This window comes from Arvicola amphibius, chromosome 1, assembly GCF_903992535.2.
Source record: "Arvicola amphibius chromosome 1, mArvAmp1.2, whole genome shotgun sequence".
Classification (NCBI taxonomy): Eukaryota; Metazoa; Chordata; class Mammalia; order Rodentia; family Cricetidae; genus Arvicola; species Arvicola amphibius.
The window spans coordinates 130208171-130271821 of record NC_052047.1 but is presented as its reverse complement, the minus strand read 5'-3'; the positions used below and the strand labels follow the sequence as shown (position 1 = coordinate 130271821).

General features: G+C 46.8%; 2 protein-coding genes across 5 annotated transcripts in view; both read right to left on the bottom strand.

Moving 5' to 3' along the window:
- Nucleotides 1-4511: 4511 nt before the first annotated feature.
- On the bottom strand, nucleotides 4512-27783 carry Itgax (integrin subunit alpha X). Of its 4 annotated transcripts, XM_038329183.1 has the most exons (31): nucleotides 27645-27743; nucleotides 27233-27384; nucleotides 27023-27128; nucleotides 26476-26579; nucleotides 26139-26209; nucleotides 25869-25986; nucleotides 24383-24513; nucleotides 24091-24236; nucleotides 23708-23861; nucleotides 22333-22483; nucleotides 22072-22145; nucleotides 21809-21938; nucleotides 21580-21722; nucleotides 21286-21426; nucleotides 20989-21198; nucleotides 16724-16854; nucleotides 16448-16605; nucleotides 16171-16325; nucleotides 15429-15560; nucleotides 14538-14611; nucleotides 14142-14307; nucleotides 11129-11245; nucleotides 10971-11050; nucleotides 10812-10895; nucleotides 7808-7886; nucleotides 7621-7725; nucleotides 7424-7507; nucleotides 7120-7233; nucleotides 6878-6979; nucleotides 6511-6621; nucleotides 4512-5523 (listed from the first exon to the last, which is right to left on the bottom strand). In XM_038329183.1, the coding sequence occupies exons 3-31, from the start codon at nucleotides 27070-27072 to the stop codon at nucleotides 5425-5427; spliced, it is 3414 nt and encodes a 1137-aa protein (XP_038185111.1). In that variant the 5' UTR covers nucleotides 27073-27128; nucleotides 27233-27384; nucleotides 27645-27743; the 3' UTR covers nucleotides 4512-5424. The 4 variants fall into 4 exon arrangements, 3 of the variants coding, with proteins under 3 accessions (XP_038185111.1, XP_038185108.1, XP_038185112.1); XM_038329180.1 differs by lacking the exon at nucleotides 27233-27384 and having other exon boundaries at nucleotides 27645-27783; XM_038329184.1 differs by lacking the exon at nucleotides 27233-27384 and having other exon boundaries at nucleotides 27622-27745.
- A 17886-nt stretch (nucleotides 27784-45669) lies between these two features.
- Itgam (integrin subunit alpha M) overlaps nucleotides 45670-63651 on the bottom strand; it is a 28062-nt gene continuing 10080 nt past the window's right edge. The window contains 20 exon segments of the mRNA XM_042054152.1: nucleotides 45670-46911; nucleotides 47347-47457; nucleotides 47693-47794; nucleotides 47917-48030; nucleotides 48127-48210; nucleotides 48335-48442; nucleotides 49817-49892; nucleotides 50156-50239; nucleotides 51326-51405; nucleotides 51899-52021; nucleotides 52113-52254; nucleotides 52464-52537; nucleotides 52869-53000; nucleotides 53093-53253; nucleotides 55726-55889; nucleotides 55978-56108; nucleotides 59677-59751; nucleotides 59753-59887; nucleotides 59973-60013; nucleotides 60016-60196. Of these exon segments, the coding sequence (XP_041910086.1) occupies nucleotides 46840-46911; nucleotides 47347-47457; nucleotides 47693-47794; nucleotides 47917-48030; nucleotides 48127-48210; nucleotides 48335-48442; nucleotides 49817-49892; nucleotides 50156-50239; nucleotides 51326-51405; nucleotides 51899-52021; nucleotides 52113-52254; nucleotides 52464-52537; nucleotides 52869-53000; nucleotides 53093-53253; nucleotides 55726-55889; nucleotides 55978-56108; nucleotides 59677-59751; nucleotides 59753-59887; nucleotides 59973-60013; nucleotides 60016-60196 (2190 nt within the window). The 3' untranslated portion in view covers nucleotides 45670-46839.

Genomic DNA, 63651 nt, shown 5'->3' with positions numbered 1-63651 from the left:
CCTGCTCTTTTTCTCTTGAAGCTTTTAAAACCTTCGTATAATATTTTAATTATTATGCATGATGGGGAATTTCTCTTTTGGTCCTATCATTTGGTATTCTCTATCCTTCTTGTACCTTGATAGGCATCTCCTTTAGGTTATGGAAATTTTCTTTTTATTTATTTATTATGTATACAATATTCTGTCTGCAGGCCGGAAGAGGGCACCAGACCTCATTACAGAGGGTTGTGAGCCACCATGTGGTTTCTGGGAATTGAACTCAGGACCTTTGGAAGAGCAGGGAATGCCCTTAACCTCTGAGCCATCTCTCCAGCCCCTGGAAATTTTCTTCTATGATTTTGTTAAAAATATTTTCTGTGCCTTTGACCTGGATTTCTTCTCTTTCCTCTCTTATTTGTAGACTGGATCTTTTCAGAGTGTCCCAGATTTCCTGGATATTATGTGCCTGATTTTTTTTCATTTTAATACTTTCTTTGGGCTGACCTATCCACTTTTTTACCCTGTCTTCAAGACCTGAGGTTCTTTCTTCCATGTCTTGTAATCCATTGGTGAGGTTTTTACCTTTGAAGTTTTCATTTTACATCCTAAGTTTTTAATTTCCAGTTTTATTTCAGTTGAGTTTTATTCAATTATTCTATTTCTTTGTTATTCTACACTCATGTCTTGAACTGTTTTCATTATTTCATTTAATTGTTTGTGTTCCCACAGACTTCATTATGAGATCTACTCATATCCTCTTTAGGTCCTTGAACATATTCATAGCTGCTATTTTGAAGTCATTTATCTTGTGCTTTGGCTATATTCTGTTTCTCAGGGTTACAGGGTTCTGGTGGAGGCATATTGTCTTAGCTGTTCGTGTGTGTGTGTGTACACATGCACTGTGGTCTAGTGTGAAAGTCTCTGCAAACACCAGGAGAGCTGGTAGAATAACCATCTGCATGAGGCAAGAAGTTCAACACAACTGAAAACTGTGTTGGTTCAGCCTTCTAGAGTCTGACACTGGGCAGTTTATTTTAGGCATATGTAAGTGCAGTACGATTTGGAAAAATGTTTCCTGGTATAACACAATCCCATTGTACAACGAGGCATAATTACACCAAAATGCTTCTTAAAGCATGTGTCATTTCTTCCAAGAAGGTGGGCCCCATACATAGGCTACATGTATTATCTTTAGGGTCTAGAGGAGGATCTGGTGTGGTCTCAGTCATATAGATAATGCAAAGGTTACCTAAGCTATTAACCACCTTCGGTTTGACTTGTGGGAATGTGGGGGAGCCAGGTGTGGTTTTGCCATACAGATAGCACAAAGGTCACTAGGCTATTGACCACCACCATTCCCAGTCTACTGGGAACAAAATATATTATATATCTCTTCATTTAAAGAGACAGGCCTGTACGATTGACATTCCTGGTTTCCCTAGTGCTGACCTTTGTGCTTCCAACAAGTCTGAACTCTTAGCTAGTGTTGTGGTTGTGGTGTCCCTGGTAGAGAGTGCCTCTGCAGGTTGGTGGCTAGATGTGGTAGGTTTGAAAGAAAACGGTCCCCATAGGGAGTGGCACTATTAGGAGGTGTGGCGTTGCTGGAGTAGGTATGGCCTTGTTAGAGGAAGTGTGTCACTATGTGGGTGGGCTTTGAGGTTCCCTATGCTCAAGCTATGCCCTTTGTCACAGTTCACTTCCTGTTGTCTGTGGATCAAGAACCTTTAGCTCTTTCTCCAGCACCATGTCTCCCTGCATGTTACCCTGTCCTGCCATGATGATAATGGACTAAACTTCTGAAACTGTAAGTCGCCCCAATTGAATGCTTTCCTTTATAAGAGTTTCTGGGGTCATGGTGTCTCTTCACTGATGTGGGAGAGTCTTCTGTTTGTGTTGATTTCAATAAAGAAACTGCCTTGGCCCATTTAATAGGCCGGCCCTTAGGTGGGTGGAGTAGACAGAACAGGAAGAAGGAAGTGAGGTAGATGCTTCAGGCAATTGCCCCACCTCTCCTCTCTGGGACAGACTGCCATGCCTCTCCTCAGGGAGACAGATGCGATGAAGCCAGCTGCCAGGTCAGACATGCTGAATCTACCCCGGTAAGACAACACTTTGTGGTGTTACACAGATTATTCGATATGGGTTAGTCAAGATGTGAGTTAAGAGGCTGAAAATAATGGGCCAGGCAGTATTTAAAAGAATACAATTTGTGTGTTGTTATTTCAGGCATAAGCTAACCACGTGGGATCCGGGCAGGACAAAAAGCAGGCCCGCAGCACATCACTACACTTCACAAGAGAAACCCTAAGACAGTGGACCAAGAGGAAGAGTCAAGAGGACTGGAGGAAGAGCTAGGGAGGTAGGTCCACACTAAGAGGCAGAGTTCTCCGGGAGTGGAGTGGTGGGAGGTGGGGCTCCTGCAAGCAGACTTCAGTAGTACAAGAGCAAGTCTGGAGAGGCCAGAATGAAAGGGTTTAGGTGGACTCCCCAGGGAATGGACTTGGGGTGGTTGGAGGGGCTCCTACAGGCAAATTATTACAGTGGCTAACGTAGAGCAGGAAAGATAGTGAGAATCTCCTACCCGAGGCCCAGCCTATGTATCCACTGCGATTCCCCAGCAGAACATGTTTCTGGGAATCAGCCACTGACCCAAAGGAACAGAGATGGGCTAGGGAAGGCTGATGGGAGCAGCGGGAAAGGACCATCCTGGGTCTGCACCAAGAGGTGGTAAGATGGGTGGCTGCTCTGGTCTTCATTATCCCTTGTCATCTACTACATTCAGATTTGGTTTATTATTGTTTTCCAGATGCTTTTATTCTCAGAATATGAGTGCTTTGCCTGCATGAATGAAGGCGTGTGCACCACATGCATGCCTAGTGCCGGCAGAGTCCAGAAGAGGACATTAGGTTCCCGGAAACGGAGTTATATGATTGTGAACTGTCATTCGGATACTGAAAACCAAACCCAGGTTCCTTGAAAGAGCAATAAGTACTCTTAGCCACTGAGCGATCACTCTAGCTACCCTCCTTTAATTTTACACATCTATGGGGTGCGTCAAGCTTGCTCTGATTTTTTTAATGTAGGAGTTTAACGTAAGTTTCCCTCTGAGAACTGCTCTCAATGTGCCTCAGAGATTTTGTTGTGCTATGTTTTCATTTTCATTTTGTTCCAGGATCTAAGAAAAACCTTTCCTCGCCTGGAGAGATGCCTCAGCAGTTAAAAGAATTTATTGATTCTTCCATAAGATCCAAGTTCAATTCCCAGCACCCATAACACATGGCCCGTAAGCATCTATAACCCAAGTTCCAGAGATCCAAAGACATCTTCTGGAACCAGCACATATGATACATATGCATATATTCATAAGTAAAAGTAAACTTAAAAATAGAAATCTTTCATAATGTTTTCTTTGACCCATTCACCATTAAGGAATGTGTTGTTTAACCTCTTTATGTCTGGGTAACTACTAGAAATGTGTTCATTCTTTTAACTTTTATTGCATTGTGGTCAGATAGAGTACACAAAGTCGTTTCAATGTACCTTCTTTAAGCCCCTTGAAATTATTTAATAATGTCCATCATTGTTCTTTTAAATTCTGTGTCCTAGAGTTCCCCTAAGTAATTTTCATTGGAGAGCTTTACTATAGGACTAATGGGTTTGAGTGGGGACATACTGTCTTGATCTTTCTGATAGCTTCTGCTGTTGCAATGATCCCTGGACTTCTTTCTTGGATTTCACGTCTGTCTCAGGTTGGGCTGGTACAGAAGCTGATAACTAGATCTAGGTCTACAGCAAGCACACGAGATGCTTGGCTGGAGTTAGGCTTGCAAGTGTAGCGATATCACAAGAGCAGATGGGGGTCTAGGGAATTCAGCCCCCAAAGTTGTGCAAGCGGCATGAGCTGGGCCTCAAAGTGTGGAGATGGGGGTGTGTGTAAGTGTGGGGCCATAGTGTACATTCTGACTCTATCCATCCCTTCACCCTCTCGTATTCTCTCCCAGCACAACCAGCCCACTCAGTCCACAAGTTCCATTCTACATTTGTGTGGTTTTGCTTTGCTTTTCAGTATTGTGTTGTGACCCTCTGATTTAACGGAGGCAAGTGCATGGGCGTGGGTATGGGGTTCACCACTGAAACATGAAGACATCACTGAAGACAATAACCTCTCCTCCAGCAAGCTTTGAATGCTTTTAGCTCCCCTGGACGGGGCAGGGCCCTTCTCTGCGACTGAGTATTATCGAGGTCAGTTTTGTTCAGGCCCTGTGCAGACAATTGCAGCAGCTCCTCAACCCCAGAAGACAGCCTCTCACAGCCCTCCTCCCTACTATTCAGCCCTTATACTCTTCCCGCTCTTTCTGAGATTCTCTCCACTCTGAGCTTGGAAAGGGTGAAGTAACTGTTCTGTTTAATTCTGAACACTCACCAGTCCCCTGGTCTTAGCACCGAAAGCAGTTATGAGTCTAGATTTGCCATCATTCACTGCAAAACCAGGTTAGGGAAATGCTTTATTATATAATGCTAATCCTCAATGCTTTAGACTCAGGGAAGAGTCTGAAGGAACGGTAAGACAGCGGGTAAGGAGTTTGAATGAAGGCACACTGCGTTTGTGGGGAAAGGCATTCCCAGGAGCCCCATGGTGGCCCTGCTGTTGACTGCATCTTAGAACTCAATGGAAAGTTCCTACTGCTGAAGATGCCGCATGTTCGCAAAGCAAGGTTGGGTGGAATAATGTCTTTGGTCTTTTGTCAGTGCTCTATCCTAGGTAGACAGATGTTTGCTTATGTCTTCCCAGAAGAAGTCACACAGCAAAGGGACATGGGCCTCTTTTGACCTGGCGCTGTACAGGAGCAAGGTCCCTCCCGAGAGAAAAGGACACTGTTCTTCCCAGCTAACAACGCTGGCACTAGAAGCCAGCTCCACTGATTACATTGTACAGATGTTTCCTGGCCAATTCAGAGAAAGCTCGATTAAGAGTCTCAGAGAAAAGCTACAAGCTGATGCCAACAATATTTTACTAGAAATGAGGATGGCTTGAAAGCAGAGTATCTCAGGCTTTCTGAAGTTCCCCTCCTAAAATCAGAACTCAATTCTACCATCCTGAACATAGATGGGAAGAACTGGAAACAGACAAGAGCGGGTGACTACTTCCACTCTTCAACCTATAAAGCTCATTAGTGATCAGTGAGCAAAGCGGGCACTGTATTTCTAGCATGAATTCCTAGTCGGGTTCTCTGGGCCATAGCAGAGACTGCGTCCTCAGAGTTTCCAGGTAAAGTTTTGACCAGACAAGTGTCCCTTCCCAAACAAGACACAAAGAGCAAAGTTGGCCTGGCCCCAGCACTCCTGCAGAATGTTTCTTTGTCCTTGAGGCTGACCTAGGGGAGAGTACAAGATCTGGGAAGCCTCTCAGGAGGGCAGGGTCAAAGAAGACAAGGAAGCAAGTTCTCACTGGGCATCCTGAGGGTCTGAGGTCTCGTTTCCTGAGACAGTCTGTCCATTCGCTTCCGCCATCATTTCCTTGTACTGACGTTTGAAGAAGCCAGCCTGTAGGAAGGAAGAGGAAAATGGAAGAAGGATGAGAGGCGCTAAGGGGCTCAGTGTGTAAAACACTTGCTGACAAATGTGAGAACTGGAGTTCGGATCCCCAGAGCCCACACTAACGACACATGGGCATGGTGCCCTGCCTGCAAGCCCAGAACTCTAGTAGATGGAGATGGGATCCCTGGAGCAAGATGGCTAGCTAGACTAGCTGAAGTGATCTCTGTGTTCCAGTGAGAAAGAAGCTCTGCTTCAATGTGTAAGGTAGAGAGTAACAGAGACAGGTACTCAGCATCTACTGGTAGCCTTCACACGCACATATGCACATATGCGTGTGTACCCACAAACTCATGTGCACCTACACACACATACACACACACACGCACGCAAGCATGAGTGCATGTATATATGCACACACATACACACACACATGCAAGCATGAGTGCATGTACATTTACACACACATACATACACACATATGCATGCATGAGTGCATGTACATATACACACATACATACACACACGCATGCATGAATGAGTGCATGCAAACAAATGTAAAAAAGAGAGGAAATAAATGGCTAAAGGACAGGAAGGGTAACCATCTCTGGAGCCCTACGACTTTCAAATAACCTGGAACATATTGCATCATTTAGACACAGACAGAATTATGTGGCTTCAATTGCCCTTACAATGAAAAAGACCAAGGCCCAGCCCAGCCCTGGTGCTAGTGTCAACATTCAAGTCCATGTCTGCGTTTCAGTTCTATTCTTCTGGAAAAGGAAACAGAGAGAGAAGCAGAGAAGAGTAGGAAAGGAAAGGAGAGAGATGAGAGTGGCTTTCGGACGGGGAGGCACAAACGAGGGATAACTGGGTGGGAAGGTTTGTCATGTGATGTGTACAGGTGATGATGTGCTCAGACTCCAGCATGAGCTCCTGCCTACCCTACAGGAGGAGCATGATCGAATCTTGCCGTAAGAAGGACAAGCCCCTCACCTTGTACAGCGCGCCTGTGATGAGAGCCAGCAGCAGCAGACCACCCACAGAGCTGCCCACGATGAGAGGGACGGGGTTGTGAACCTCATACATCTCCAGCACTGTCTTCGTCTGGTGGAGGTGGACCCAGTGGGAAACATCATGTCTCATGCTGCCTCACCTGCCCCCGGGATCCTAGCCTCTAACTCCCCCTCCTCCTGTCCCAGGCTCTGTTCCAAGGGGTGCAATACAGAAGCTCTTGTGCACTGAGTGCCTAAGGCCCCCACTCGTCCTCCCTCCAGGCTGGCAAGGCCCCCAGCCAGCACTGCAGACTGAGCATTAGGAGCCCTCTCGCCAGCCTGGCCACCGCCTGCCACACAGCCACTACCTGGGCTCTCAGAAACGCCTCCTGTCCTGGCAGCTGGGAATACACAGATGTGTCGAATGTGATCTCAGCCACACTCAGGACCACCACCTTTTTCTGCAATGTCTGCAAAGGAGAGGGTGGGGCAGAGCTGGGAGTTGGACCTGGGAGGAGCTCAGGGTTCAAGAACCACCCTGACCCAAGGGTGCTCCAGAGCCATCAGGCACGCATGGACTGGGGGAGGACCTCTGCTCCTGGCCACGCACCTGGCTGACCCAGCCGAAGCTGAGGTTGCCCTTCAGAATGAAGTCAAGCTCGTCCTGGATGCCCAAGGAGGGGATGTCACAGCGGAACTGCAGGCAGTCAGCAATGGAGCAGTCCTGGGGCCAGAGAAATAGTATCAGACTGGAGGAAACTAAGTCTGAGAGTAGGAGACAGCACTAAGCTGTGTGACTTGACAGAACAGCCCCTTCTAAATACAGCTGGCTGTTCAGCCGGTATCATTTGGCATTTGCAAAGTGAGCTCGAGTCCCCTGGTATGACATGTTGAAACCTCCCGGTCCTCCTCACCAGCACAGGGTTCCTCTGCATGTGGGCCAGGAAGTCAGATTGTGTTGGCACCATTCTGTTCTGATGGCACTGGGTGGGAAGGTTCTAGAAGGCAAACAGAGGATGGTGCTTTAGCTGCAGCATCAGGGACCCGTGAGTGACATTAGGGGATAGAAGTCCAGGGCCTTCGCTGAGCAGCCGGGGCTGGTTTTAAGTACCTGGAGCTGGGGGGCCATCACTGTCCACACAGCTTCTCCCTTCAGTGCTACAGGCACCCAAAAGTTGATGCTGACTGGCACATCCCTCTGCCCCAGATTATTCACCTGCACAGAAGGCACTGCGGGTAGAGTCTGTGCCCAGGTCCTCTGCTCCCCAGCTCCCCGGCTCCTAAGTCCCCACACTTGCCTGGTATCTGTGTTCGACTACGCCGCTCTTCTCCTTTTCTGAGGCCGAGAAGTTGAGATACTTGGTAGACTGGTCGTGACTGGGGAAAGAAGAGTCATGAAGTCCCGCCTGGCCTCCTGAGGAGGGCCTGGCACTGGCATGAGAATACAAGTAGCTGGGTGGGCCTTTGGATGGCGTAGAACGAGGTATGTGGCAGGGTTGGAATAAGAGAAGGTTTAGGGGGCAGGACGGGTTTCAGGGTGGGTATAAGGAAGCATGCAGGAGCTACCCAAAAGAGATGGCTGGAGAAAGAATAGGTTGAGGTGTAGTGAACAGACTTAAGATCCACAGCACTGACTCGTTGGGAGAGCAGGGGCCACTGCCTGCCCCATTTCTACGCCTCGGCCTTCATTTCATTCCTTTGTGGACATGTGGGATACAGCAAATTGTGTTGACCATGTGCCCCACCCATTCTTGACTCCTAGCCCCGCCCCCTTTTCTGTTTCTTTGAAGGGCCAATGCCAGGCTCTTCTGCAGGTCTCAATGTAACAAAACTTCATGAGACCTACTTGGGTTCAAGCCTGGGAGTGCAGGGACCACAAGGTCCCTCACATCCCTGCTGATTCTACCTCTGTCCCTTACCACTCTATTCCTCAGAGACCTGACCTTTGCCTCTAGACCCCAAATTCTAGCCCACCACTCCTCTTGAGGCAAGCTAACAAGGCACAGAGGAGAAGAGGAAAAGCCTGCATGGTTAGCTGCGTCTGATATAACGGCAGAGCCGCACTACAGCACAGAACCTGTGTCTGCTCAAACAGTAACAAGACCAGCCCAAGCCAACTAGAACCAACAGGGCTACTGAAGGGATCATAACCATTAGCCGGCAAGACTAGCATCATGCATCTGAGGACAGCCCCATGTAAGGACAAAAAAGATGGGTAAACCCTATCAGGAGGATTTTCTCTACTGCAGTCGGCCAATCAGACAAGCTCTCCGGAATCCTGAGCAACACCACTCTTTCATGAGAAGCTTGTGCTCCCTCTCAAATGTGTGCTTTTGCTCTGTAGTAACTCCTCCTCCCAACTCCTTACTGTCTCAGGTCTGAATTCTCTCTCCAGTGGTGACCTGGAAGCACCCGCTCTACCTTCGACAGCTCCCCTGCCCTCACCCAATGGCAGCCCTCCTAAGCTTCACTTTCCTGTACTCAGAGGACTCCTTCCAAATGTTCTAGATTGCCCTGGAGACTGGGACCTGTGATGGACCTATAGGACCACCTAAGTCTGCAGGTGCTGTGCCCTATCTGTAGGACCACCTAAGTCTGCAGGTGCTGTGCCCTATCTGTAGGACCACCTAAGTCTGCAGGTGCTGTGCCCTATCTGTAGGACCACCTAAGTCTGCAGGTGCTATGCCCTATCTGTAGGACCACCTAAGTCTGCAGGTGCTATGCCCCATCTGTAGGACCACCTAAGTCTGCAGGTGCTATGCCCTATCTGTAGGACCACCTAAGTCTGCAGGTGCTATGCCCCATCTGTAGGACCACCTAAGTCTGCAGGTGCTATGCCCTATCTGTAGGACCACCTAAGTCTGCAGGTGCTATGCCCTGTCTGTGGTTCCCTGCAAAGTGACATGAGAACCCCTGGGTATATATACTCTTAGAGCATGCATCTCTCTTCCTGGAGAACCCCTGACATTCAGGGCAATGAAAGTGTGCAGTGCTGCACGAGAAGAAACCCTCCGGTTAGGTGAGTCCATAAGAGCAGGATTAATCACACATAGGAGCTCAGCGATGTTTGTTTCTGTCAGCTGAATTCACTGAAAGGAGCCACGCTGTGCCTGGCGCAGAGCAAACACTAAGAAGGCATCTGCTGAACATTTTCTATCCCCAAGTCTCAATACCTCCTCCCATCCTTCTTAGTCCCAGCTAAGGCCCTACCTGTCTCCCTGACACCCATCCTCAGCAGGCGTATCTTTCGTTCCTATTTTCTACAAAAGTTGGGAAGGAGAAGGGTCAAAAAGCCTTGCAGCAATGGTTCTCAACCTGAATGCTATGAGCCTCTAGTTCCCCATGTTGTGGTGACCCCCAACCACAAAATTATTTTTTTGCTACTTCAGAACTGTAATTCTTCTACTGTTATGAATCATGATGTAAATATCTGATATGCGACTCCTGTGGAACATCTGCCCTATGGGCTATGTCTGTTTCTTATGAAAAATAACAGCCTTGCACAAATGCCAACAGCCCTTTGAGAATCACCCTGGTCAAGCCCAGTGCCGTAGACCCCCAGTGTTCAGATGAGCTCTCTTTCACTACCAGTTTAGTAACCCACAGCTACGGTTTCATATTGAAACCCGTTCTCTCCGTTCCCTAAATTTGGGCTTAGCGCCCTGAGCAGCACAGTCAGGAAGGAGGGACCTACTGGGAAGTTCCTAGGTCAGTGTGGGGTGCCCCAACAGAGGCTGTAACACCACAACTCCTTCCTCTGTCTTCTCTGCTGCCTCCCTGCCATGGCATGAGGACGTCCATCATGGTACGCTACGTCACCACAGACCCAAAACATCAGGCCAATGAGCCGTGGACTAAAACCTCCCAACCATGAGCCCAAATCAGCCTTTTCCATTTGCAGGTGGCTTCAGATTCTTGTGGCAATGAAAAGCGGATTGACATGCCATGTTACCCAGAACTGAAGAACAGCGCTCGGTGAGATTTTGACTTGGGTACAGCAACCTTGATCTCCACATAGGCTCTAAGAACCTCGGAGACAAGGGTGTATTTCATATACCCCAGAGGACCCAAGACAATCTTGTGAATTTTCAAAGCCTTTTGAAACCTGTAACTTGTAACCTGCATTAAATATAGGCTGTAATGATAGCGATTTCACAATTATGGTCATAACGAACACCCATTGAATATGTGCAGCTACCAAAATCATCTCAATAAAGCCTGAAACATCCCGGATGAGGGTGGTGACTTGCAAACCCTACTTCCAAGTAAAGAAGAACCATTCTGGGGTCCTAGAGAGTGTACCTGCTGATCACGGTGTACACAGCATACTTTACTGGGAGCTTCAGCTGGAAGGTGGTTTTATTGGTCTCAGGTGTATCGTTCTCACTGGGGACAGAGGAAGAGTATGCAGTGTAAGGATCAGAATTAGAAAGACACCCCCCCTGGGACTAGCCAGCTTACCTGCTCACTCTGGCTGTTAGAAACAGCTGGTCCCCCAGCACAGCTTTGGGAGAGACATCAAAAGTTACCAAGAAAGTCATCTGAGGAAGAAAAGGGAGGGGTCACAGAAGAGTGAGGAGGATGGAACAAAGGATGGGCTAGGCGGAAGCCAGGCTGACCTGTGCACCTCCTTGGAAAATGATGTGGCGGATGCTGCAACTGGTCCTCCAGAAGCCCTGGCTCCTGCTCGGGGTGCTGTCACAGGTGAGGTGTAGGGAACGCTGCCGCCTTTGGTTCTAGATAAAGACAAGGCCAAAAGCATACAGGAGATGGTGTTTGTTAGTGTTCCAGAGAGACGCTGGGATTCAAGCACACTGTTCCCTGGAAATCTTAGGGCTTGAGGCTGGACATCTGGTCAGACTTCCTAGAATGCAGAAATCTCCAGTCCCTAGCGCCCCAACCCTTCACCTCTTGTTGGGTTCTTTGTTCTTGCTGTTATTGTTCTGTGGCCCATATTGTTCTAGAACTCACTAGAAGGCCCAATCTAGCCTCAAACCCATGGTGATCCTCCTGCCTCAGACTCCAAGTGTTAGGATTACAGGTATGAACAGCACACCCAGTTTCTTGTTACTTCAAAAGGCCTTTTATTGTGGATAGTTTCAAACACACTCAAGATAGAAAGAGGGGATTATCAACCTCTACTTTCCCGTCACTCAGTACAAGTTACAACGTCTTCTTATGCTTCTCTCCCCTCCTCTGTAGATTATTCTCCACCTCTTCTTTTCTTAATAATTTAAAGTACTTCCTACACATCATATTATTTTATCCCAATATATTTTAATGTCTACTCAAAACCAAGAAGGTTGTTTTCTTGATAAAACCACAAGACCAAACAAACCATGCACAACAGAAGTAGCAAAGCCTTCCCATTGTAGCAGTCATACTCCATTTTCCCGGGTTGCCTCTTAGCCAGTTTGATTTTAAATTGTTTACTTGTTAAATAACTATCCATCAAAGATCCACACCCCACACTGGGCTGCTCTAGGGCCACTGTCACTGCTCACTCTCTGGGAATTGCTTTTCCTGGCTCACTTTTTTTTATAAGTAATTAAAATGTGCTCCCGCAGAGGGATGCTAGGTCAGGAGATAGAGCACACATACAAAGCAAATGTATGAGCCCAGTTTAAAGTCTCGTTCCAATAAACCAGGTGTAAACAAAATATCGGTGGGGGGGGGGGAATTAGAGGAATGCTCTAAAGACCAAGACTCGCTCATTTCCTTGGGTAACATGACAACTTTGGGGTCACATGAGACACCGCTGCTGCTCAGAACTTCAGAGCCAAATGAAGAGAAAGCCATGGCCCAATGTCCAACCTTGTGTGAAAATATTTCAGCAAATAAAGGCAAGGCCAGGTGTGGTGGTGTACACCTGTGCTCCCAGCCATGGAAGAGTTAAGGCAGGAGGATCAGGAGTTCAAGGCAAGCCTTGGCTGCTTGAATCTGAAGCTAGCTTGGGCTAAATGAGACGCTGGCACTGAGAGAGGGAGAAACAGATGGAGCAAACGGGTCAACATGTTGATCACTGTTGATGCTTGTCGACGGCGCTGTGAGGATGTTTTGTTTAACTCTGACTACTTTAGTAAAAGTTTAAAATTGCTTTAACAATAACTATTTTGAAAAATATGTTTCACTGGGAGCTGGTGGTGTCTGCCTTTAATCCCAGCATTCAAGAGACAGGCAGATCTCTGCAAGTTTGAGGCCAGCCTGGTCTTCTGGGACAGCCAGGGATATACAGATAAACCGTGTCTCAAAAACCAAAGCAAACAAACAAAAAAAGTGTTTCTTCACAACTCTTTATGGTTCTGATTCTGTCTTCTAGAACAGAGTGACCTGCCACCTATTTTTGTAAACAAAGTTGTGTTATGCACACTTCTGCAGATTTGTGTAAATGAAGTTGTATTGTGCACACTTCTGTAGATTCGTGTAAACGAAGTTGTATTGTGCACACTTCTGTAGATTCATGTCAGCATCTGCTACTGTTGGAAAAGGTAGAGCTGAGAGGCAGGACAGAAACAATATAGTCCACGTAGCTGAAGCATTTCCCGTCTAGCCTTCACAGGAAAACTTCTGGCAAGCCCTAAGCCAGAGTAGCCAATACATTAAGCTTTTTATTTTATAATATTTTTGAGTACTTTCTAAGTTTGGTGGTGTGTGCCTATATTCCTAGCACTTTGAAGGCTGAAACAGAAGGATTATGAACTCAAGACCAATCTGAGCTACATAGCGAGTTTCGGGCCAGCAAGACTCTGTCTCAGGAAAACAAACAAATAGTACATGCACACAGGCCAAAGATAAACAGAGGACAGATCGCCTGGGTTCTGAGCCCAGAAAGTAGTGTTAGGAAATCAGGGGCAGGAGTTCATGATATCTTTCAGGTATATAGTGATATTTTGTTTGTTTTTAACAAATAAAGCTTGCCTGAAGATCAGAGTGCAGCTAATCCCCTAGAAGCCAGGCAGTGGTGGTTCACACCTTTAATCCCAGGACTCGGGAGACAGAGGGGGACCAAGCTCTGTTAGTTCAAGGTCACCCTGGGCTACACAACTTAATTCAGTCTAAAACAGAGCTCACATAAAGGTGATCCCAGCACTAGGGAGGTGGAGACAGGAGTGATATGGCTGGGCGGAGAGAGGAATATAAGGCGGGAGGGGACAGGAGCTCAGATGCAGTCTGAGGTGAGGAACGGTCTGAGCCAGCAGTCTGAGGAACAGTGTAGTCTGAAGCAGTCTGAGGTGTGGTCTAAGGACAGGATGGCCCTTTGATCTGAGCATTGGTAGAGGTAAGAACTCTCCAGTGACTGGCCACCCTGCTTCTCTGATTTTCAGCATTCACCCCTAATGGCTGACTCAAACTTTTATTACTAATACCAGTCGGAATCTGTGTTACACAGGTGTCTCTTCCTCCATGTGGGCTCTGGGTCACTAGGCTTGCCGGCAAGTGTGTTCTTACCTGCTGAGCCATCCCACTGGCCCTTCAAAATATGGTGCCAGAAGTACAAAACCCACCTAGTACCACCCCACCGTCCAATCAGGACCAGCGAAGATCTCCTGGCTCACCAAAGACTGCTAAGCAAGAGCCACCAGTCTGAGCTTTGAACCTAATACAGGGGCCTGTACTACCGAACCCACTCACCTCTTCCTTCCCCCGAAGGAGTATTTGGCCTTCTGCAACTCGTCTAAAGGACAGACCCACCGGGTAGAGCAGAGCAACCGTGGTTCCGTAGGAATCTTCCCCATCGTTAGAGACCGTCACATTTGCATTCAGCTCCAGGTCACTTCCCACCACCAGGGTCTTCAAGCTGCGTGTTGGGAGGGAAGAGGAGAGGATTCTCTGACTGAGGCTAGAAATGGTTTGGGGATGAAACGTGGGGTAGCAGGTGAAAGATAGACAGGAGATGCCCCAGTTCTGTCCCCCCTCCCCCCCATGAGAGTGTGAGTGCCCGATCCTGGGAGGGAGGCGGGGCTCTGAGGGAGGCGGGGCTCTGAGGGAGGCGGGGCTCTGGGGAAGATGTAGCCGGTGAAAGCTCACTCTGGGAAGCCAACGATGATTCCAAGGTCGTCCTGGCAGATGTGGTCAGCTCCACAGTTCTTCTCAAAGGGAAGCTGAGGAAAGGGGGACATAGAAATTAGGTCTGGGGTGACAGGAAGCTCAAGCCATGCCCACATGCACCAGCCTCTGGCAAATAGCCAGAGCGAATGGGGATGGCAAGCTCCCCACCAAAAACCTCTCTGCAACTCTCTAGCTCCCTAACAGATCCCAGGCTCCAGGAAAATGGCAGGCACCATTCTAACTTCCCCCAAAGAAGCTTCCAGATTCAGGTTGCCAAACTCCAAGCCATCACTGCCAATACAGTGGCTACACCTCAGCTAGACTGCCCCTCCTCCCACTTCCCTCACAGCCTTGCAGCTGCTCATATCTTTGCCCATAATGCAGGTTCCCAGACGTCCTTCTCGCACTGCCTAGGAATCAGGCACAGCCTGGCCACAGGCCTGTGATGTGAACTACTCATCAACCACACAGCATGAAACCTTGCCATCCTCTGAAACCAATAAAATGGGGCCCCCATGGAGCTGAAGAGATGGTTCAGTGGTTAAGATCACTGATTGTTCTTCCAGAGGACCTGGGTTCAATTCCCAGCTCCCACATGGCAGCTCACAACCATCTGTTCCAGTTCAAGGGGATCCAAGACCCTCACACAGACATACATGAAGGCAAAACACTAATGCATATAAAATAAAAACAAATAATATTTTAATAAAAAAGCTCCCCACTCTGCCTTATGTTCATGAACTCTCCTCAGAGCCTCCACCACGTCCATACCTGTCCATGCTGTCAATAGCTCCTTCTAATAAATATCTTACCCAAAATGACAGCCTTGGTGTCCCCCTTGAGTCCCAACACCATAAATGACTGACTCACAGAGGCCGTGAAGTATGTTTGCTCATCCACAGCCAGCATGGGTAGAAGGTGTTGGTGAGAAGGGATGGGCAGGCCAACAAGAGAGAAGTTGAGGCGCAAGGTGATAGGGGTCACCGAGTCCTCCACACAGGCCTAGAGAAGAGGGTAGTTTGAAAGAAAGTCCCCTGCATAGTTACTGGCTGCACCCCATCTCTGCATGTGGAAGGGGGTTAGAGCAATCCCATCTATGGTCAATTAGCTCCACCCCCCATACAGATCTCCCACTGTATCCAATAGCTCCTCCTGAGACTGCTCTGTTCTCTTCTCTAGTTTTCTCTCTGTGTAGCATTTATCCCGACCTGACATTCACTATCTAGAAATGGTTTGTTTGAAGGTTCCCCATCATCACTAGGGAACTCCCTATGGGCAATGACTGCTTTGTCCCCTTCTGTGGGTGTGTCTCAGGGGTCAGCTCTCTGTATGTACTCAATAAAAGCCTGCTTGAGTCAATCTGGAGGCCACACAGCTCTCCTAGGCAACCCTGTTCTCTTCCCTAAATCCAGCTGGGTGGCCTCTGGCAGCTGCAACTGGCGATAGTCATTCAGCCGCTTCCTTAGCTAACAGGTATTAGCTATCACCTGCAGGCCAGATCCTGGGCGGAAATTCGGAACATGTGTGTTCTGTCTCTGCTGAACCTCCTTCCAGTCCCCAGCAGGCCTCCACCCACAGCAATTAGCACACAACCTGTCTACAGTCGGCTCACCGGCAGAAGCAACTTCACAGTCTCACAGTACTTGCTCAGACCAAGGATTCGAACTCGGGACAGAGCCTGAGTCTTTGTTTCCTCGAAGATGGCACGCGGACTCAGGCGGCCAGGGTCTAGGGCCAGGTCAAAGGTGACAGAGCTTTTGAGGTCACCTGCAAGGGAATGTGGAACACAAAAAAGATGGAGAAGGCCAGAAATTGCTCATGTAGGGGAGGGGCAAGTCATCAGATAGAAGGCTTCCAAAGGTCAGGGGGGTCAAAGGGAAGAAACTCACCTAGTTGGGTCTTGGAGCTATCATAAATATGAAGGCAGACTGTGGCATCAGCCAGGGTCTGAACAGAGGCCACCTGCTCCTGACACTCAAACACAGACCTGGCAATCTCCGAAGGTGAGAATCTCACAGTCGGTGACATTCGAAGAATCGGTCTGGTCCTGTGGGCAGAACACCGAGCTGAGAAGAGGCTCTTGGCCGCTGGGACCTCAACCTCTAGTCAGGAAGGAAGCTCCTAGTCTAGGATGGGAGGGAGTGCCTGAGGAAAGCTGTGCCCACCTGAGCAGTAGCACGTTCCCCTTGGATCCCACGGCCAGGTCCACCAGTCCATCCCGGGTGAGGTCCTGACCGCCACTCAGTGACTGCCCAAAATATTGGAGCCGGGGGAAGAGCCGGGATCCTGAAATCCTCTGTCCAGAAAAGAAGGTGAGTCAGACTCCATGAAGGGATACGATGGTTTAGCTGCAGCGTGTTTCCTAACTGTGTGACAGGCTTTGCCCAGCCTCTCCAAGGAGCCTAGTGGAACTGCGTTAAGGGTGGCCTTGCCCTCTGTGCTACCCAGTTTTTATGCCAAACTGACACAAGCTAAAGTCATGTAGGAAAAAGGAGATTTAGAGAAAATGCCCCCATGCGATTGGCCTGTAGGCCAGTCTATAGTGCTTGACTGGAGGGTCAGAACAATGTGTGCATTGCTATCCCTGGACTGGTGATCCTGAGCAGGCTGAGCAAGTCGTGGAGAGCAAGTCGGTGAGCAGCACTCCTCCGTGGCCCCTGCAGCAGCTCCTGCGTCCAGGCTCCTGCCCTGACTTCCCTCCATGATGAACTGCGAAATGAAGCTGAATGAACAAACGCTCTCTTCCCCTGGCTGCTTTTGGTCACGGTGTGTTATCACAGCAAGAGAAACCGTAACTAAGAAACAGTCCAAGAGAGAAAGTAGGGCTTATGCAAATCATCTAGTTCCTAGAGCTGTTGTAAAGGAACAAGACTTCTCCCTTGACTAAGCATGAGGACACACGGCCGCAGTCCCAGCACTTGGAAGGGACAGACAGAGGCATCTCTGGTTGAAGGCCAGTCTGGGCTACGCAGTGAGCTGCGTCAAAGCAAAGCTAGCCTTCTGCGCTCTCCCTGGCGTCCTGTCTTGCCGTGCATATCTCTCCTTCTTACATACGCTCCCCCCATCTGTTATGAAGGCAAAACACCCACATGCAGAAAAGTTAAGGCAACATGAGAAAGAGCGAGGTAAGAATGTGAAAGGAGGAAGGGCAAGCAGTGAAAAGAGATCATTTAAACGGAGTCTGAAAGGAAGAGGGGCAGCTGGGAAATGGCGGCCGGAGTCCTAAGGGTTCCGAGACTGGCAGGTTGTCCTGGTGACCTGAGTTACATTCATTTAACTAATCCCTGCTTCCCATCGACTCTCACACGAGCCAGGACTCAATCTTCCTGTGCCTTGGTTCCCTTATTTGTGTCTTTCACACACAGAGAGAATATGGTAGGATTTGTGCCTACGGATTATATTTATATTTTCGCAGGCACTATGGTTATTAGAACCATACATGGGGTGCAGTCAGCAGTCAACATTATTATAATGAATGACAAGGATAAATCGGGTCTCAGGAGCTGGGAGGTGACTCAGTGGGTAAGAGTGTTTGCTGTTCAAGCGTGAGGAGTTGAGCTCAAATTCTTAGCACTCAGGGAAAAGCCCATCGTAGTTACAACCCCAGTACTAAGGAGCAGAGACAGGGAGACTGTGGGAGTTAGTTGGCTAGCCAGACTAGCTGAAACTTCAAGCTTCGGGTTCAGCGAGAGACCCTGTCTCAAGTGAGAAGGTGAAGAATAATAAAGACATCAAAAGTCCTCCTCTGGCTTCCGCATTCACATGCATGGGCCCACACACACACCTACACACACACACACACACACATACCTACACACACACCTACACACACACACCTACACACACACCTACACACACACATACACACACACCTACACACACACCTACACACACACACACCTACACACACCTAAACACACACACACCTACACACACATACACACATACACCTACACACACACACCTACACACACACACACACGTGTGTGTGCGCCACCTCCATGCACTACAGAAATGAAATAGAAAGGATTTCAGGACCCATCTACGCCTCAGTCCCACTTCACAAACAAAACAAGAAGTTGACTCCATCCAGCCTGAGCCCATCACCGTTCTTGCTGTCTTTTCAAAGGACAAAGAGGCACAAAGCTGGGGTGGGGGAGTGGCTGCAGCTAACCCCACTCCCCCGATTCTCCCCTCAGGGGCACCACCTTCCCTAGGGCTTTGTTCTCTTTTATTTCCACTATTCTTCTTAAAATACCTAATCCATCAGGAAACCTGTGGTTTAGTCTCTGACACTGTGGAGACCAAAGATGTTGGTAATAAACATAAAATTGAAAAGCAAAAAATGCCAGTTACTAAGGGACCCCGGTAGGATGGGTGTGGTAAACGACTCCAGGGTCCTCCCATTCAGGAAGTCTCGGGTTTGCTGTCTGAGCCTGTGGAGGACAATGTAAACCCTTTCCAGTCCAGTGAATGAGAAAAGAATCACTGCAGTCAGTGAACCAGAAAGGCCATGGGTGAACCCCAGTGGCGCCTATAAGCCATGCCGGGGAAGAGAAGCTGCGCACTGGTGTGAACTGGGTGCACTTTCGGGGATTCTCCCCCAGTCACACGCCTTCCTCAGATCTCCTTCAGTTGTTAAACAACGCTAACAGTTAAAACGACAGCAGCTTACACTGACACGACACGCTAATGTACCAGGCAGTAGTCCGAGTGCTATGTGGGCACAGGTGTGCCAGTCCATCCTACCGTGGGCACCGTCCTACAGGTGGACACAGACAGGGCTTGGCCCCTTTTCCTGTCACGGTGACGAATCCCTGACTAAACCACTAAGAGGGGAAAGGGCTTATTTTGGCTCATTAAGGAGGGAAAGTGTGGAAGAGAAGAGAGGCTCACAAAATGGCAGCCAGGAAGGGGGAGGAAGGAGGGTAGGAGAGGGGAGGAGGAGGAACAGAAACACACAGAGGTTTTACTAATCTCTGAGTACTTCTGAATTCAGTCTCAAGTGTTACACAGATGCCAGCAGAACCACAGGGCTCTCCCTGCGCTTTCCTGGAGGACGGCACCAAGGCCTTTTAAAAATATTCGTGCACCATAGAGTTCGCCTCACAGCTCTGAGACTCCCGTACCTTCAGAGTTGTGAGGCCGCTTCCACGATTAATTTTTGAACGCTTATCACCCCAACAAGAGGTGGGACACCTGTTAACAGCCACCCCGTGCCTGCTCCACTTACACCCAATCCTAGGCAACGGGTAAATCTACTTGCTGTCTCTGCGGATTTGCCTGCTAGAGACACTGCGTGTGAATGCAACCATACAACATATCGTTTCTTTTAACTGGTTTCTTTCACTTATCACAGGATTCCAGAGTTCTTTCACGGAGCCTGTACCAGCTCATAGTGGCGTAATAAGCCATCGCACGGGTAAACGTTTGGTTTATCTGCTAAAGGTAGACGGTCATATGGATTGTTTCCACCTTTGGGCTATGAATCCTGAGTAATGCTTCAAGCAGCATTCTATGTAGCTTTGTGAGGGCGTGTGTTCCATCCTCTTGGGCTAGAATCGTCTGGTCACATGACAACTCTACAACTGATCTTCTGAGAAATTAACACATTGTTTCAAAATAGCCATAGCATCTTCAGACTCACTGAGCCATGCCTGTGGGCGCTGCACGCACCACACCCTGATGATTGGTGGCCCTGTGATTCCGTGCAGACGACCATGAGGTCATACTTCGAGGTGGTGAGGTCACTACCTCGTGAATGAGGATGCCGGGTTCTCAACTTGCCCTGTGTTTGCTGGCCTTGGTTAAACTTGGGAGAAAGGTCTGCCGAGATGTCTGCCTGTTTGTCGGCTTTGACATTTGCCCAGACAAGCAGCCGTCCCTTCCCAGGAAACCCTGCTCTACTGTGTGGAGGACTTCTTCCCGGCTGGGCGTCTGGAAGGATCACCGATTGCAGGAATGAAATAAAATTAAGCAGCGTTCAAAAGGACGGAGGGATGAGAAAACTAGCAGAGTAAGGAAGCTAGAGGACCTAAAGCTGGCGAGGAGGGGGGGCAGGGGCGGGGCAAGGGGGCAGGGTGGAAGCCACTGAGAGACTGAGTGCTGAGCCCAAAGGCCAGACTCCCCCTAACTTACACTGAACCTCACACTTACCAAGTCACCTCTATGAAAGAGGTTTTCCACCGTGCCGTGTACCTAGCATCGGTGACTACCAGGTATGGTTTGGAAACTACTCAAGTACTGAGTCTCAAGACAAGGCGGGGAAGGCAGTTGCTTGCCTTTTTATGTCTCCGCTGCTTGGTTTTGACCTGCTGCAAAATGCTCAGTGCTTAAGCCAAGAAATGAAGTTACAGAAGAGGATCTTTGTGACAGAGAAGAGACAAAGAGGAAGCTCTTGTAGTCTCGGGAGACAGTGATTGGGCCTCACCTGGCTGGGCGAGGGGTTGACGTCCAGTTTTGAGGCTCCATGAAATATGTACACGGCCCCCATGTTCTCTTCCTCTCCAGGTGCTCCAATAGCCACATCAGTCACACGGTCCCCGTTAACGTCCCCTAGCACTGTCAAAGCCGCTCCAAAGCGGCCCCAAGGATGGCCCTGCTCCCCATGGAGAGTGGCCTCACACTGCCACCTGCTCCTCTGCAGAGCAAAGCCAGCATCAGACCCGATCTGGGCAGCCCTCCACCCACACCCACAAACCACCAGCCAGGACCCTTCACCACTTACCCCGCCGGGCACGGGGCACACAGACACCTGTCCCCCTCGGGTCTGCTCATAGTAATGGGGGGCCCCAATCAGGACCAGGTCAGTGCTGCCATCTCCGTCCATGTCCACAGAGCAGAGGGAGGCCCCAAAGTAGGAGCCGATCTGGTAGGCCAAGCCTGAAGTCATCTTATAGATGCTCCATCTGGGCAAGGCCCTGCCCCTGTCCCAGTACCACAGCTTCCCCTGTGGGCTCCAAAGCCCCTTCATCTCCTCCTTCCCCACCCTGGCCACACTCTGACTTCTTCTTCTACCAACCTGTGTCCCGCTGACTTCAGACTTGGGCCTCCATTGCCTGGATTCCTGGGTAAAGATGACAACCTTCCCCGTGTGCTGGTGGCGAGGGGCCCCAAGGACCAGGCTGTAGACCCCCTTCCGAAAGGCCAGTGCGGTGGAGTAACCTGAGGGGCCCAGACCTCAGCACCAAGGCTTCTCCTGTCTTCAGGCAGCTCGTCCCGCCCCTCCTCCTCCCACAGCCTCTTCCTACCCAGGTAAGCGTCCCGCATGTCCACGTTCTCCTGAGGCATGCTGATGAAGGTGGGTCTCATATTTCGGGAGTATAGGAAGGCACCTCCAGACCAGCTGAAGCTTCCCACAGCTCCCAAAACTGGTCCATCCTGGGAGGAAAGTTCCCAGGGCTGAGGAGGCTGGAGCAGGATGTCCGTCTAATCCGAAGAAAGACTTCCCCTGGCTCCCCTTTGCCCTCCTTTCCAGCATCCTCCATCACCAGCCTGAAAAAGCTCAACTCACGGGTGTAATCACAGCACTGAAGCCCTCCTGGGACATCTCCAATTCAAAAGAACTGCTGCTTGCTGTCTCTGTACCTGGGGGAGGCATGATGCTTGGCTCAGGGAAAAAGACATTTCCCAGGCTCGGGGAGGCTTATTAGGAGAGTCTAAGATCCAAATCCTCAAGCAAGGATTAGTGCCTAGCTCACGAGGGTCTAGACTCAGCCAGGAAAATCTCTGTGTTTGAGGATTCCTGAAGCAAGCAGCTTTGTTGCTGACTCACCCTCAATGGCAAAGATCTTCTCCTTCAGCTGGTTCTGAATGTCCTTCAAAGCGTCAAAGTTTTCCACGTGGAAAATGTGTTCTTGGGAAGGCCTTGACGCAATGTTCTCTAATTCTTGCCTGGTATGTGCATAGGAAAAGGCCCTTCCTACCTGTCCCCAGAAAAGACCAACCCAGAGAGAATCAGAAGTCTGGAAACTCCTTTATGGGTTCGCATTTTGAACAGCTTGTGAGGTGGGACTTGGCTGGCAGAAGTAGGTCACTGGGGTGAGCTTCAGGGTGAGCTCTAGGGTGGTATCCTACAACCACCCCACCCTCTCTTGCCTCTTTTCTGGTCCTCCACACTGTGAAGAGCTGTGGCCTCAAACTCCCATCACCATGGAGTCTACCCCTCCTTCTCCTCCATCATGGATGGAGCCCTTATGAAACTGTGAATCAGGGTTGGGGGGTGCTGTGAAGTGCTGGCTTCAGGACACCACATGACTGCTGCATCCGTGATCTTAGACCCGCTCTGATTACTTTCACAAGACATGCATAAGATCAAGCCAGCCCAAAGTCCCACAGAGATGGGAAAGATAGCGTCCATGCCCCATCCCACAGAGCCTTTGGGACTTCATAGCTGGCAGGGAGGGGTCATCCTTCTTTGAGGGTGTGGTTACTAGTAGGCTTTCCAGATGACCCCACAGCCGTGCACATATGAGCAGCATTAAATTGGATGTAGTGGGTTATTTTTTAAAAACCCACAAAGTTAGGAAAGGGAGGGACTAGTGACCCAGGGGAGGAGAAAGAGGAATGAAGATGTGTGTGTGGTCACATGTGTGTGGTCACATGTGTGTGGTCACGTGTGTGGTCACATGTGTGTGGTCACGTGTGTGCGGTCACGTGTGTGTGACACAGGGGAGGAGAAAGAGAAATGAAGATGTGTGTAGTCACATGTGTGTGGTCACATGTGTGTAGTCACATGTGTGTGGTCACGTGTGTGTGACACCGGGGAGGAAAAAGAGGAATGAAGATGTGTGTGGTCACATGTGTGTGGTCACATGTCCTTGCATACATGTGTGAAACGTTCAAGGAACGAAAAATGAGATAAAACTTATTTCTCCCTTAAGTGTTTCTGCTGGATGCTTTCCCACAATGAGGCAAGTGGCTAAGGCACTGTTATGTGATGCCGTCCACCAGGAACACCTCAGTCAGCCTTGGAGAGTCTTCTGAAATGAGGCTCAAACAGCACTGGGGAGTGGAAGCAAAGTTTCGATGGGGTCATAGGTCCCCAGTCTGCATACATGAGAAAACCGGGTTCTTCCCTTTAGAGGAAGTTGCTTGAAGAGGAAGTGACAGGAGGAAGCAAGTAGTGGGTGACCATCTTTGTATCCTACCCCAATTGCATAACGGATGATGCCCTCAGCCTCTGCCTGGGGGATGACATCAACATATCTCAAGTGGTCACCTTCTTTCTTCCCATCAGTAATGACAATGAGGACCCTGGTGGCATCTTTCCGAGCCCCATTTTGGGCAGTGAACAGTTCTGTTCTGTGAAGAAAGAGAGTCCAGAGGTCTATGAACAAACTACGCTGGCTGCTGATGGCTTCTCAAAAATGAGGCTGTGGCCTTTCCTGTGAGAGTCCCCACTCCCTCTCAGAAACCCCCAAGTGACAAGAGGACCAACAGGATCTTCCTGTTTCTTTCTTAGATGGGCAGATGAGGCCCAAAGAGAGTTCTGGATGCTCTGGGGAAGGCTGCATGGGAAGGCTGGACTCACATGACCCTCTTGATAGCCGAGGCTGTGTATGTATACCCTTTCAGCTGCCTTACAGAGTTCAACAGGATTAGAGGGTTTGAGGTGGAGACGAAGTCCTTGAAAGTAAAATGTGTGAAGAATCTATCGGAGAACTGCATCAGGGAGAACTGAGGGGGGAAAAAACACACGCGCGTGCACACACGTGCAGGACTGAAGGTTAAGACAGCTTCCCAGGACTCCTCAAACCCGCCCAGCGAGCCTTCTCAGCAAGCCCCGCAGGCCCAAGCCCAGGCCTGTGCTCCCAGAGACACACCTGTGTGTGGGGTCGGTGGAATTGGCTCATCACAGTTTCCACGAATTGCAGCATTATTTTAAAATTGCTGGAGGAGATGCTACCCGAGCCATCAATCAAGAACACGATGTCCTGGTCTTGCCGTGGACACTCTAAGAAAGGGTGTTGCTCTGATCCTCCAAGAGACACTCACACGGTCTCCTGGCTGCAGGAGCTCCTTCTCCCAATGCCCTCCACCCACCTCCACCTCCCTCAGTCGGACAGTCATAGCCAACCCCACTCGCGGGCCCTCTCTGTATCAGAGAGCAAAGCTTCCTTAGGCCTCTGACTCAGTCAAGGCCTTTGAGTCTTATAACGAGGCTACAGCTGTGACTGATCGACCTCAAGTCCAGTAGATACAAAAAGATGCAAGCATCTCCTGCCTCAATAACAAAAAAACTGAGAGCCTTCTCCCTCCATAGAAAACATTGAGTGCCTCTCCTGAGGCCTGGATACCACAGCATCCAGCAAGGAAAGGGCCCTAGGCTGTGCCGGTACTGTCTTTTCTGGTTAGTGCTGAACTACCACCTTTGTTTTAATGTCGCCCCTGGCAAGAGCCACACACTATCCCAGTCTTGTTCTGTTTCAGCGTGGGTTCCCCTCCCGGGGAATATCAGAACTTTTATTCAGAAGAAGCTTTTCCAGCCCGAGGGAGTAGAGTCCCCTCTGGAGCGGCGGGTGTGTCGAAGCTCTTAACCGCAGTGGCCTTTGTCGCTGCACAGAGTGGTGATGGACGCATCCAAGAAGAAACGGGCTACTAACCAAATGCGTTCCTAGAGACTAGCTAAGTTTCTGACAGGTCTTGTGGGAGGAGTCAAAACACAGGGCTTTCTGTAAGGGGTGCCCATCCATTTCCCCTTGGGCCTCAGAGCGACTATGGGACCAGGGGACAGCTTCAGTAGGCCCGCTGGGTTGGAGAAGCTCACTCCTCCACCTCAGCTTCCATCTCCATTGGCACCAGAGAAGCCAGCACACACACACACACACACACACACACACACACGAGAGAGAGAGAGAGAGAGAGAGAGAGAGAGAGAGAGAGAGAGAGAGAGAGAGAGAGAACGCATACACACTACTCAGACCACACCTCCATCAGCCAGTCTCAGACCATTCACCAAGCCGTCACTGGAAAATGAATACCCTGCACTTTTATCCTGAGAGCAGCATCAGCTAATATCATTGGTGCCATATCAGATCAGGCAATGTGCCAAAAGGCTGGCCGTGGGTCTCATCTCGTGTTACTTTCAAAGACCCATCTGACAGATGCAAAAACCCAAGTGCCTAGACAATAACAGAACAGGTATCAGTGCCAGCAGCATCTGTCCAGCTGTGCCCAGAGCTGCTGCACCATCCGACAATGTATTTGTCCAGATACTCTCTTCCTTACTGGAGAAAGAATCTGGCCCCCTGAATTCCCAGATGGATGTGTGTGGGTTCCCCAGAAGAGCTGGGGGTCCTGAATACTTACCCTGCTGGGCAGCCGGAAACCTTTGGTACTGCAGGAGAGATGAGGAAGCCAGCAGAAAGCAGAGCCCCGTCAGGTATATATTCTCTTTGCATGTGTGGTGCACAGTAGGACCACAAGCCTTGGGGCAGAGGGGGCTGATGAATGGGACTTGTTCTGTGCTGGTCTGTTCTCCTATCCCAGCACCTCCAGCAACCATAACACTCCCGGCCCAGCAGCCCCAAGTCCCTATTCGACCCCTCCAGATCCTCCTGCGAGACTGAGGGCACTCACCAACAGCTTGGAAGGGTTAGGGGCAGCAATGAGAGATAGGCCCAGTGACATGTTCACAGCCTCTAGGGGCACTGAGGAAACAGACATGTGCACAGTCACCCTTGAGGACAGAAGCCGTTATACCTCCACCTGGGAAACAGCGAGGCCCCACAGGGGAGGCAGATATCCACATCGTAAGGGAGCTGAGGCAGCGTGGAGGCATGACGGGTAGGCCCAGGAGCGTGTCTACGGCTGCGTTTATGGACAGAGCTGCAGCTGACAGGTGGGACTCTTGGGCCCTACCAAAGCCCTCAGCATCAGAGCTCAGCACTGGGTCTGAGGTAGAGTTATGACTCACCCTGGAGGTGGACAGGCTCACACTTGCCCACATGATAGCCACATTTGTAGAGGCCACCCATTTGGTTAGTGGCTCTCATTTCCTTCGGAGCACCAACCACCACCCTGTGGGGAGACACAGCGCCCTGCAGTTAGGACCATCAACACTGGAGCCACTGTAGAGGGTCTTCACCCCTCTGGGATAATGGAGGTTCATAACAAGGCAAGTCCTGGGCAGGTAGATTTTGGTTTGCTTTGTTCTCTCCTGATGGGAGCCCTTCACTTCTGACATCTAGATATTTCATAAATATAAGTCAGACACACAATTCCTTGTAAGTCTACTATGAAGTCTAAGTGAACAGGCCCTGGGACCTGCAGGTCACAATGCCTCTCACCTAGTGAGCACTCAGGAAATGTTATCTGAAGTTACTCAAAAGGCCTGTTTTCAGGAAAACACTCTTATCATGAAGAAAATTGCCACATGCCACAAAGGGAAGGCATGCAGGTGGTACCGCTGGCGTGTGGGGCTGAGGAGGGCCAGGACTGCGCAGCCCCCACCCAGGCCTCACCAGGTGTCATCATACTGAACCACACTGTGTCCGAACCCAGCGCCGTCCATGTGGAAGCGTGTCAGCTGCTCAGTGTCCAGGTTGAAGCCAAGAGACGAAGCAAATGCTGCGGAAGCGTGAGAAGCTTCAGAGAGGGTCTCCACCCATTTGACCGCCATCCTGCCCCACTCGGCTGCATCTCCCAGGCTCCTGACCCCCTCGTCTCACTACCCAAGAGCCTGGCCCTGGACTCTTCTCTCCTTCGCTCAGCTGAGGGGTCACTTTCCACTGCGAAGTTTCAGTTCTATTTTCACAGAGTGAGCCTCAAAGTTTAAAGACACTCTTCGGGTCTGGGGTTTTGATGAGGGAGAATCCAGAAAAACCTGGAAACCAATGGGGTATCATGGGTACACCATGAGATGTGCTTGCTCTGCCTGCTTCAGAAATCTGTGGGTTGTCAAGGCCAACTAGCTCATCAACATTCTCTCGTTCCCCAAACTCCAGATCCCCAGCCCTATATCTCTGTCTCCCCCAAATGTCTCTCTCCTTACCAAACCGTGTTCTTTCAAGCACATCCTACAGTTCAGGGACCTGACTCGCTAAGACCAAGTACCCAGTACCTCTCCTCCAGGTCCAGGCTCACCGGTCAGCAGCAGAAGGGCTCTCCAAGGACGGCTCATGACTGGAGAACAGAAGTGGGGCTCTGGGAGACTAGCAACTCAGAGACAGCTACCAAGTCACCAAGGAAGCAGATGAGAAGAAAGGTGGTCAGGAGGCTAGAGGCCAAGAGGGAAGTTGTCAGTATGACTCAGAGGGGAAGACTAGAACCTCAAGATAAGATGGGCGGAGAGGGGACTAGGGCAGCCCACACACTTCCATGGAAGACTTGTTCTAGTTAGAAATGACTTGGCACATTTTTCTGCTCCTCCCAGTTTTTACCTGGATAGGTGCAAGTCCCCTGCTTACCTCATCCCTCTCAGCTCCCATCTGTCCCAGCAGAACTTTACCCTTGACCCTTGACCTTCAAGTATGAGTCAAGAAAGGGAAGAAGATGCCAGTACTGAAGGAGCCTAATAGGAGTCCTCCACCTCTGGCAGGGAAGACTGGGCTAAGAACGAAGCTTGTGACCCATGTGAGAAACACAGACTGACTTTCATTCGTTCATTCATTCATTCATTCATTCATTCAGTGGATTAGTAATCTACTCAACAAGCATAATCAAGGGGGTTAAATTTGAGTCCTTTGCTAACTAGACAAGAAAAGAGCCTAGAGATCAGAGGAGAAGCAGATACGTTAACAGTAAAGAGCACACTATAAGGGAAGAAAGAGTGGAGACCACTGGAAGGCTTACTCGGGCTGAGAACCCAGAAGGCTTCCTGGGGGAGGCAGCCCTTGGGTTGAGTCTTAAAGGCAGCCAAGGTCAAGAGAATACCAAAAGGTCAAGAAAAAACACCAAAAGGTCAAGAGAAAATACCAAAAGGTCAAGAGAATACTGAAAACTGCATTTCAGAAGTGACAGTCAGCTATGGCCACTAAGAGTGTCATCGGGTAGGCCAGTCCTGGCCACAGCTGGTCACTGGCTCTTTCTCACATCAAGGGTCAGACTCTGTCAGACATTCAGATAAAGGGAAACAGCACTGCCTCACAGCCGATGTTAAGTTCTGGTTCCATTTCCCTACCAGGAGAAGGTTAGCTGTGCCAGGCCAACAGGATGACCTTGGATCACAAGTGGCAGTTGGCAGAAAACTGAGGTGTTAAGGTAACTGTGACATTTGTGACCACACATGTGACTGTACCATTACAGTATAAATCTCCCCGTTCTGACATGCTTTAGAGATAATATTGACGGTGTCTCTGTTTTGTCTAAAATGGCTGAGTTTCTGTAAAACATGTTTAATTGCTCAGAATGTACCTCAGAGCTGGGACTTCAAAGAGATATTCAGATGATATAATTTGTGAGATGTTATAGCTCAAGATCTACATAAGCCTCAAATAGCTTTCATGCGGGGCCAGTTTCTCTTTGGGTACCAGTCAAAACTGGATACAAGATTTTCTCTCTCTCTCTCTTTCTCTCTCTCTCTCTCTCTCTCTCTCTCTCTCTCTCTCTCTCTTTCTCTTTCTCTCTCTCTTTTCCTTCTTTCCTTTTTTTCTTTCCCTTTTTCTTTTTTTGGGGGGGAGTTTAAGATAGAATTTCTCTGTGTAGTCACTCTAGCTGCCTAGAACTAGCCTTATAGACCAGGCTGGCCTTGAAATCACAGAGATCCACCTGCCTCTGCCTCCCAAGTACTAGGATTACAGGCATGTGCTGCCACCACCCAGCAAGCTATTCTTATTAAAGGGTTTTCCCTTATTTTTCCTGAGTTTGTGAAGTGAATTCCCACTGTGGGGCTTATTTCTCTGGTTCCCTATAAGGAGTTAACACAGCAGAGTGAGAGGATTGGCAAGAGATGAGGCCGGGGCTGTTGGGAAAGGATGGAGAGTGAGCAGGTCACAAGTCCTGCAGGCAGAAGGAAGTACTAGGGAAGACAATAAGGAATGAGATATTCACATTCACCTTTCTAAGAACCGTGTTTGCAAAATTCTTCACAGACCTCAAAGGGACAACACTCAACCTCATAAGGAAAAGCAAAAAATCCAGGATAGCCAAAACAATCTTGTATAATAAAGGAACTTCTGGAGGCATCACCATCCCTGACTTCAAACTCTACTACAGAGCTACAGTACTGAAAACAGCCTGGTGTTAGCATAAAACAGATAGGAAGACCAATGGAATTGAATAGAAGATGCAGATATAATTCACACATCTACAAACACCTGACTTTTGACAAAGAAGCAAAAAAGTATAAAATGGAAAAAAGAAAGCAAATTCAATAAATGGTGCTGGCATAACTTGGTATCAACATGTAGAAGAATGAAAATAGATCCATATCTATCACCACGCCCAAAGCTCAAGTCCAAATGGATCAAAGACCTCAACATAAAACCAACCACATTGAACCTCATAGAAGAGAAAGTGGGAAGTACACTTGAACGCATTGGCACAGGAGACCACTTCCTTAATATAACTCCAGTAGCACAGACACTGAGAGCAACAATTAATAAACAGGACCTCCTGAAACTGAAAAGCTTCTGTAAAGCAAAGGACATGGTCAACAAGACAAAACAGCAGTCTGTAGAATGGGAAAAGATCTTCACCAATCCCACATCGGACAGAGGGCTGATCTCCAAAATATACAAAGAACTCAAGAAACGTGACATCAAAAAAACAAATAATCCAATAAACGAATGGGGTACAATACTAAACAGAGAACTCTCAACAGACAAATCTAAAATTGCTGAAAGACAGTTAAGGAAGTGCTCAACATCCTTAGCTGTAGAACTCTGAGGCCATTTCTGAGGCTTCTCAGCCTTAGTGCTTCCCCCCTCCCCTGGGAGCCTAATAACTGCACCTGCACACACTAGAATGTTGGGAACTTCCCATATCCCTGAGTCCTTGTGAGTGTTCTCCAAATAGAGTTCCGTTCCAGGAATTGGGACAAGATAACCCACAGATGTCCACAGATATTTTGACTCAGTCCCCGGGAAGGGGGCAAAGTGACCCTCAGATGTTCCCTCTTACCTCACCTGATCTGGCAACTCAGCCAATTATTGGTAATAGCCCTTTGAGTAAGCCAGTCATAATAGTTAAAAAACAACCCCTGAGTTACCCCCCACCCGTTTCTATGGCTTTTTGCTTTAAAAATAGCTTGTGACAGTCGTTCGGGGTCTTTTGGCTTCTTGAATGCTAAAAGACCCTGTGGTGACAAATTAAATCATCTTGCTTTTACATCAGCTGCGGTGTGAGAATGGTCTTTCGGGGGCTGGAGAGATGGCTCAGAGGTTGAGGGCATTGCCTGCTCTTCCAAAGGTCCTGAGTTCAATTCCCAGCAACCACATGGTGGCTCACAACCATCTGTAATGGGGTCTGGTGCCCTCTTCTGGCCTGCAGGCTTACACACAGACAGAATATTGTATACATAATAAATAAATATTTAAAAAAAAAGAAAAAAGAGAATGGTCTTTCGGGGCAACTCCTCCTCGGTGATTGGACTTCAGGGTCCAACATAGCCATCAGAGAAATGCAAATCAAACAACTCTGAGATTCCATCTTACACCTGTAAGAATGGCCAAGATCAAAAACACTGATGACAACTTATGCTGGAGAGGTTGCTGGGAAAAGGGAACACTTCTGCATTGCTGGTGGGAATGCAAGCTGGTACAGCTGTTTTGAAAATCAGTATGGTGATTTCTCAGAAAATTAGGAAGCAACCTACCTCAATACCCAGCAATACCACTTTTGGGTATATACCCAAAGGACGCCCAATCATACCACTAGGACATGTGCTCAACTATGTTCATAGCAACATTATTTGTCATAGCCAGAACCTGGAAACAACCTAAATGCCCCTCAACAGAAGAATGGATAAGGAAAATGTGGTATATTTACACAATGAAATACTACACAGTGGGAAAAAATAATGACATCTTGAAATTTGCAGGCAAATGGATGGATCTAGAAAACACCATATTGAGGTAATCCAGACCTAGAAAAACAAATATCATATGTACTCACTCATAAGTGACATTTAGACATAAAGCAAAGAAAAACCAGCCTACAGTTCACATTCCCAGAGAACCTAGACAAGAAACAGAACTCTAGGAGAGATATACATAGATCTGATCTATATGGGAAGTAGAAAAAGTCATTATCTCCTAAGTAAATTGGGAGCATTGGGATCATGGGAGAGGGTATAAGGGGAGGGGAAAGAATGGGAAGGGAGGGGAAAGAATGGGAGGGGAGGGGAGAAAAATATATAGCTCAATAAAAAAAGGAAGGAAGGAAGGAAGGAGGGAAGGAGGGAGGGAGGAAGGGAGGGAGGGAGGGAGGGAGGAAGGAAGGAAGGAAGGAAGGAAGGAAGGAAGGAAGGAAGGAAGGAAGGACCATCTTTGGTTGATATCCCTGGGAGACATGCCCTTTTCTGAAGGGGAAGGAGGATTGGATCTGGGGAAGATGGATGCAGGGGATGGCACTAGGGGGAGTGGAGGGAGGGAACTGCAGATGTAATATATGAAAGAAGAACAAATAAAAAAGAAATAAAAAGAACCATAAAGAGAAAAGGAAAGGAAAAAAATAACTGGTTTTCAGTCTTGCTTTGGTCCAGTATTTCCTCACTATGCTTCCTACCCTAATTTTAGAACATTAATATATGTCCTGCACCATTATATGTTGAACTATGTGATTTGGCATTTTGAATTTGATTTTATAGGGGATTACAGTTAAGATATTGCATGAATTTCAGAAAAGACATTGGACGTTGAACTTTTAAAGATCGTGGAGACAGTGATAGAGCATGGGGACTTTTGAAGTTGAACTAAATGCATTTTGCATTATAATATTGTTACAAGTTTATGGGGGCCAGGGAGTGGAAAGTGGTAGTTTGAATGTAATTGGCCCCTATAATCTCATAGGGAGTGGCACTATTAGGAGGTGTGGCTTGTTGGAGTGGGTATAGCCTTGTTAGAGGAAGTTCTTTACTATGGGGGTGGACTTTGAGGTTCCCTATGCTCAGGATACCACCCAGTGTCTCAATCGACTTCCTGTTGCCTGTAAGATGTAGGACTCGCAGCTACTTCTCCAGTACCACATCTGCCTGCACACTGCCATGCTCCCTGTCATGATGATAATGAACTGAACCTCTGAAACTATAAGCAAGCCTCCCCAATTAAATGTTTTCCTCTATAAAAGTTGCTGTGGTCACAACCAAGGGACATGCTTGGGACTGACCTAGGCCCTCTACACACATGAGACAATTGTGTAGCTTGGTCTATTTGCAGGATTCCTGGCAATTGGAGCAGGGGCTGTCTTTGATGCTTTGGCTGGCTCTTGGAAACCTATTCCTCATGCTGGATTGTCTTGCCCAGCCTGAATACAGAGGGAGGTACTTGATCCTATGGCACTTGATAGGCCTTGCTTTGCTGATGCACAGGGGAGGCCTGCCCTTTTTGAACAAATACAGAGGAGGGGTGGGTGAAGGGGTACAGACGGGAGGATGGGGAGGGAGGGAGAGGAGAGGAAGGAGAGGAAACTGTAGTTGGGATGTAAGATAAATTAATTTAAAACAAAGAGTTGGGGTGGTCATGGTGTCTCTTCACAGCATTAAAAACCCTAAAATGCCCACATAGCATCGAACTAGAAAGAGCTGGGATGCCACCTCACTGTCTGTTTATCTCTGAAAACCAAAGACCATGCAGATGAAGAGATGGGAGAGGGGAGGAGGAGATGGGGAAGAAAAGAGAGGGATGAGGAGGAGAGACTCACCAGGAGGTGGCGCAGACCTTTAATCCCAGCACTCAGGAAGCAGAGGCTGGTGGATCTCTGAGTTTGAGGCCAGCATGGTCTACAGAGTGAGTTCCAGGACATCCAGGACTGTTTCACAAAGAAACCCTGTCTTGGGGGTGGGGGGAAGAAGAGATTCCAGGAGCCTATAACAGACCAGCCCAGAGTCCCCAAAAGAAAGCTTTTGCCTCAATGAACTGCTTTTACCTTTTCTGAGTCTTGGCTCTTTTGTCCTTGGGTGTCCCATTTTTTTGTTCTCCCTAAGAACACAGACACCTGGACATCCAGCCCAAGGCCCAAGACTTACAACATCTGTACCAGGGCTCAAAGGAGACCATCATGAAAATTAGGAAGCAGAAATTGGGAACTATCACTGATCGTCCAACATCCTGACACGTCTGTCCAGCCAGCTGAGATTCCCTCTACCACTACCACCACACTTAGCTCGCTCAGACCCCAGCCAACCCCCTTCTCTAATTTGGAAAGAAGCAGAGGGGACCAGGCCCAAGAGCCAAGGCAACCCTAACTCATATGGCTCAACAGAGATTTCTTCCCACCACAGAGCGGACCTGATGGGGGTACTACACCATCACACCTAAGCTAAGAGATGTGACCCAGACATCTTGGAGAGGACTGGGCACAGCCCAGGGTAGATGGACAGACAACAGATTCCTTTACTCAGCAAGTTCCAGGGAGATTCTTGTCTTTGCCACCCTCCTGCTCCCTCAGGCATCCTTCAACATATCTCTATCCCACCTCCATAGTCCCACTTAAAAAAAATCCACAAAGTTCAGTTAGTAGAGCCCACATTCTCATGGGTGTAAGGCCATCCACTAGACCATGGGCAACCCTACCAACAGTCACACCACCAAAGAAAACTGGTCCCCTCTCCCTCAGCAGCTGCCTACTACCAGTGACTTCTCAGCAAGGGGTAGGCCTGCACAAGACCCTCCCCCATCCACACTGCAGTGTTCAGGGGTTTGATCCTATCCAGGTTACCATAGTCACATGTTCATGAAGGCGAGAGCTATGTCGTGTTCAGAAGACAACATTTTACACACTCTCCCTCACCCTCCGCCTCCTATATCCTTTCTGTTCCCTCTTCTGCAATGTTCCTTGAGCCTTACGGTAGGAGGAGGGGTGATGTAAGTGATCTTTTTAGGGCTGAGTATATAACAGTCATTTATTCTTAGCACTATGACCAGTTTAGGATTTCTTCACTATTACCCACTGTGTGGGAGGGCGGGGGGACAAGTTTCTGTACCAGGATTGAAAGAAGCACAAACCTAGATCAAGGGTGGGGTCCCAGGAGCCATTTCCCCTTCCTTTACCGACTGACTATAGGTAGGGCCAGTCTCGTGTGCACCCAGTGCAGGTAATTGCAGTTGTGGGAGTCAGCAATTGCAACGGTTTTATCTAGTCCAGAGAATGGCATTTTGCAGCCTTTCCCCAGCTCCTTCTCCCTTGTCTACAATGTGACCTGATCTTCACAAGGGTGATCTAAGTGCTCTTTTTAGGGCTGTGCCTATGTCTGTTGTTTGTGTTCTGCATCTTGGACACCCATGAGTCTCTGCATTCATCACAACAAGATTTTTTTTTTAATGTGTGTGGTGGTTTGAAAGAAGATGGCCCCCCAAAGGGAGTGATACTATTAGGAGGTGTGGCCTTGTTGTAGGAAGTGTCACTGTGGGGATGAGCTAATGTGGGAATCCCCTCTGTGTGCTGTAATTACCAATAATGAATAAAGAAACTTCCCTGGCCTGTTGATAGGGCCGAACTTAGGTAGGCAGAGAGGACTGGACTGAATGCTGGGACAAAGAAGGGCTGAGTTGAGGGGGAAGCCATGGATCCACTGCGGGAGATAGACATGCTGAAGCTTTGCTGGTCGGCCATGACCTCGTGGTGATGCACAGATTAATAGAGATGGGTTAAATTAAGATGTAAGAGCTAGCCAATAAGAAGCTAGAGCTAATTAAATCTAATACAGTTTCTGTGTGGTTGTTACGGTTCTGGGCAGCTGGGACGGACAAGCGGTACCATGCGACAGTGACCTTTGCAGTCTTTTTTGTTCAAGCTATACTCAGTGTGGTAAACAATTCACTTCCTGTTGCCTGCAGATCAAGATGCAGAACCCACAACTCCTTCTCCAGCACCATGTCTGCCTGCATGCCACCATGTCACCCATCATGATGATAATGGACTAAACCTCTGAAACTGTAAGCCAGCCCCAATTAAGTCTTTTCTTTTACAAGAGTTGCCGTGGCATGGTGTCTCTTCACAGCAACAGAAACCCTAACTAAGATAATGTGTAATGAGGCTGAGGAGATGGCACAAGGGAAAGGGCTTGTTGCAGAAGGACCAGAGTTCAGATCTCCAGCATCCTCACATGTGCCGCTTGGACCTTGCAGCCCAGCTGTATCACAGTGCCCAGGAGGTCGAGAGCTAGCTCGCTAGAATAGCTGAATCAGCAAACTGAGTTCAAATAAGAGACCCTATCTCAGTAGGTAAGGTGGAAAGCAATCAAGAAAGACCATGGCATCAACCTTTAGACTCCACTTGCACATGCAAAATATTTTAATACAAAATAAATATTATATAAATGAAGTGACCACAGATTTTGTTATTCAGTTCTTTTTTCAGCTTTTTTCTTTATTAAAAATAAAGTGACATATAACAGCCAGGTATGGTGGCACATGTCTTTAATTCTAGCACTTGGAAGCCAGAGACAAGTGGACATATATGTTTTTAAGAACAGCCTGGTTTACTTAGTGAGTTCCAGGATAACCAGGGCTACAAACAGAGACCCTGCCCCCCCTCAAAAAAGACATATACAGAAATTACAATCACATGAAAACAATTATCAGGAAAGGACATGAAAATTAAATTAGATCAAGGTGTACCCAGACAAAAAATAAATAAACCAAATTAAAGTTAAAATTTTACATCCTTCCACATGTAAGAAAGAACAAAGCTTGTTCTGGGTCATTAGAGCTTTCTGACCTAGCAGAGGGTCACTTTCATGGTGGAAATTTTAAGTGTAGTACAGGATCTCTTTGCCTTCCATGTTTTGTGCTAAAAACAAGCCATAGTAATTGTTTCCTTTGATATACAGAATTTTATTTACTTGAAAATAAAGAAAGGGGGCTTAAAGCCATAGAGAGATGAGAGGAGAGAGTTGGAAAAAGTTCCATTTTTCAATATTTATCTTTAGCTCTGATATAATCCCTAAATGTTTAATATTAATTTTCTATTTTCAATACCTTCTTTTAGCATAGATGTAGTGCCTAAAACTCTTATTAGTCGATCAGTTGCAAATTTCCTTATCTTTAAATGATTTAAACTTTCTTTCTTATTGAAAAAATATACAATATATTTAGATCATAGTTTTCCCCTTCCCCAACTCCTCCCAGATTTTCCCCACCTCTCCACCCACCCAACTCCAAGCCCTTTTTTCCTTTCTTTAAAAACAAACCAAACAACAACAAATATCTAGAAACATACACAGGCACACACACACAAAGAAAACCACAATGGAAACCAACATATACAAACAAAAGACCAATAAGACAAAAAAAGAAGAAAAGAAAGAAAGAAGAAAAAAAAAACAGCAAAGCAACCTAAGACAAAACATCTATAAAAATATCTTTGAGTTCATTTTGTGTTGCCCTCCTGGGCATGAGCTTACCATGAAGAGTGACTAGGATCCTTTAGAAGCAGGAATCAACTACAAATAGCTCCTTGGTTAGGGGTGGGAACCCCTATCCACTTCCCTCTCTCTCTCAGCACTGGGTTCCATTTGACTCAAACTGTGTGTGCTCCCTATGTCTCTCTGAATTCATATGCACATCTGTCCTTTTGTGTCTGGAAGACACAGTTTCCTTGGAGACACCTATCACCTCTGGCTCTTATAATCTTTCCACCTCCTCTTCCACATAGACCCCCCAGTCCTGAGGGGACTGTTTGATGAAGTCAGATATCCATCCCATTTAGAGATGAGTTCCCCAAAGTATCTCACACATACTGTTGTGTTACAACTCTGAGGAGAAATCCTCAATGTAAGTGTTACACCTCTGAAGGGAAGGTTATCCTGGCAATAGGAAGCCAAGGAAAACCACAAAGTCATATGTTGCAAAATATTTGTTTAATTATGCAAAGATGTGTTGTATTTGTTTATGTTGTGGGATGTTTTGTTAACTTTGTAAAGATGTGTTGTATTTGCTTAACTATGCAAAGATGTGTTGCTGTTTTACCTTGCCTGCCTAAGTCAACTGATTGATCTAATAAAAAGCTGAATGTCCAGTAGCTAGGCAGTAGAGGGATAGGCAGGACCTCCTGGGAGGAAGAGTGAATAGAAGGAGGAATTTAGGCTTGGAAAAAGAAAGAAAAGAGAAGCCAGGAAGACTCCAGGGGTCAGCCAACCGGACACTGAGGAAGCAGGAGAAAGTAGGACACACAGAATAAAAGAAAGGTAAAAAGTCTCAAGGCAAAATGTAGATGAATAGAAACAGGTTAAATTAAGTTAGCATATCCAGTGGGACAAGCCTAAGCTAAGGCTGAGCATTCATAATTAATAATAATAAGTCTCTGGGTGTCTTTATTTGGGAGCTGGTTGGCGGCCCAAAGGAAATTCCAGCTACAGTCATACTGCACTATAAACCTCACCCAAGATATTGATTGGGAAAGACGCAAGAGGGTGGGCTGCCTCTGCTCCGGTGAGAAGCAGTTCAGGAGACAGGCTTATATAGAGTTTCTTGGGGGAGGAGTTTTCTAGGGTGGAGATTTTCAGGATGGGGATTGTTGAGATTCCAAGCCAAGCCTGGGGATTGGTAGGATACTATGCTCAGAGACTGGTGGTATTTTGTGCCCAAGGATTGGTGGGGTTTTGTGCTCAGGTATTGGTGGGTTTGGGTAGGTTTTCAAACCCAGAAGTGGGTTCAGACTCTTTACCTTACACTGTCTAGTTATGAGTCTTCATGTTAGTTCCAATCTACTGCAAGAAGAAGCTTCTCTGGCGATGGCTGAGTGAGGCACTGATCTATGAGTATAGCAGAATGTCATTAGAAGTCATTTTGCTGCTATGTTCCTTTACCTTTTTGTTTTATTTTTGAGACAGGGTTTCTCTAAAGCTTTAGTGCCTGTCCTGGAACTAGTTCTTGTAGACCAGGCTGGCCTCAAAATCACAGAGATCCACCTGCCTCTGCCTCCCGAGTGCTGGGATTAAAGGTGTGCACCACCACTGCCCAGCCTGTATGACTGACTAGTGTGGCCGTTTTGCATCCTGATCTTCAGGCAAGTTTTATTTATTAAAATACAAATGAAATATCACTACATTTCCCCCATTTTGTCTAAAATAAAAAGAAGGCTATGACTAATATAAGAAAAATTATATGCAATAAGTGCAATAACTGTATACAATATATAGAGGCAGTAAATACATCAACAATGTCTATTCCATTTGCATTTGACAAATTCAGAGAAAATACTCCATATCTGTCCTATCTTGGTGAGTCCAGAGTCTTGTACCTAATTTACTTGCATCTGGTAAACAAAGAAAACAATAACTATCTAGTCTTCAATTCCCTTAGAGACCCAAGAAGGAAATAATATTAACTGATTAAGCAGAAGTGAGAGCAAGTGACTTCCAAAAAATGTGAGAAATGACAGAAACAGCTGACTGTCTAGACAATCATCCAAAGTTTGGGGAGATTTATGAAATTTTATCCTGTTGAAAATGCAATATACCAATAGGTCAATTTACTCCTTTTATTGAAATATTTTTGTTCTGGATGATTTGTCCTTTTTCTTCAGATGTCTCATTTGTCCAGTGGTCTTTAGATTCCTTAGCTGGATGCCTTTATTCTCCTGAAAAGACAAAAACAAAATCCTTCCCTAGCCCTAACTTTGGGGAGATTCTCTTTTGGCAAGTTATATCTGATCAAATGAAAAGCTTTTGTTAGTTTTATAGGTTAGTTCAGATTAAAAGGCCATGATATTTGATGAACTATCATCCCTTCTAATTATGAAGTGTCTCTTGTTTAAATTGAATCTTTATCAATTTCGATGGTATCCATAGCTTTTCTTCTCCTGTGGAAACAAAAGCAAACCCCCTTCCCCAACATAGCACATGTTCCAGTTTCCATTCTGAGGTCAGTACATCTTTAAAGTAAATCAGCTGATTTAATTCTGTAGGTTTTTTCTACTAGCCAATGTTTCTCCACAGTCGTTGTTCCTTTCTCATTAGTGTTTAGAAAATTCAAAGTTAATAAAGCATTATGCAATCTATTTCTGGGCGTATTTATCATCCCTTTCTGTGTATTTAACATATCCTTTCAAGTTTTATTTGACCTTTCTATAACTGCCTAACCTGAAGGATTGTGCGGTATGCCTGTAATAGGCTTTATATTATAATAAGCAAAAACCTGTTTTATTTTCTTAGAGACATATACTGGAGCATTGTTTGTCTTTATTTGTACAGGTTTACCCATGACAGCCATAACATTTAGCAAATGTCTGATTACCGAATCAGCTGTTTCTGAACCCAAAGCAGTTGCCTATTGAAAGCCTGAATTGGTAACAATGGTGCGATGCATATATTTTACTTTTCCAAATTCTACAAAATGGAACCCACCCATCTGCCAAATTTCATTCCTTTGATTATCCTTTGCGTTACTTCCTGCAGGAAGTGATGTTTGGTTGTATAAAAAACAAGTAGAACTTCCTTATAATTTTCTTGGCTTGTTGCCATCTGATGTAAAAGTCTTTTTTAAAAACCTTTGCTATCAACATGATGTTTTGTGTGAAATTCGGAGGCCATCAGCACATTTCCAATCAATAATTGATCAGTTTCTGCATTACCTTGTGCTAGAGGACCTGGCAGACATGTATGGGATTGGATATGTATTATATATATGGAATGATTCATATTCCTTATTGTATCTTTTAACTGAATAAATAATAAAGTCAAATCTGTATCATCTGGTATAATTCAGTGGTTTCAATATACAACACAACTCCTTTGGCATATTGCAAATCGGTAACTATGTTGAGAGGTTCTTTAAAATCGCTTAGTACCATGAGAATAGCATATAATTCTGACTTTTGTACAGGATCATAAGGACTTTAATCCACTTTACCTAAATTTTCTGACTTGTAACCTGCCTTCCTGATTTATTTGCATCAGTGTAGAATGTAGGGGCTCCAGTTATTGGTGTGTCCCGTATAATTCAAGGAAGAATCCAGTTAGTTCTCTTTATAAGTTGAATTCTCTTGCTTTTAGGACAGATATTGTTAATCTCTCCCAAAAAATTACTACAAGCTCTTTGACAGGGTTCACTTTCTTCCCATAATTTGTCAATTCCATCATTATTAAAAGATACTATAATTTTTGCTGGGTCTATTACTGCTAATTGACAAAGCCTCAGTTTATAATTAGACCTTTTCCACATAAATTTTTAAGTTTTTACTCAGCTTATGTGGTAAGAAGACCCATTTTAAGATAACATCTTCCCTTTGCATTAAAATTTCTGTAGGGGAATGTTTGGATGGTAATATGCATAGAGAATTGGCATTTTCAAAAGCCAGATATTCAATTATTATTTGTTTAACTTCTGAATTTGGTATCATTCTATTTACTGTTGAAGTCAATCTTTGTAAGAAATTTGTAAAGACTTTCGTTGGGTCCTGTATAACTTTAGTAAATGACTCAATTTTCTTTCCTATTTCTCCAACTCTGTCCCAAGCATTCAAAGCTGCTGTGTGGCATAAATCCAGGATGTGGTCATCATATACAGCCTGCCTTTCTATAGTAGCATAATCTCCTTCTCTGTGAATTTGATCTTTGGAGATTTCCCTACCTCTAGCTTTACTCTGTTGTTCAATAATCTTAGCCTCTTTTCTGAGTCAGGTACTCCATTGTAATTGTGGACCAGGCTCTAAAACACCTTTAACCATTCTGTCTAGTCTTTAAGGATAATTCTTTTGCACAGTGACCACAAGTTTAACATTTGCTTTGGAAAAGGTGAATGCATTACATTTGAGATTATTGCTTCCTTTAATCTCTTTAAATCTAACATTGGCACAGGAGTTCACTTAGCTGTAACAGAGCCTCTGCCATTTGGCAATTTCTGTAAGATTGCTAGCTATATTAAGTTTGGCTGTTTGAAAACCTTAGGCTGTTCCTTTCTATTCTTATAATGCAATGCTGAAATTGGTTCTCCATTAAATCCCTCTGTCTGAATTTTAATATCTCTGTCTTCTGTTTTATTAGGTTTTTCTAAAGCCTGTATATTAGCACTCAAAGTAATCAACTTTTTTAGTGATAAAACAAAAATGATAAAGCTGACAATGTTTACAATTAACATTACATAAATCCCATCTAAATTAGATTTAATCATTCCATTTTCAAACTAACATATTATCATACAGAGATCCAAATACCTCCGTTGTAATTGTTTTCCCCATGCTTTAATGTAGGAAAAAACCTTCTCTTTTTAACTAATTCCTCTCTTTAAGGGTTCCCAATTGTCTTACTAAATCTACTGACGATGTTGATGAAGACGTGAGGCTGATTGCTGTTGTGTGGAACAGTAAAGCTTGACTGGATTTCAAGACAGCTACCTAGTTTGGCAGCAACCCAAGAAGGGAGTTCAGGGAGAGCCCACAACCCATGGCGGGGGGGGGGGGAGAGAGAGAGAGAGAGAGAGAGAGAGAGAGAGAGAGAGAGAGAGAGAGAGAGAGAGAGAGAGAGAGAAACAAGCTGTCTGAAAAACACACCAGGGATTGTTCAGAAAAAGCACATGTGGTAGGGGATTGCCTGAAAGCAGAACCAGCCGGTCTAGGGCAGGTGAGTCCTGTAGTGTTTGGAACCCAGGTGCTTCTGGAGTTTGGGGTGGCAGCTGGAGACTGTTTCAGAGAGGCTACAACAGGAAAATTCCAAACTCGCTCAGAGGCTTGGGGAAAAAAGAAAAGAAAGCCAGCTGGGTCGGGCTGGAGCCCCATGTGCAGCTCCTCAGGATTGTCAGTGGCTGTCTGAGAGGGAAGAAGGAGCGGAACGAGTGAGCAGGGTCCCACGACTTGTGAGCTCTCTGGGAAGACAGTTAAGTGTTACAACTCCACTTTGTTCCAGAAATAAATGGGAAATATAAAGGCTGGGGACAGTGGCAGGGGCATCACCTAATATGCACTAAGAGGCACGCTCCTATCATAAGGTTCCTAGTATATGCAGCAAGGGAGCCTTCTAGCAGGGATCTGTGTCAGTGTTCAAGCTAAAGGTAAGTCAGGCATCTGGTTTTAGAGACAGGCAGCTTTCAGATAAGGTTAGTCCCCCAGGCCCAGGGACATGCTCCAGATAAGGCTAGGTAGAGAGCAAGAAACTTTGCTGGGGAGGGATGGGGTCTCCATATTGTTAAGCTAAGAGAGAGCTGCCAGGCTATGGCAGACTACAGCCTCTGCCAGCCAGCACAACTCTCCCAACAACTGCCCTGTGCTTCTGCTAAATGGCTCTCCTCGGAACCTATTCCAATATGGCTGCTGGCTTCTGGAGGAGGCATATTGTGCTGGGTGTTTGTGTTTGTGTTTTTGCTTTGGGATCTAGGCATCTGGAGCTAGGATGCTTGGATTATTTCTTGGTGTAGATATTGGGTCTCATCTTTGTTGTGTGGGTCTTCTGTCCTGTGGTTGCTGTTGCCCAGTTGGAATCCTAGGCAAGTGTGGTGGCCGTGGGTTGGTGCATTGGTGGGTGACACAAAGGGGTGAAGACGGGGTTGGAGGAAAGGCCGAGGGGGACAGTGATAAAGAGTTAGGGAGATCCTGAGACCACTCTGAGAGGCGGCATCTCCAAAGAATGAAGGTGTGGTAGGAAGAGGCTCATGTAGGCAGGTTGCAGCAGGACTAAGAGTGTGGTACAGTCTGAAGATGTGTCTCTGCCAACGCACCTTCTGATTGGTTTAATAAAGAGCTGAATGGCCAATAGTGAGGCAAGAGAGGATAGGAGGGACTTCCAGGTAGAGAGGAACTCAGGGAAGAATCTGAGCCGCATGGGATTTGCTAGATTGACACAGAAAGAGTCAGAAGTACAGTATGGAGGAGAGGTAATGAGCCATGTGGCAGAATGTAGTTAATATTAATGGGTTAATTTAAGTTATAAGAGCTAGTTGGGAACAAGCCTAAGCTAAGGCCAAGCTTTCATAATTAATAAGAAGTCTCTGTGTCATCCTTTGGGAGCTGGCAGCCCAAAGGAAAGTCTGACTATGTAAGAGTAAGTCTGGAGGGCTGGAGAGATGGGTCAGTGGTTAAAAGCACTGACTGCTCTTCCAGAGAACCTGGGTTCAATTCCCAGCACCAACATGGCAGCTCACAACTGTCTGAAGATCCAGTTGCAGGGGATCTGACACCTTCACACCAATGCACATAAAAAATAAAGTTTAAAAAAAAGAGTAAGTCTGGAGAGACAGTAATAAATGAGGTAGGAAGACCTCGGTCTGTACCAAGAGAACTCTCCCTCTTTTTAAAAAGCCAACCAGGATTGCATTGTGGCAACTCTGCCCCATGACCTCATCTAATTCTAATCACTTCCAAAGGCCCCCACTTCAGGATACCATAGCCAGATTCTTTCCATCTCTTAGTGCCTGGCAAGTCAACTAAGGATGACACACCCAAACTATACACCAACCACAACTTTCTTCATCTCCCCAGGAAGAAGTAAGCCCCTCTGTTGTGGGAATTCATTCCACCAATAGCTTTGGGGTACTGGCCTTAAGGTGTAGCTTCTTGTCTACTGATGTGATCTATTAAAAGGAAAGAGAAGTCCCCCGCTCTTCTGGGTTGTGAAGACCAGAGTCAGACAGCATGAAATAGCATGTGACCAGCTCCCAACTCCATCAATCCCCAATTCCATGAGTCTATTCTCCTCAGTACCCCTCTCTCTATATATATATATATATGTATATATATATATATATATATATATATATATATATCTTTGTGGTTCTCACTATACCCTTCCCTTCCTATCACATCTGGAACAGGTGTAACTGGTACCCAGCCTGTGGCTTTCTTTCTTCTTGTATCTCAAGGAACATTATAATAAATTATAATAAATATAAACATTATTATAAATTCATAATGTTTCTTTTATACCAAAAAAACCAAGTTGGACAAGACAGCTTGCATCTACAGTTGCATCTGCTTGGAAGGATGAGGCAGGAGCTCAGTTTTCCCATAAATGAAATTTAAATATTAATAAATAGGAAGAAGCAGCCACTTACTTAGACAGACTAGTATAAAACCAAAGAAAATGCTTTCAAGACTAAGGTTGAGGTCACTACATTCACAAAGGTGCAAGAGATAGGAACTGGGCTTCCCCTGGAGGATGGAGAGCCATCTAGAAATAGCCATCAGACTTTCCTGTGTGTGCTCTTGCTAGCCAGTGCTGGCAATGCCTCAGCCAAGTCCCCACCGGCCTTTCCAGCTGTGCTCTTCCATCAGGCTTCTGACTGGCAGCACCTCTGGCTCTGGCCCAGACCCAACTCAACTCACATTCATTGCAAGCAGGAAGAGTTAAGGGATTAACACTCTCCCCCACACACACATGTGTGTGCATGTGTGTGCATGTGCATGTGTGCGAGCATGCACGTGTGTGTGTATTATATAGCCTCAGTTGTATGACTATGTGAAAATGGTGCATGTGCACTCCTTCTGCCCCATGATACTCAGGTGTGTGCTATTCACTGTCTCCCAGCAGAATCAAGATCCAGAGCTTCACAGGGCACTCCCGTGGTCTGACATCTGCCTTCCATTCCCCAGATAACTCCCTCTAGCTGTAGGTATTTTGTGGGATGCTTTCTCACTTGAGTTCTTTGGGAATGGTACTGAGGATAAAGTCTAAGGCCTCGCGCAAGCTAAGCAAGTGCTCAGTCACTAAGCTGTAGCCCCAACCCTTGTTTAGCCATTTATTTTATCAAGAAAGGTCTAGGTAAGTGACTTGGGCTGTCCTTGAACTCACTCTGTAGCTCAGGCTGCCCTTGAACTCACAAGCCTATTGCTTCTGCCTTCTGAGTAGAAAGAACTATAAGTGTACACCACAAAGCTCATCTTCCTCTCTAATTTTTTGTTTCCTGGAACTCGCTCTGTAAACCAGGCTGGCCTTGAACTCACAGAGATCTGCCTGCCTCTGCCTCCCAAGTGCTGGAATTAAAGGCATTACTACCACCCGACTTTTCTAAAATTTTATCTTAGTATCACTTCCAGTAGAAGTCAAATGTCTAGAAATATATCAATCAATTATTGTGATAAATATGTAAAACTTAGATATGTACAATTTATTAATTCAGCATTGTTTGGGATAGCAAGAAGTTGGAAATAATATATGCAAAGGAGACAGGTTAAATACATTGATATAGTCACATGGGGGAGTACTGTACTCTGCAGCTACGGTATTTTATAGCTTATAAAATTATTTGAGCATATTAATAAAAAGACAAGATGCATAATAGTACAAAATTATGTTACCGTTTGTTTAAAACTCTGTGTGTGTGTGCGCGCGTGCACGCAAGTGTGTGTGTACAGATACCTACAATCTTTCTGAAGTAGGTTCTAACCATACAGCCTTGAATACCCCTGAGAAAGGAGTCTTTCATGATACACTTTTTAGATTGGTTTTTGCTTTGCCTTGGTCCTCAGTGCTGTAAGCTGAGCCCAAGGCCTTAGACCAGGTGTGATCTCTGCCATCCCCAGCCTTTGCCATACATTCTCAAATGTCTTTCAATTTTTTGTACTGTGGACAGGTTAATCAATTTAAATATCTAAATTAATGTTAAAACAATAAATAACTAGGTAGTGGGAGATCTCTCAGACTTCCTGGGTTTGGAGTGACAGATTGTTAAGAGCTGCTATTGGTTACTGGGAATTGAACCCAGTCCTCTGCATGAGCAACAAGTGCCCTTAACCACTAAGTCATCTCTCCAGTCCCTGGGAGATCTCTCATTCTTCACTGGACATTTTTGTTGGGCCACCCATTCTCTAGTCCAAGTCCAGCTTCTCATGTATTCTCAGTACCTGGACTCTTGCAAGTCTGCAGTTCATCCATGCAGGGAAATACTACTTCCTCCAGAGAGGACAGCCACAGCATCTCGTCACTATGCTTGCCCACGAAGTCCCATCGTCTTGCCCAGAGAAAAGTCCATTAGCGTTTGCCCTTACACAGTGGGAAACCCAAAAGATTCCTTTCCCTCCGAGAGGATGGATTCAAGGCCTTGCCCACGTGCAAGACATGTCTGAGCCCCACCACACACACACACACACACACACACACATACACACACACACACGTCCCAAACCATTCCTGTATAAGACACACTGCAACAGTCCCCTAGAGGGTATGTCTGTCCATCAGCCGTGGGACCTGGGTGTTGGTCTGACCAGACCTGCTGGCTATTGCAGAGGTCGCTCCGTGGAGAAAGGGCCTTTACTGAGGCGGGGCTTCTTGGGGAGCAGCTTCGTTCATCATGTCCTTGTATTGCCGCTTGAAGAAGCCAAACTGTCAGGGTAAAGACAGAGGGTAAGGCCACAGAGTCCACAGCTGCAGGTTAAGATCAGGAAGGACAGGAGAGACACAGACCGTATCAGACAGCATGACCAAGCGGGACACAGAGTGGCAGAGTAGAGAAGAGACAGGAGGTGGGGAAAGTCAGGCAGGGTGAGAAACAGCATCAGGCTAGGAAAGAGATATAAAATACAAGGCGAATGCCTCCTTATACAGTGACCCTTGTAAGCCGGGGCCATCCTAGTTGTTCTGTGCGTATTACGCTCATTTTCTTTGTTAGTTAATACTATTGTTTTACAACTGGAGAAACTGAGGTCTGAAGAGCCTCCAATGGCCTAAAGTCATATAGAGAGCAGCAATACTGAGAGTCAGACCCAAGGACGGAGCTGCTAAGGAGGGGGGAGGGGACAGAAATGAATCGAGGAGTACCTTGTACAGGCCGGCAGTAATGAGAGCCAAAAGAACCAGTCCCCCAATGGAGCTGCCCACAATGAGTGGAACAGGGTTGTGAACTTCATATGGTTCTACTTTGGTCTGCGTCTAGGGGAGAGAGGAAAGAAAAGGGGTACAGCAGGGGAGATATGCCCCCAAATTTCTGGAGAGTTCCCTGAGCTCTAGGGCTACTCCCTCCCTGCAATCCACAAGGCCAGCTGCGGGCCTCATTTCTCTTCCCATCTGCTTCTCTTGCCAACCCAGAGATGAGATCGCTGTCCAGCTTCCTCCTCCCTCCAGCAGCCCCACTGCCCCTCCGCTCCACCGTGCCTGAGACGGGTACCTGGGACTTCACAAACATCCCCTGCCCTGGGAGTAGGGCAAACACAGAGTCATTAAACACAATCTCAGCGGTGCTCACAAGCAGGAGGTGTTTATGAGAAGTCTGTGGAGAGAACAGAATGGGAGCCAGGCCTGGGCTCTGGGCTGTTATAGCTATACCCAGAGAACCAAGCCTTGGCTCTGGGCTGTATCGCTATACCCAGAAAGCCTCAAAACACAACCTACCTTGATATACCAGTCAAATGACAGTTTGCCCTTGAGGGTGACATTGAACATTTCCTGAGTGTTGAAGGATGGGAGGTCACACTGGATTCTCTTACAGACCGCAACAGAGCAGTTCTAGAAGAAAAGGCCAAAGACACAGCTGCCTAAGACTGGGGCAGACCACAATGCCCGTGCATGTGGCCTCGAGGCTGGAGTCCACCATATTCTTACAAGCACTGGGGTCTTCTCAAGCTCATCCTGGAACTGGGAGTGAAGGGGGGATTTCTGCTCGGTGTGACAGGCACTTGAGAGGTTCTGAGGAAAGACAGACATCAAAAAGAGAGAGAAATGAGGACTCTGGTCCCACCCAGAGGGTAACAGCCTGGGCCCAAGGGAGAGTGGGAAAAGGTGAGAACTCTGGAGACCCAGCTGGACTCACCTGGGAGAAGATGACCTGGGGATGATCCCATATGGTCACCTTGTTCAGCTGGACGGGGATCCAGAAGACCACACTGATGGGGAGGCTCCTCTGACCCAGGTTGTTGAACTGCATCAGAAAGGAGGGGGGTGAGGGCTCTAGCCTTGTGGCCCAGCTGGCTCTCAGACCTGGCTCCTCATTTCCTACAGCCCAGGACCATGAATAAGGCCTAAGCGTCCTGCTCTCCTGCGAGACAGGAGCACGGAAACAAACACCAAACATAGACGTGCCCATCTCAAGTTCTAGCTCTGTCACTTGACAGCTGTGAGAATTTAGACATAGTTCATGTCTCTCTGACTCAGTTTCTCCATCTGGAAATAAGGGACAGCAAGAGTGTTCAGGGTCCTGACAGAGGGCGTGTGTGTGTGTGTGCATGTATTTGTGTGAGTGTGTTGATATGCATGTGCATCCATGTGTGTGAATGTGTATAAGTGTGTGTGAATGTGTAGATGTGCATACAAGTGTTTGTGTGTGAGTGTGTGAATGTTCATCCGTGTGTATGTGTGTGTGAATGTGTGGATGTGTGTGTGAATGTGTGGATGTGTGTATGTATGAATGTGTGGATGTGTGTGTGTGTGTGTGAATGTGTGGATGTGCATTCGTGTGTGTGTGTGTGAATGTGTGGATGTGCATCCGTGTGTGTGTGTGTGTGTGTGAATGTGTGGATGTACATTCCTGTGTGTGTGTGAATGTGTGGATGTGCATCTGTGTGTGTGTGAATGTGTGGATGTGCATCCGTGTGTGTGAATGTATAGATGTGCATCTGTGTGTGTGTGAATGTGTGGATGTGTGTGTGTCTGTGAATGTGTGGACTGCATTGGTGTGTGTGTGAGAGAGAGAGAGAAAGAGAGAGAGAGAGAAAGAGAGAGAGAGAGAGAGAGAGAGAGGATGTGCATCTGTGTGTGTGTGGATGTAGGTATGTGAGTGTGTGGATGTACATCTGTGTGTGTGCATGCATGTATGTGTGTGAGTGTATGGATATACATGTGTATCCGTGTGTGTGCATGTGTGTATGTGAGCATGTGGATGTGCATCTGTATGTGTATGCATGTATGTGTGTGTGCACGCGCATCTGTGTGTATGTACATATTATCTGTCAATGTGCATGTGCATCTGTGTACTAGCATATATGTGAGAGTATGTGCATCCATGTGTATGCACATATGAGTGTTTGTGTGTGCACGTGGATCTGTATGTGATGTATGGTGTGAGTGCATATGTATGCATGTAAGTATGTGAGTGTGTGTATGTGCATGTGTATCTGTTTGTGTGTCTGCACACATGTGTACATATCTGTGAGGGAGGAGTATAGAACAAACTTAGAAGTGTGCCCAACACACAGGAAGCACAGTATTCACGTTTCCTGCAACTGCTTCCTGCCCTCCCTTCATATCAGCTTCCCTCCCAGCATCCCTCAGGACCCAGGCTTCCCCTGCTCCTCACCTGGTACTGATGCTGTATGTCCTGACTGATCATCTCTGAAGCTGTGAAGTTGAGGTATTTGGTAGAACTCTCATCACTAAAAGAAAAAAAAAAGAGTAGACAACAGGTGACAGAACATGAAGGTGTCCTGCTTGGACATAATACACAGAGCACAGGGAGGGCAGCGTCTGTCAGACTCTGTGTGGGTTTCAGCATGCGCGCACACGCGTGTGCATGCGCGCGCGCACACACACACACACACACACCATTCCTCCACGCAGGCACATGGCATGCACACAGCACAAACAGCTCATGAACACAGTCACACAGCTGTCAGGGGAGAGCAGGGTGGAGCAGCACCTGGTGACAACCATGTAGACAGCATACTTCACAGGCAACTCCAACTGAGCCTCCATTTTGTGGGTCCTGGACATGTTGTTCTCACTGAAAGGAAAGCAGGTCCTCAGCCAGCTCTAAGAACTGAGAGTGATCCTCTCCGTGTCCCCCCCACTCTGCATCCACTCTGTCTGCGTGTCTGCTGTCCCCACCGTCCTCTCCATCTCTGCTTCCCCAGGCCCTACTCACTCCAACAGCTCCGGCAGCCTCTGACTGCTCCTCCCAGCCCCCACCCTTGCCCTAATATACAAGTAAATGTAACAATGTGTCTCCAGTAGTCTAAACAGCAAACTTCCTGGCAGCGCCCTCAGTGATCCCGTGCTACCGCCATGTCTGACTGTCACCAGCTCTTTAAATCCTGCTTCATGTGCTCAAACTACTGTTCCTTTTTACAGTGTGTGTGTGTGTGTGTGTGTGTGTGTGTGTGTACACATGCCACAGTACACACTTGGAGGTCAGAAAACAACTTCTGGGAATTGGTTTGCTCCTCCCACCATGTGGGTTCTAAGGATTGAACTTGGGTCACTGGGCTTTGGCAGCCTTGCCTGGGGAGCTATCTCAGCGGTCTCTCTTATGTATTTTTAGATGTGGGTGGCAGGAGGGTCCATACACAGCGCCACACATGTGTTACAAGGCAGAGGACAACTTCATGGAGTCAGCTCTCTCCTCCAGTTTCACATGGGTTGCAAGGATGGAACACAGGTCACCAGGCTTCACCCACTGAGCCATCTCACGGGCTATTCTGGAGCATGCCCAGATACCTCCCAGCTCCAGGTCTTGCTGCCTCCCACCTTTAGGTCTTTGCTTGACTTAGTCCCAACCTAATTATGTTTCCTTCAGGGATCTTCTCAGAGCACTGGGCATCCCTACCTCCCCCAGCCCCTCATCATTTATTTTATACTATACAGTAATCACCCGTTTCCTTGCCTATCCGTGCCACTGAATGTCCATGAGGGTGACCACAACTGCCTTATCCACCACCGTGACCCCAGCAATGTCTGGCACATGGGTGCGTGCTCAGTCAGTTTGCTGAATGAATAAAGTCATCAAAACAGAGAACCGATAGAGAGAAGAAAATGATTCATCCTGGCTGGGCCTCAGAAGGGAGGGTGACCACGGAATGTGGGAACGTACCTGGTCACGTTGGCCTTGAGGAGCAGTTTGTTCCCAAGGGAAGCATCGGAGTCCACATCAAACGTGACAGTGAAGGTGACCTAGAGATGGAGAACGGAAACGGTGATTTAAAATAGTAGAGAAAACACAGCACAGCAGCCCACCAGCCATGGAATGCGATAAATCAGACATGGCCTGCCCATGTCTGAGAATATTGTTCGGAAATAAAAAGAAGAACTGACAGTCAAGTGATCCTGGAAAATACGATGCTGGTGAAAAGAAGCCAATCCCAGAGGACCACGCTGTATGTGTCTATGGATGAGAGATATCCAGGAGAGGCGAATCCATGCAGAGAAGGTGGATTGGGAGGCCCCAGGGGCTATTAGCAAGGTCTCAGATTGAGCAGAGTGGTGGATGCAAACCTCTGCGAATACTTAAACGCCACTGAATTGTACACTGTGGGAGGTTTATGGGATCAATAAAGCCAGTTTGTAGAAAGGGATGGCTTCTCCCTTAGGATGGGGAGAAGTGAGAAGAAGAAGAATTCCATAGGATGACAGCAAACAGAAGGACAGCAGGGGCTGGAGCTCTGACCTCGGAGTTAGCAGGAAAGATGGGGGCATTTATGTTCCAGGTGGTACTTTTCAGAGCCCGGTGCCCTTCAGTGGAGGAGCTGGGCTCAGCTGCCACACGCCAAGGCTTCTGGGTAAGCGGGTTCTGGAACCAAGGCAGGCAAATGTAGTACCCTCAACTGCCAGCCACAGGGGCGAGGAAAGCAGAGCCCGGAGACGGGAGAGGATTTGGCTACCTGACTCGCTGACACCTTCCGGTAAGACAAGCCAGCCGGGTAGTAGAAGGTAGCCGTGGTCCCGTAGGAGTCTTCACCGTCATTTCTCACTGTCACCCTCAGGTTGAAGTCCCGAGGGTCTCCCACCACCAAAGTGTCCCAGCTGTGAGAATAACAAGACCATGAGGTACCAAGGGCTTCACCTCAGCACGTCTGGTTTGATATAGACAGGCTGCGGAAACTTGGAGAGGCAGGAATGTAACAGAGCAGGCACAAGGAACCTTGTGGTGCACAAATATCTCTGAAGAAGCCTGGGCTCCCTTGGGGACCAGGATTCAGGTTTAAGGGAGGCGATGCCAGAAGGACACTCACCCCACAGAACTCAGAGTGATGCTGAGGTCGTCCTGGCAAATGCTGTCGTTGCCACAGTTCTTCTCAAAGGGAAGCTGGACAGGGCACATCATTGAAATGAAAAAAAAAAACAGAAATGGTTAAGGGGAACGATTTTTTAAAAATGTTTAAATGAACACCAGGTGGTGGTGCACACCTTTACTCCCAGCACTCATGAGGCAGAGGCAGAAGGATCTCTGTGAGTTTGAGGCCAACCTGGTCTACAGAGCTGATGCCAGGACAGAGAGACCCTGTCTTGAAAAACAAAAACAAACAACAACAACAACAACAAAAATGTTTAAATGAAATTATATAAAATAAAAATGTTTCAGCAAACTCTTTCTGTTCTGTTCTCTACTCCTGCAAGGCCCCAACTCCAGGACTCACCATAGCTGTGAAGAGCCTCTGAGCATCTACAGCCAGAACGGGCCGGAGATCCCTAGAGAAGCCCAAGGGCTCCCCCACCAGCGTATAGTTGAGGCGCAGGACGATGGGACTCACTGAGTCCTCCACACAGACCTAAGGGAAAGTGGGGATTTGGGGCTCTGCCTTCTGCAGTGTCCTGAGTCCACCCCATCCCCAGCCAGGAGCTCCGCCCTTTGCCTGCTCACCGGTAACTGCAGCTTCAGGGTTTCACATTTCCGTGCCAAGCCAAGGACCTGGACCCTCCGGCGAGTGTTGTTCTTTGTCTCTGCAAAGATGGCACGGACACGGGCCTGTGTGCGTCCAGGGTCTAACGCCAGGTCGTAAGTGACAGTGCTCCGGATATCTCCTGAGAGGAGAGGGTGCGGTGTGAGGAAGCAGTCAGACAGGCAGAGGTCGGAGACCACAGCTCGGCTCCCAGCTGTGTGATTATCCACCTATCAGCTGGCCTCTGTCTTAATTCATTACTTTCCAAGAAGGAATAGTAACAATGGCCCTCAAGGGGTTAAAAAGAAGAAGAAATGAGGTCGTGCCCACTGAGTAAAGCCCTCAAAAAGTGTGGCTAGGGTTGGAGATTTAGCCCAGTGGTAGAGCACTTGTCTAGCAAATGCAAGGCCCTGGTTTGGTCCTCAGCTCCAGGAAAAACAAAAAACACAAAAAGGTAAAAAGGTTCAATGCCGGACGGTGGTGGCTCATACCTTTAATCCCAGCACTCGGGAGGCAGAGGCAGGCAGATCTCTGTGAGTTCAAGGCCAGCCTGGTCTAGTCTAGTCTGGAGTTTCAGGACAGCCAGAGCCATTACACAGAGAAAGCCTGTCTCGGGGGCGGGGAAGGATGCTCTCTATTCTGTAAGATATTAAAAAGCTATTTATGCTCCTTTCAAAGTTTTGCTTTGTCTTTGTTGTTTGCTAGTTTGGCTCTGATATTCTAATCTGGGCATTCACAGTTTAGTGGTAAACTGCCTGAGAAGAATTTCTATGTAGATTTTATGATACCTTCTCCCTACTGTTCCTAGTCTCCAAAACATTTCTATTTCTAGCCAAGGTATCTCTTCTGACCGGTAAGAATGAAGCTGGAAAAACATCTATTCTCCTCTTCCTGTTTCTCTCCGTGTCAGCCATTGCTATTCTCCTGCCAAAGCACAATGCTTCTCTTTAAGAACAGGGGGCAGGGAAGAAGCCAGGCCACTGGCAACAAAAACCCTGTTCGACTTGATCAATTGAATCTCCCAAGGCAGCTCTCTCTAGCTTGAGAATAAAGCTGCTTGAAAACGGATGGAACTGGAAAATACTAGATTAAGTGAGCAAGTGTCAACTTGGAAGGGCAGACCCCAAATGTTCTCTCTCCTGTGTGGATCCTGGCTTCTGTCTCTGACAGGATCTCACTTCTGATGGGAGAGAGTGTGGAGAGGACAGAAAGTGACAGGGGCCACCATGAGGAGCAAGGAGAGTGACGGGACCCATGTGACAGGAAAGAACAGAGAGGATACTGGAGGGCAGGGGTTACGTGGGGTTGGAAACACGGAGATGGGGAGGCAACCGAAAATAAGTATGTATGAAAATGCTACAAAAGAAGGTAAATATTGTAAGATAATTAATTTAAAAAAACTATGTTGGTCTTATATTGAAGTTCTTGATCCATTTGATGTTGAATCATGTTCTACATAGCAAAAACAAAACAAACAAAAAAGTGATTTGAGGAGCTGGAGATGAGGTTTGGTAGCTCTGAGCACACACTGCTCTATCAGAGGACAGGAGTTCTCCCCCAGCACCCTTGCCAAGCAGCTGACACTGCCTGTGACTCCAGCTCCAGGGATCCAGCGCCCTCCTCTGGCCTCTGTGGGCACCCACAGTCCTGTGCACAAACCTACACAGAGACATACACATGATTAAAGGGACACACAATTAAGAATATAATAAATCTTCCTTCAAAGTAATTTTTAAAGATTCCTTTAAAAAAATTTTAAAAAGAGCTGAATGAAGCATGTTTGGAAATGCTGTAAAACTTGTCTGAGAAAGAAATATATATGTCTCTAGCTTTGTATGTTTAAAATAGTCATTGAAAAACCACTTTGGGTAGATAATGATAAAAATGTTAAGTTAGGGGTGTCCTCAGCTATAAAGTGTTTGCCTAGCATACACCAAGTTCTGAGTTCACAGAACTGGGTAAGGTAGTTCTTCTAGTGCATGGGGGTAGAGGTCATCTTCCTGGGCATATGACTAAGGTCAGCTCTGTCTACATGAGACTTTGCCTTGAAAAAAATACTTTATTGTCTTACTATTATTGCATTAATTAAAAACAGGAAGTTTCAGGTGGATATATAGAGTATAACAATCTATGTAAATTTTAAACATACATAATAGATGTAATGAAAATACAAAACTATGAACAGATATTCTTACATTTAAAAAAAGAGAAAGAAAGAATAAAAGAAGGAAAGAAAGGAAGGAGGGAGGGAGGGAGGGAGGAAAGGAGGAAGGGAGGGAAGGAAGGAAGGAGGGAGGGAGGGAGGGAGGGAGGGAGGGAAGGAGAGAGGGAGGGAGAGAGGAAGAGAGGGAAGGAAGGAAGGAAGGAAGGAAGGAAGGAAGGAAGGGAGCCCAGTTTTCTCACAGACTTGGGGTGCTGGTTCTCTGGACTACTGACACAACACACAAGTATCACCTGGTCATTTCTCTGTGACAGTTGCTGAGCTTCCCTGTTCAATCTAGCCAGGCTTTAAAAGGCTGTCAGCACCAGCCAGAACTTTCTTCTGCTAGAAGCCTGGGCAAACGGAGATGACACGCTGTCGTGGAAACCCGGAGGTTCAGCCAGCACCTCTCACCTTCTTGCAGCCGATCCCTAGTGCTCTTGCGGACACGGAGGCAGACTCTGACCTCCCCAGCATCCTTGTTTCTTGATGCTTGATTCTGACATTCAAACACACTCCTTGCTAGAATATTGGGAATGAATTCCATGGTTGCCTCAAGTCTTAACACGGGTTGGGCTCTAGAGGGATACCAGAGAGTCATCAGGAACAGGAGACGGCAGAAACATTCCAAAGGCAAAGAGCTGGCGCGATCAGAGGGGTTCTCACCTGAGCAGCAGGAGGTGCCCCTGGGCCCCCACAGCTAGGTCTGTCAGGCCGTCCATTGTGAGGTCCTTGCCTCCACTCAGCGACTGACCGAAGTACTGGAGTTTGGGGGAGAAGCCGGCACCTGCGATGCGCTGAGGGCAGGAAAGGAGAGAGGAAGGAGGAAGAATGTGACTGGGCACCGAGGCAGAGGCTCTCTTCATTACCACATTCAGATGGCTTAAGACCCACTAAGAACCCACTAAGTCACGATCTCCAAATGGTACCCAAAACTGTTCTGGATTATCTGAGTTTCCTAAAGAAAGAAAGTTAAAAATTTTACAGGAAAGAAATTACATGATTAGAAAAATCTAAACATTGAATATTGATCAAACCAAAATTATCTCTTTTTTTTTTCCCTAAGACAGGGTTTCTCTGTGTAACAGCTACCTTGGAACTAGCTCTTGTAGACCAGGCTGGCCTCGAACTCACAGAGATTTGCCTGCCCCTGCCTCCCAAGTGCTGGGATTAAAGGCGTGCGCCACCACTGCCCAGCTCAAAATTATCTCTTTCGTTACATTTACCTTCCTTGAGGAAGCGTTCATGTTAAAGGTCAGAGGACAACTTTTAAGAACCAGTTTTCTCCTTTCATCATGTGAGTCCCGGGAGCAAACTCAGGTCATCAGATTGGCAGTAAGTGTCTACCTACTGAGCCTTCTCACCAGCCCCAAACTCTCATATAAATACAAGAAGTACGAAGAGAAAGAAGGCATTGGCAATAAACACAGTAACACCCTCAACGGTGGGAAGCCAGCGCTAAATAAAACCAAGCAGTGTGGGGCCAGCAAGGCTCTCAGCAGAGAAAGGGCCCAGCTGGCAGAAGATAATCCGAAGTGTGGTTGTTCCTGGGGTAGGAGGCGGGCTAGGAATTGGCTGGGGAGGAAACGTCCTATACTGTGTGAGGAAGACTGAGGTTTGGAAAGGCTGTAACAAGATCCGGATATATGGCTCAAGCTAGCCTTGAACTTGCTAGGTAGCCCAAGAGGGCCTTTCCCTACCTCTGCCTACCTGTGTTCTGACATTACTGGCGTGTTCCACCACATCCAGCAACATGTCTGTATATTGGAAAGGATATGAGGTACATCCGTCAAGACTCACTGAGTAAATACTTATGTGCTTTGTCTTAAAATAACTGCGAACACATATTCTAGTTAATAACCTACGTGTCAGCATTATTAAGGACAGAGAGAACTGATGGTGCAACTTAATTTAAAATGCATCAAAGAGAAAGAAAATGCTGGGCATGGAAACAGAACTGTAATTGTAGGATTGGGGGCTCCGGCAGGAGGATCACGAATTCCAGGCCAGCCTGAGTACGGAGTGAGACCTCGTCTCGGAACAGATAGATAGATAGATAGATAGATAGATAGATAGATAGATAGATGATTGATAGATAGATAGATAGATGATAGATAGATAGATAGATAGATAGATAGATAGATAGATAGATAGATGATAGACAGACAGGTAGGTAGACAGACAGACAGCAGGCAGACAGACAGACAGATGGAAAAACACAAGAACGAAGCTGGGTAGACGTCTCAGTGGGTAAAGGACAGGCTGTCCAACTATGAGAGAACCTGAACCCCTAGCACCGTGTGAATACAGGGCATGACAGCCTGCAGCCCAGCCCTGGAGGGTGGAGACACAGGAATCATTTGGGCTTGCTGGCTGGCCAGGCCAGCCAAAACAGCAAGACCCAGGTCATCGGCAATGATAAATGGAAATAAAATGATCCTGGTGAGCAAGATAAGCCAAGCACAGAGGGATAGACTGCCTGTTTTCTTTTGCGTGCAGAATCCAGGCTTTTAGGGCTGTCACGTGATCCAGAAATCCCACATCTCAATTTCATGCAAAAGGATCAGCAGAAGAATCTTGAAGGAACAGTGGCACATCCACACGCCCTACCACACCACTCAATGCAAACACACTTGCCAAAACTGAGCCCAAACAAGAATGGGCTGTCAACAGCCAATCACTGATGGAGAAGGGGCTTGAGGGTCTGCCATGCCCCCTGCTGAACAAGTAGGCACTGGCAGAGTCTGGGAATTAGGGAATTACTGCCATCAGGTTGAACCTGGTGAATTCACCAGGCTCAAGCAGAGGGCTCCAAACCCATGGTCACACAGTTGGCCCTGATCAACCTTAATGAGTCTCAAATCAAAACAAAACACATGAGGATGGCTATGTGGGGAGGAAGGAGAGCTAGGAGGAGACGAGGGAAGATGGGGCGAGAGAGTTCAGAATGTATTGTATAAGTGTGTGAAAATGGCAAAGAACTTAATTTGGGGGCTAGAGAGGAAACTCAGCACTTAGGAGCACTTACTGCTCTTACAGAGGACTCAGGGTTGATTCCTGGCACCCACATCAGGCAGCTAACAACTGCCTGTGACTCCAGCTTCAGGAAACCTCTACCCTCTGACTTCTATGGGCATCTGCAGGCATGGGTGCACATAAGCTCATCCAGCCATACACACACACACACAAATAAATAAATAAATAAATAAATAAATAAATAAATAAATAAATAAATAAATAAAATAAGTCTTTAAAATAAAATGTAATTTTCAAAACATCAAAAACACGAGAAAGGGGCTGGGTACTATGGAGGCAGACACATGCGGATCTCTATGAGTTTGAGGGCTAGCCTGATCTGCATGGTGCATTTCAGGCCAGCCAAGGCTACGTAGGAAGACCTTGTCTCAAAAGAAGACGAGAGGGGAGGAGGCGAATAAAGTAGAGACGTGACTGAAAAGTGTTGTGGGAAATCCCTTTACACTGTGTGAAAGCAAGCCATTGTCACTGGTTTAATCAAAAGCTAGACGTCCAATAGCTAGGCAGGGGCAAGAGAGAGAATGCTGGGAGATGAGGGTAACAAGCCATGAGCCATGTGTCAGCACGTAAACTGATAGAAATGGGTTAATTTAAGTTATAAGAACTAGTTAGAAACAAGCCAAAGCCATATGCTGAGCTTTCATAATTAATAACAAGTCTCTGTGTGGTGACTGGGACTGGGGAGCTGGCTGGGGGACAGAGAAAGAGTAGCTCACCACCAGTCTTTGACCTCCACATTACCCACAGAGTGTACACAGACACACACACACACACACACACACACACACACATGCAACACACACAGACTTAATATAGCAACAGCAGAATTTTAAGGCAAACTCAGGAATCTCATAAAATCCCTAGATCAGTAGGTTCTTGTAAAGTGTCCAACTGTATGGGTTTCCTAGGACATAGGATTTTTCAGTACTAAAATCAGGACAGATCTGGGGAGAACAAAACTCTTGGTTCCTCAGCCAGAATGGGGGTTCCAGAGAAAGGAGCTACACAATGTACGATGTTATGCACCCCTTCATCTGGCCCTAACTGCGGGTCCACAGCCAGTGCTGAGCACTTTTACACCCTCACAGCTGCGGCCTGCCAGCTACAGCCCCAGGCCTTGTCAATAAAGCTGAGTGTGGGTGTCCCCAAAGCACCGCCTACCCTTACAGAGAGTTCATCTAGGCTGGAGATTCTCTGAGGCAGCGTGAAGGGTGTGTTACTGTCCTTAAGGTTCTGGAAGGTGTGTAGGAAAACCGATCCAGCAGTTTTAAACCAGAGGGTCCAGATCACACAAGTCAGTGCCGTGCCAGGTTAGCAGCAGGGACTTACCTGGCTGTGAGGGGTGCTGATGCTGACCGTTGATGCTCCGTGAAAGATGTAGACAGCTCCCTGGTTCTCCTGCTCTTCCTGGAGCCCCGATGGCCACATCTGTCAGCTTGTCCCCATTCACATCTCCCAGGACCGTCAAAGCTGCCCCGAAGCGACCCCAGGGATGGCCCTGCTCGCCGTGGAGAATGGCTTCACACCGCCACCGAGCCCTCTGCTAAACAGAAACAGTGACAGGCCCAAAACCCTGGCAACCCTCCACCTCACACCCAGCCGCATCTGGCCCATCCATCCATCACTTACCCCTCTAGGCAAGGACACACTGACACCTGGCCTCCTTGGTCTGCTCATAGTAATGAGGCGCCCCGATGAGGATCAAGTTGGTATTGCCATCACCATCCATGTCCACGGAACAGAGGGAGGCCCCAAAGTAAGAGCCGATCTGAAAGAGATGGGGGAAGATCACACACCTCTGGGAGATTCCTGTCTGTGAAGAAGCCAGATTTGGTGGTGCGTACCAGCACTAGGAAGGCAGAGGTAGGAGGATCAGGAGTTCAGGGTTGCATAGGGAGATAGGTAAGACTTGTCTGAAAGGAAGAAGGAGAACCAGATAGTGACTGTGGGGGAGGGGGGTTGGAGAAGACAGGATTTTCTATGTGACTTGTGTTGACTTGAATAAGAATGACCCCCATTGGCTCACATATTTGAATGTTTAGTCACCAGGGAATGGAACTCTTTGACAGGACTACAGGACTAAGAGACATGTCCTTGTTGGAAGAAGTATGTGACTGGGGATGGATTTTGAGGTTTTCTTTTCTTTTCTTTTTTATTCTTTTTTTTGTTTTGTTGTTTTGTTTTTGTTAATTTTTCAAGACAGGGTTTCTCTGTGTTAACAGCCCTAGCTGTCCTGGAATTTGCTTTGTAGACCAGGTTGGTCTTGAACTCACAAAGATCTGCCTACCTCTGCCTCACCAGTGCTGGAATTAAAGGTGAACACCTGACAAAATACAACATCCCTACATGATAAAGGTCTTGGAGAGAACAGGGATACAAGGAACATACCTAAACATAATAAAGGCAATCTACAGCAAGCCAACAGCCAACATCAAACTAAATGGAGAGAAACTCCCAACGATGCCACTAAAATCAGGAAAAAGACCAGGTTGTCCACTCTCTCCATATCTATTCAATATAGTTCTTGAGGTCCTAGCTAGAGCAATAAGACACCGAAAAGAGATCAAGGAAATACAAATTAAAAAAGAAGTCAAACTCTCACTGTTTGCTGATGATATGATAGTTTACATAAGCGACCCAAAAATTCTACCAAGAAACTTCTACGACTCATAAATACTTTCAGTAGCCGGGCGGTGGTGGTGCACGCCTTTAATCCCAGCACTCGGGAGGCAGAGGCAGGCGGATCTCTGTGAGTTCGAGGCAGCCTGGTCTACAAGACGCTAGGTCCAGGACAGGCTCTAAAAAAGCTGCAGAGAAACCCTGTCTTTGAAAAACCAAAATAAATAAATAAATAAATAAATAAATAAATAAATAAATAAATAAATACTTTCAGTAATGTAGCAGGAACAAGATTAACTCAAAAATCAGTAGCCCCGCTGTACACAGATAATAAAGGGCTAAGAAAGAAATCAGAGAAACAACACCCTTCACAATAGCCACAAATAGCATAAAATATCTCGGAGTAACTCTAACCAAACAAGTGGAAGACTTGTATGACAAGAACTTTAAATCTTTAAAGAAAGAAATTGAAGAAGACATCAGAAAGTGGAAACAATCTCCCATGCTCTTGGGTAGGCAGAATTATCAGAGTAAAAATGGTAATCTTACCAAAAAGCAATCTACAGATTCAATGCAATGCCCATCAAAATCCCAGCAAAATTCTTCACAGACCTCGAAAGAACGGTACTCAACTTCATATGGAAAAGCAAAAAACCCAGGATAGCCAAAACAATCCTGTATAATAAAGGATCTTCTGGAGGCATCACAACTTCCTGACTTCAAATCCTACTACAGAGCTACAGTACTGAAAACAGCCTGGTATTGGCATAAAAACAGACAGGAGAACCAATGGAACCTAATAGAAGACCCCAGATATTAATCCACACTCCTTTGAACACCTGATCTTTGACAAAGAATCAAAACATATCAAATAGAAAAAGAGAGCAATTTAACAAGTGGTGCTGGCATACTAGATATTGAACATGTAGAAGAATGAAAATAGACCCATATCTATCACCATGCACAAAACTCAAGTCCAATGGATCAAAGACCCTCACATAAAGCCCAGCCACACTGAACCTTATACAAGAGAAAGTGAGAAGTACACTTGAACACATTGGCACAGGAGACCCACTTTCTAAATATAACCCCAGCAGCAACAGATACTGAGAAGAAACAATAATAAATGGGACCTCCTGAAAACTGAAAAGCTTCTCTAAATCAAAGGACATGGTCAACAAGGCAAATGACAGCCTACAGAATGGGAAAAGATCTTCACCTAACCCCACATCAGACAGAGGTCTGATCTCCAAAATATACAAAGAACTCAAGAAATTGGACACCAAAAGAATACATCAATCCAATAAAAAAATGAAGTACAGACTCTTAAACAGAGAACTTCTCAACAGAGCAATCTAAAATGGCTGAAAGACACTTAAGGAACTGTTCAACATCCTTAGTCATCAGAGAAATGCCAAATCAAAACAACTCTGAGATTTCATCTTACACCTGTGAGAATGGCCAAAATCAAAAATACTGATGACAACTTATGCTGGAGAGGTTGTGGGGGGAAAGGGAATACTTCTGCATTGCTTATGGAAATGCCAAGTTGGTTACAGCCCCCCTTTGGATGTCAGTGTAGTGATTTCTCAGAAAATTAGGAAACAACCTTCCTCAAGACCCAGCAATACCACTTTTGGGTATATATCCAAAAGATGTTCAATTGTGCCACAAGGACATGTGCCTCAACTATGTTCATAGTAGCATTGTTTGTCATAGCCAGAACCTGGAAACAACCTAAATGCCCCTCGACCAAAGAATGGATTAATAAAAAAGGTGGTCCATTTACACAATGGAGTACTACACAGCAGAAAAAATAATGACAGCTTGAATTTTGCAGGAAAATGGAATGGAGCTAGAAAAAAATATTTTGAGTGAGGTAACCCAGACACAGAAAAACAATTATCACATGTACTTACTCATAGGTGATTTTTAAACATAAAGCAAAGAAAGCCAACCTACAAATCACAATCCCAGAGAACTTAGACAACAATGAGGGACACTAAGAGAGGACTACATAGATCTAATCTACATGGGAAGTATAAAAAGACCAAGATCTCCTGAGTAAATTGGGGAGCATGGGGACCTTGGGAGAGGGCTGAAGTGGGGAGGGGAGAGACAGGGAGGGGAACAGAGAAAGAGAAAATGTAGAACTCAATAAAAACCAACAAAAAAATTAAAAGGTGAACAACATATCTGGAGGGTTTGGGGGTTTTCTTTTCTTTCTTCTTCTTTTAGATTTGTTTGTTTGTTTTGTTTATTATGTATGCAGTGTTCTGCCTGCTTGCATGCCTGCACACCAGCAGAGGGCACCAGTCTCATTACAGAGGTGGTTTCTGGGAATTGAACTCAGGACCTCCAGAAATAAAGCCAGTGCTCTTAACCGCCTGGGTCATCTCTCCAGCCCTGAGGTTTTCAAAAGCCCAGTGTTCCTTTATTTCGCTCTCTCAGCCAATAGATCAGGATGTAGCTTTCAGCTACTGCTGCAGAGATGTGTCCCCGTTCTCCCGCCATGATGATAATGAACTAAACCTCTAAAATTGTAAGCAAGCTCCCAATGAAATGCTGTCTTTTCTAAGAGCTGCCTTGGTCATGGTGTGTCTTCACAGCAGCAGAACCAGTGACTAAGACATGGTTCATGATACATTTTGAGAAAGCACAGGTGCACACACGAGAGAGAGAGAG

Bases quoted from the DNA above. Each gene is read 5' to 3' on its own strand.
- Itgax (XM_038329180.1), bottom strand. From the start codon at position 27,681: ATGAGCCGTCCTTGGAGAGCCCTTCTGCTGCTGACCG. The intron at 24,514-25,868 runs GTAAGTATTCAG...ACCCTTTCTTAG, and splicing joins GTTTCCGGCTGCCCAGCAGG to AGTGTCCACGGCAAGACCAG. The intron at 22,146-22,332 runs GTGAGTCAGCAA...TGCCTCCCCCAG, and splicing joins GAAGATCTTTGCCATTGAGG to GTACAGAGACAGCAAGCAGC.